Source organism: Oryx dammah, unplaced genomic scaffold (assembly GCF_014754425.2).
Source record: "Oryx dammah isolate SB20612 unplaced genomic scaffold, SCBI_Odam_1.1 HiC_scaffold_2, whole genome shotgun sequence".
Lineage (NCBI taxonomy): Eukaryota > Metazoa > Chordata > Mammalia > Artiodactyla > Bovidae > Oryx > Oryx dammah.
In genome coordinates this window covers 27,141,093-27,211,959 of record NW_024070186.1, presented here as the reverse complement: position 1 = coordinate 27,211,959, position 70,867 = coordinate 27,141,093, and the positions used below count along the sequence as shown (strand labels likewise).

General features: G+C 43.5%; 2 protein-coding genes across 2 annotated transcripts; one reads left to right on the top strand and one right to left on the bottom strand.

Annotated features, from left to right (window-relative positions):
- Nucleotides 1-3,596: 3,596 nt before the first annotated feature.
- Nucleotides 3,597-4,406, bottom strand: LOC120881400 (proline-rich protein 23C-like). The gene is made up of 3 exons (XM_040265107.1): nt 4,233-4,406; nt 3,834-4,202; nt 3,597-3,725 (listed from the first exon to the last, which is right to left on the bottom strand). The coding sequence occupies exons 1-3, from the start codon at nt 4,404-4,406 to the stop codon at nt 3,597-3,599; spliced, it is 672 nt and encodes a 223-aa protein (XP_040121041.1).
- A 14,990-nt stretch (nt 4,407-19,396) lies between these two features.
- Nucleotides 19,397-20,182, top strand: LOC120881394 (proline-rich protein 23B-like). Its single transcript, XM_040265097.1, has one exon. It carries the CDS (start codon nt 19,397-19,399, stop codon nt 20,180-20,182), a length of 786 nt encoding a protein of 261 aa, XP_040121031.1.
- The last annotated feature ends 50,685 nt before the right edge of the window (nt 20,183-70,867 follow it).

Genomic DNA, 70,867 nt, shown 5'->3' with positions numbered 1-70,867 from the left:
CTCACATCCATACATGACCACAGGAAAAACCATAGCCTTGACTAGACAGACCTTAGTCGGCAAAGTAATGTCTCTGCTTTTGAATATACTATCTAGGTTGGTCATAACTTTTCTTCCCAGGAGTAAGCGTCTTTTAATTTCATGGCTGCAATCACCATCTGCAGTGATTTTGGAGCCCCCAAAAATAAAGTCTGACACTGTTTCCACTGTTTCCCCATCTATTTCCCATGAAGTGATGGGACCAGATGCCATGATCTTCGTTTTCTGAATGTTGAGCTTTAAGCCAACTTTTTCACTCTCCTCTTTCACTTTCATCAAGAGGCTTTTTAGTTCCTCTTCACTTTCTGCCATAAGGGTGGTGTCATCTGCATATCTGAGGTTATTGATATTTCTCCCGGCAATCTTGACTCGAGCTTGTGTTTCTTCCAGTCCAGCATTTCTCATGATGTACTCCGCGGGGGAGGAAAAGTGAGGTCCATGGGACCAGGGACAGAGGTGGGATGGGGTGGGGTGTAGCTCCAGGGGAGGATGGTGGTAGTTTTGACAGCTCCACTGGATAAAAACAAACAACCCAACCCAAACACAGGCAGAAGATCTGAATAAACTCCTTGGTCCAAAGAAGAAAGGCAGATGCCTAACAGACATGTGAAAAGATGCTTCAGTTCACTAATTGTTAGAGAAAAAACACTTTCAAAAACCCATGGCTTATCACCTCACAGATGTCAGAATGGCTGTCATCTGAAAGTCTTCCAAAAGAAATATTTTCTAGGATATGAGGAATAGGCAATCCCCAAACACTGTTGGGAATGACAACTGGGACAGCCACTGTGCAAAAGAAAATAAATTCTCCTCCAAGCACTACAGGTAGAGACTCTGTACCATCCAGACATTCCACTCCTGAGTATACATCCAGAAAACAACAAAAATTCTCCTTAAAAGTGAGCCATGAACAGGATGTTGATAATACAACTACAGAAAATAGCCAAAACATGGAAGCAACCCTAGTACCCATCCACAGAAAGAGATACAGGAGAGGAGGGACACACAAGTAAACTCATACACACACACACACACACACACACATACACACACCCCAAATGGAATATTATGCTGCCAGAAGTAAGAGTGGATTTCTGTTTTTGGGAAACTGGGTGAATCTAGCATCACTAGCATGCTTAGTGAAAGAAGGCTGACTGAGATTGACAAACACTGTACGACATCACCACTGTAGACAGCATAAAGAAAGAATATGGATTAATGCAGGTGCAACAGTGAAACAGACTCAAAAGTAAACAAATTAGTCCATATAAACTAGGAGAGGAAAGGATGCAGGGGCAAAAAGAGGTGGGGTGAAGTCCTGCAAACTAGCATGTACTGTCCAAACAGGGAATGACTGCCTTGACTTTGTAATAAGTTGTACAGCCCCAGGATCAGAAAAGATGAATTGCTAGTAGTCCATCTTAATCTAATCTAAATGGTGAATCATCTCCACTTTAATAAATAACCCAATCAAACCATCAATACGTTAACCCATCCATCAAACCCTAGACCCTACCCTTCTGGAATGCTCTTCCTCATCCATCTTCAATTCCTAAGACCTACCATGGGCATTCAAAGTTTCCAATTCCTGAAGCCCCAAATTTCTCTCATTGGCTCCTCTGCTAGATTTCTCCATGGCCTCCTAAAGACTTCAAATTCCCAGTAGCTTCTTTATGTCCCCACAAATCAGGAAATACCAACAGCTGAAATACTTTGACAAAGTCTCTATCCTCAAGCACAGAGACACAAAACAAGGCTGAAATTTTCAGGATCAGAAACACTACAAACCATCTTTTCAGTACTAGAACACTTACTTACAAATCACATAGAGAGAGCTCCTGCTTCATGATAATGCTAAAAGCACTTCCATTGACACCAGACATGAGACCCTGGAAGCCCCTACCCAACCCATAGTTCTGCCCTTGACAAGGAATATCCAATCAAAAGATGAAGGAAAGATAAGAGGCAGGTAAACAATACAAAGACACAATACTCTCATGATTTGGAGATACTTTTGTCTTTATTGGTCAGGCAGGAGAATCTATACATAAACCATGGCCAACATGAAGTTGTTTTTTAGGATACCAAGTTAATCTAAGAACCAACTGTCTCTAAGCGGCAGTCACAATGGATAAAATACATGTGGGGTCTTCTTTTATTTTTTATATGAGGCTAATTACAATACTCTTTCATTCTCCCAAACATCAACATGAATCAGCCATAGGTATACATATGTCCTCTCCTTCTTGAACCTCCCTCCCACATCCCACCCATTCTACCCCTCTAGGTTGTAACACAGCATGGGATTTGTGCTCCCTGTGTCATACAGCAAATTTCCCATGTGGGTGTTTTAAAACAATTCAAAACACAGAATCTGGAGAATTATAGACTTTTGCATGACAGCAGGTTTCTATTATAAAAACAATGGGAAACAGTGGGCTTTAGGGGAGGGAGTCACAAATTTTAAAACCCACAAACCCAGTACAGAATTCAACCATTGCCAACCTCAGCACTCAGAAAGAGGAGGGCACATGATCTCTCTTCACATTTTGTGTTTGGTATCCACCAAAAACTTTGTCCACACTCTTCAGTTGATATTGCCTAGATTCAACAGACACACAAACACACAGGGAACGACAGGGGCCATCCAGAAAAGTTCACACTGCACAGAAGTTCTCATAAATTATAATGGACCTTAGGGACAAAATCTTACTAACAAGAGATTAAATATTACTCCATTGGCTGGAATATGAGGGGAAGGGGCAGAGGCAGGTGCCTGAGAAAGCATGGCTTTTGAGAGAAAAGGTGTTGGCACTTGGGTTTGAAGGGAAATTGGGGGCAGGGTGGGGTGGAGGTACAGATACTTTCAGAGTGACCTCCCTAGAGAAAAACCTAAGCAGCTGTCTGATCTGAAAGCAAGCTGTATTTCAGGAGGCTTTTCTTTGTCCTGGTGAGTTTCTTGCCAGTGTTCTAGTCAGCTAGATGCTGATTTTGCAACTGATGGAAAATTCTTCAACACAGTTCAGTTCAGTTCAGTCGCTCAGTCGTGTCTGACTCTTTGCGACCCCATGAATCGCAGCACGCCAGGCCTCCCTGTCCATCACCAACTCCCAGAGTTCACTCAGACTCACATCCATCGAGTCAGTGATGCCATCCAGCCATCTCATCCTCTGTCGTCCCCTTCTCCTCCTGCCCCCAATCCCTCCCAGCATCAGTCTTTTCCAATGAGTCAACTCTTCGCATGAGGTGGCCAAAGTACTGGAGTTTCAGCTTCAGCATCATTCCCTCCAAAGAAATCCCAGGGCTGACCTCCTTCAGAATGGACTGGTTGGATCTCCTTGCAGTCCAAGGGACTCTCAAGAGTCTTCTCTAACACCACAGTTCAAAAGTATTTTGAACTGATTTTGCAACTGATGGGAAATTCTGCCACACAGCAAGCATCCAAAACTCATCTGGCTCTTGGGTTGCTTGCCAGTGGTCAACTGCACACGGAGCCCTCATCAGAAGACTCTGATCTGGTCCCCAGCCTGGCGGTGGGTGGGGATGGGATCAGTTCATTAGAGGATCAGGCTTCTCCGTGCCTTGCAAGGAGGACCCTGAGGACACTTTGGGCGCTCCACGGGACCAGGACTAGGAGAAGGTGGTAGAGGTTGAAGTGGGGAGTCGTGGAAGGCCTCCTGCAGGTTCTAGTCCAGGTAATCGTCATGGTGAGAAGAGCCTTTCTCTGGACTAAGGTTGGTCTCTTGACGCCAGGGCTCTAGGAAGGAGCCCTGCAGCTCTGGGTCACAGAGAACAGAGACGGGGCTGCCTGTAGCATCCATCCAAGGCCGCGGGAAGTTGGCATGCAAGTCAGCGTCGTCCTCATTGGCCTCTTCTTGGAAGGCCTCTTCTTGCACAGCTGGGCAGAATTCAGGCTCCAGGGCCATGTACTCGCCGGGAAGGCTCAGGACAGCAGCCGGCTCCAGGATCTGTACCCTCGGCGCTTCCACATCTGAGTCCAGGAGAGCCTCGGGGACCAGCATGAGGATTTGATCTCCAAGAGACACTTGCACCATGGACATGGAGTCCGGCTCCAGCAGCAGGTCGACGTGCTCTAGAGGCAGGTGCAGGGCAAAGCCAGTGGGCACAACCAGCTGGGCCATGGGTGGGCACTCTATGGGGGGCTCCATCCCGTTGGCCAGGCTGGGTCCCACCTCGGACTCGGACTCAGGCTCAGGCTCAAATTCGGACTCGGACTCGGACTCGGACTCGGACTCCAGAAACTCCAGCTCCTCGGTTCGGCGGCGTTTGGCTGGGCCGGGTCCTCCGGCCTGCAGTCCCCACAGATCGTCAGGGGAAGCGCTGGGACAGCGGGGCCGGCTGCCCATCACAACGACCGAAGGACTGCACACCCGAGACTTGACAGAGGGCAACGAGGCGCTCGGTCCTGCTCGCTGTGACAGGTCTCCAAGGCCTGTAAGGCAAACCGGAGCGGGCTGGCTGGGGCGCAGGACCCAGTGATGCTGAGCGAGTCCTCAGATATCTGGGGCCAACTCCCAGGAGACTCACTGTCCATGCACGCAGGGCAGCCGCGTTCAGCGCTTCAGCTGGTCACCGAAGCCCACTCCTTGGCGCAACCACGGGCGATGGCCAATGTTGTTGCAAGTGAGGCCAGCGACTGCCGCACCGCAATAAATACATCCCTGCCCCTAGGCTCCGCCCCCTTCCAGGCTCCGCCCCGAGAACTCGCTGGACCTAATCTGCCTGATTGACAGCCCTGACTATGACTGGTAATTCACCTTAGAGAACTACCGCTAGAGAACTACCCTAGGATTACCGGATCCCCAAATGATTCTGCTACTCTAAGGCTAGGCGTCCAGGGTCACGTGCTTTGGTTTCAAAAAGCGGACCTCGGAAGCAGAAAAACTTAACCAGAAATCCTACTCCCTATAGAGTCCCAAGGAACTCTAGGTCCCTACTCACACTGACTACCCGCCCCAGGCGCGTCCTGGCCCCCTTTTTTTCGGCCCCAGCCTGGGGTTGAGTCTGGGATGGCATCCTGAATCTCCCTGGGCCGAACTAATCAGGGGCGGTCAGATCCTCCAAGTGAAAGTGAAAGTGAAGTCGCTCAGTCGTGTCTGACTCTTAGCGACCCCATGGACTGCGGCCCACCAGGCTCCTCAGTCCATGGGATTTTCCAGGCAAGAATACTGGAGTGGGGTGCCATTTCCTTCTCCACAGATCCTTCAAGCGGGGTGCAAAGGGAAGGGGCTCTTGGAACAGAGGATGTTATCAGCATCTGCTGCAGAATCAACTTTTACTTCTATCCCTGGAGCAGGTCGGTGCTCATGAAGAGAGTTCCAGCAACTGAACCAAAGGTTCACACCCTCTGCTAGGACAGAAACTACACTCAAGAGGTGGAGCTTTTAGAGCCCAAAGAACAGATGATGGAAATATCAAGCACAAGGAAGAACCCATCTGCCCAGGATCCAGGAACCCGCATAACCGCACCTGATCAGTCAGCAGGCTCAAAGGCAAAGCCTTTGATCCACGTGTCACGGGAAAGGTTTGCCTATGGCACCCATCCTCCTGCCCAAGCATAGGTGTGGCTCAACTTTCTCTCCAGTGTTCGCAGTGGGAAAACACCCCACATTGTCTTTGGAATGCAGAATACTGTCACAGGGTTGCATACAAGAGGAAAAGACCTCCCTGCCCACTCCCTCTCCTTTCCGCACATGCTGGCTCACTTTTATCTTTTCACACCATAGCATTTCCTGTGTATTCTCGTTCATAGAGTAGCACTGAATTCCTTTCCACAGAATTTTATTTATCAGGCCTCTCTCCAAGGACATTGAACCTAGTGGTCTGTGATGGGTGGGCATAGGCATCTTCTGGCCAATCAGGATAAAGATTCAGATTCCTGGCCGGCTACCCAGGAATACAGAACAGAATTCCTGCAGTAAAGGACCCTGGAATTCAATGTAAGCCCCTCACCAAAGATGTCATTGGATGCCAGTGTTGAAAGTCAAAACACTTCTTTCCTTTCAGTATTGGAGTGTTTCAGGTACCAGGGTGGTGGGTCTTCAAGGTCAGAACCCTGCTGGATGGTAACAAAGGCAACAGGGATACTCCAAAATCCATGGCCAGCCTTCAGCATTTGCCATGCACTACTGCTGCTGCTGCTAAGTCACTTCAGTCGTGTCCGACTCTGTGCAACTCCATAGACAGCAGCCCACCAGGCTCCCCCATCCCTGGGATTCTTCCAGCAAGAACACTGGAGTGGGTTGCCATTTCCTTCTCCAATGCATGAAAGTGAAAAGTGAAAGTGAAGTCGCTCAGTCGTGTCCAATGCTTAGCGACCCCATGGACTGCAGCCCACCAGGCTCCTCCATCCATGGGATTTTCCAGGCAAGAGTACTGGAGTGGGGTGCCATTGCCTTCTCCATTGCCATGAACTACTGGTCATAATTGGGTCTCATGGCTGAAACTCCACTATTCCTGGCCAAGGGTCAACAAATTTCCCTGAGGTGATGTTTCAGGTGTAGGTGCTGGCAAGGTGCATGGGTGCTGGGTTCACGGAGGCTGCTGGGATCCCAAGTTCCCATGGGGTGAACCTGAACATAAGAGGCACCAAACTATAATTCCAGGAGATGGAAGCAGACCTATGCTTGTATTCTTTAGAAAGAGGTTACTGAGAGCTAGATGTGGGAGTTTTAAGCAAGGGAAAGTAAGTCCCATGGGGCTGGAAGCTGGGGACCAGAGTCTGGTTGCGGTTCCAAGGAGCAGGGAGGGAACATCTACCTTAAAGCTGAAGCATATTGCAAGCAACCTTTGAAAGTCCCATGCCTCTCACCTCTCCTTCCTTCAGAAATAGGGTTTCCATTCAGGAGACTGGAGGGTGCAAAAGACACAAAGATGCTAAAGCTCCCCAGGACACACACAAGGGTTCAGAGCCTGTGATCTGGTGAGGAACAGGGCCCTCAACTCGGTTGCTCCTGTCCCTGCTTGGTGCCATCTCAGGTGGGCTCTTCTCTCAACCTTAGCACTTTCACATCTGGGCTCATCATTGTCCTGGACCTGGGGGATCCTCACAGTGACTTCCCCTCCAGGGGAAGGTGGCTCTGTCCTGAGACAAAGGCAGGCAGCAGAGGAGAGGAAACAACTACCTTGTGGAATAAAGGCCCCTGAGAACAAACATACAGCTAAAATCACACTCAAAGGGAACACCTCAAACCCTTTATTCCCACCTCCCAAAACCACACAAGGATACCCCTCTCACCCCTTCTATTACACAGAGTATCACAAGCTTTAACCCCAGCAATTGGCCAAAAATAAGAAAGAAAAGGCACCCCCCATGGATGGGAAGTACTAAAACTGCCAACATTAGTACATGGTATGATTCCTGAGAGAAAAAAACTCACAAGTCTCCACCCCAAAATGACAAATGCTAACTAATGAATCCACAAAATTAAAGACAGAAAGTTGCTGCTTTTCTGTACATTAGGAAGGAATTGTCTGAAATGGAAAAAAATAGAGAAGAATCCCATCTCTGACCTCCTCTAGAAAAATTCAACACCTTGGATACAACTAACCAAGGAGTTGAAAGACTGTATTCTAAAAACTTGAAAACACTGACCAAGGCAATGGAAGATGACACAGAGATATTGAAAGACATCCCTAGCTCTGGGATTGTAAGGATTGCTATTGTTGAAATAACCATACTATCTGAAGGAATCAAGAGATTGAAGGAAATGCCTAGAAAACACCCAGGACGTTTTTCTGAGAACTAGTACAAATATTCCAAATGTCATAGGGAGCTACACAGGACCCAACCTGACAAAGCAAGTCAGGAAAGAATAAACAATGAAAAAGAAGGCTGAAGCTACAACACTCCCAGACTTCAGACCAAATTGCAAAGCTACAGAAATTGAAACAGCATGGTACTGGCACAGAAACACATATGGAGGTCAACAGAACAGAATACAGATCCAAGACATGAGCCCAGAGTATATACAGGCAGCAACAGCCAATGAATTTGCCATCTAAAAGGCATGAATACACAACAGGCAAGAGACAGTCTCTTCAGCACTTGTTGCAGGCACAACTGGACACTTACATGGACAACAATGAGACTAGAACACTACCATACACCTTCAACAAATACAAACTCAAAATGAGTTACAGGCCTATGAGAGAGATCTGAATCCGTTAAAATCGTCAATGAGGTATTGGCTCTTAGACATAAACCAGGGCAATATCTTTTTAAATGGATCTGTCCCCTAAGACAAAAGTCATCTAAGTAAACCTAAACATGTGGGACCTAGGTGAACTTAAAAGCTTTCACACAACACAGGAAACCAGGGACAAACCCAAGACATCCTATGGAATGGGACACAAGATCTGCAAGTGGTATGATGGATCCAAACCTCTAAACAGATACTATTATCCATGGAATAAAAATAAACAAACAGCCCAATCCAAACATAGATAGAAGATCTAAATACACTTTTTGGTCCAAAGAAGAGAGGCTGATGCCTAAAAGGCCTGTTAAAAGATGCTCCAAATCAATAATAATTGGACGAATTCAATTTCAAAACAATATCACATATCACCTCACAACTGTCACAATGGCTAGAATCTGAAAGTCTTCAAAAAAGAAATATTCTCTAGGATGTGAGCAATAGAGAATCCCCAGACACTGTTCCTAGAAATGATAATTGAGACAGTTCAGTTCAGTTCAGTCGCTCAGTCGTGTCCAACTCTTTGCGACCCCATGAATCGCAGCACGCCAGGCCTCCCTGTCCATCACCAACTCCTGGAGTTCACTCAGACTCATGTCCATCGAGTCAGTGATGCCGTCCAGCCATCTTATCCTCTGTCGTCCCCTTCTCCTCCTGCCCCCAATGAGTCAGCTCTTCACATGAGGTGGCCAAAGTACTGGAGCTTCAGCTTCAGCATCATTCCTTCCAAAGAAATCCCAGGGTTGATCTCCTTCAGAATGGACTGGTTGGATCTCCTTGCAGAGTCCCTTGGACTCTCAAGAGTCTTCTCCAACACCACAGTTCAAAAGCATCAATTCTTCGGCGCTCAGCCTTCTTCACAGTCCAACTCTCACAACCATACATGACCACAGGAAAAACCATAGCTTTGACTAGATGGACCTTTGTTGGCAAAGTAATGTCTTTGCTTTTCAATATGCTGGTCATAACTTTTCTTCCAAGGAGTAAGCATCTTTTAATTTCATGGCTGCAATCACCATCTGCAGTGATTTTGGAGCCCCCCAAAATAAAGTCTGACTCTGTTTCCACTGTTTCCCCATCTATTTCCCATGAAGTGATGGGACCAGATGCCATGATCTTCATTTTCTGAATGTTGAGCTTTAAACCAACTTTTTTACTCTCCACTTTCACTTTCATCAAGAGGCTTTTTAGTTCCTCTTCACTTTCTGCCATAAGGGTGGTGTCATCTGCATATCTGCATATGAAGTTATTGATATTTCTCCCGGCAATCTTGATTCCAGCTTGTGCTTCTCCCAGCCCAGCATTTCTCATTATGTACTCTGCATAGAAGTTAAATAAGCAGGGTGACAATATACAGCCTTGACGGAGTCCCTTTACTATTTGGAACCAGTCTGTTGTTCCATGTCCAGTTCTAACTGTGGCTTCCTGACCTGCATATAGGTTTCTCAAGAGGCAGATCAGGTGCTCTGGTATTCCCATCTCTTTCAGAATTTTCCACAGTTTATTGTGATCCACACAGTCAAAGGCTTTGGCATAGTCAATAAAGCAGAAATAGATGTTTTTCTGGAACTCTCTTCCTTTTTTGATGATCCAGCGGATGTTGGCCATTTGATCTCTGGTTCCTCTGCCTTTTCTAAAACCAGCTTGAACATCTGGAAGTTCACGATTCACATATTGCTGAATTGGGACAGCCACTATGTAAAGCAGCATGATTGTTCCTCCAAGAACTACAGGAGAGACACTGTGTCACCCATACATTCCATTCGTGAGTATACATCCAGAAAACAACAAAAACTCTCCTTAGAAGTGAGCCATGAACCCGGATGTTGATAGTACCGGTACAGACAATAGGCAAACATGGAAGCAACCCTAGTGCTCATCCACAGAAAATAGATACAAAAGAGGAGGAACACACACATACACACCAAATGGAATATTACACTGCCAGGAATAAGAGTGAATTTCTGCCATCTGCAGGAACCTGGATGAACCTAGCACCGCTAACATGCTTAGTGAAATAAGGCTGACTGAGAATGACAAATACTGTATGATATCACCAACATGGAATGTGTAAAACAGAATATGGATGAATGCAGGTGCAACAATGAAACAGACTGAAAGATAAACAAACTAGTCCATAGCAACGAGGACAGGAAAGGGGGCAGGGACACAAATAGGTATGTAATGAAGATCTGCCCTAGGTATTGTTCCAAACAGGGAATGACTGCCCTGACTTTGTAATAAGTTGTAAGGCCCCAGGATTGGGAAAGATGATGAATCACTTATAGTCTATCTTAATCTAATCTAAAAAGGTGAATCACCTCCACTTTAATAAATAACCCAATCAAACCATCAATACATTAACCCATCCATCAAACCCTAGACCCTACCCTTCTGGAATGCTCTTCCTCATCCATCTTCAATTCCTAAGACCTACCATGGGCATTCAAGGTTTCCAATTCCTGAAGCCCCAAATTCCTCTCTTTGGCTCTTCTGCTAGGTTTCTCCATAGACTCCTAAAGACCCTCAAATTCCCAGTAGCTGCTGTGTGTCCCCACAAACCATGAAATGCCAACATTTGGAATAATTTGACTAAATCTCTGTCCTCAAGCACAAAGACACAAAATAAGACTCTGAATGTTTCAAGATCACAAAGACTACAAACTATCATTTCAGTACTAGAACACTTACAAATGACGTAGAGAAAGGTCCTGCTTCATGGTAATCCTAGAGCATTCCCACTGACACCAGGCATGAGACCCAGAAGCCCCTACCTAACCCACAGTTCTGCCCTTGGCAAGGAATAGCCAGTCAAAAGAAGGAGGAAAGATAAGAGGCAAGTAAACAATACAAAGATACAACACTCATGATTTGGAGATACTTTTGTCTTTATCAGTCAGGCAGGAGAATCTACCCATAAGTCATGGCCAACATGAGGCTGTTTTGCAGGATACTATTTCAACCTAGGGCTTTTCTAGTAGCTCAGCTGATAAAGAATCTGCCTGCAATGCAGGAGACCCCTGTTCAATCCCTGGGTCAGGTAGATCCCCTGGAGATAGGATAGGCTACCCACTCCAGCATTCTTGCTTAGAGAATCCCCATGGACAGAGGAGCATGGTGGGCTACAGTCCATGGAGTTGCAAAGAGTCAGACATGACTGAAGGATTAAGTAACGGTCAACCTAAGAACCAACTGTTTCTAAGTGCCAGTCACAATGGAGAGAACACGTGAAGTCTTCTTTTTTACTTTTTATTGGAGGCTAATTACTTTACAACAGTCTGGTTTTTTTTCCCCTGCCAAACATCAACAAGAATCAGCCACAGGTAAACACATGTTCTCTCTCTCGGACCTGCCTCCCACCTCTCACCCGATCCCACCCTCTAGATTATAACAGAGCGCTGGATTTGTGCTCCCTGTGTCATACTGAAAATTCCCCATCGGGGTCTTACAATGATGAAAAACACAGAATCTGGAGAATTACAGACTTTACATGAGGACAGATTTCTATTTTAAATATATATCAGAATGAAACAATGGGAAACAACTGGCTTCAGAGAGACGGGGTCACAAATTTTATGAAAAACCCACAAACCCAGTAATAGAGTTCAACCATTTGCCAACCTCAGCATTCACAAAGAGGAGGGCATATGATCATTCTTCACAATTCTGTGTTTGGTATCCACCAAATACTTTGTCCACACTCTTCAGTGGATATTGGCTACATCCAACACACACACACGGAAGTATAGCAGTCATCCAGAGAAGCTCACACTGGGCTGTGGTTGTCATAAACTAGCATGGACACTAGGGACAAAATCTTGTAAACAAGAGATTAAATGTCACTCTATTGACGGTAATATGAGGGGAAGGGGCAGAGGTAAAGTGCCCGGGAAAGACAGCTTTTCAGAGAAAAGTTCTGGGACTTGGGTTGAAGGGACATTAGGAGTGAGAGTTGGGTAGAGCTACTTCAGGGTGACCTCCGTAGAGAAAAACCTAAGCAGCTGTCTGACTGTCTGAAAGCAGGCTGTATTTCAGGAGGTTTTTCTTTGCCCAGATGAGCTTCCTTACCCGCGTTCCAGTCAGCTAAATGCTGATTTTGCAACTGATGCAAAACCCTGCAATGTAGCATGCATCCAAAAGTCATCTGGCCCTTGCGATGCTTGCTGGTGAGCTATGTACAGACAGCTATAATCAGAAGACTCAAATCTGGTCCCCAAACCTGTAGGGGGTGTAGTTTGAGAGGTCAGTTCATTTCAGGGTCAGGCTTCTCCGTGCCTTGGGCGGAGAATCTTGAGGGCACTGGAGGTGCTCCACGGGGCCCAGAGTACGAAAGGGAGGTAGAGGTTGGAGTGCAGAGTCGTGGAAGACCTCCTGCAGGCGCAAGTCCAGGTGGTCATCATGGTGAGAAGAGCCTCTCTCTGGACTAAGGTTGGTCGGCCAAGGCCAGGACTCTAGGAACGAGCCCTGTGGGTCTGGGTCACAGGGAACAGAGATGAGGCCTCTTGCAGCATCCATCCCAGACCACAAGAAGTCATCATGCAGGTCCATGTCATCTTCACTGCTACCTTCCTGGCTGGGAGTTCACTTTAGAGAACTACCTTTAGAGAATTACCTTACATTTACTGGGTTCTCAAATTATCCTGCCACTCTAAGACTAGGCATCCAGGTTCACATGCCCTGGTTTCCCAAAGTGGACCTCGGAGGCAGAAAAACTTTACCAGAAACTTTACCAGAAAACCCATTCCCCACTGAGTCCCAAGGACCTGGAGATCACTATTGACACTGACACCCAGGAGCAACCAGGCCTCTTTTATTTCGACCCCAGTCTGGGGTGAGTCCGTGATGGCAACCTGAAGTCTCCCTGGGTGGAAACAGTCAATGATGGTCAGATCCTCTGAGCAGGTGCAAAGGAAAAGGGCTCTTGGCACAGAGGATCTTATCATTAGCCACTGCAGCGTCAACTTTTACTTCTATCCCTGGAGCAGGTCAATGCTCATGGAGATAGTGCCATCAACTGAACAAAAAGTTCACTTTCTCCACTTGAACCGAAACTATACCCAAGAGCAGAGCTGTCAGAGTCCAGTGGACTGATGATGGAAATGTCATGCACGAGGATGAACCCAGCAGCCCAGGAACACAGAACACATAGAGCTGAGTCAGACCAGCCAGGATCCCCTCCAGGTCATGCAGGCTGCAGCACCTTTGACCTAAGTGTCACTGGAAGGGCACATCGATGCCCCCAATCTTGTGGCCAAGGGAAGGTGTGGCTCAGCTTTCTCTCCAGTGTTCATGGGGGAAACTCCCCATATTGACTTTGAAATCAGGAATACTTGTGCGTGGTTGCTGATGACAATGAAACCACTGTTTCCACCCCATCCTTTCAGCCCACACTAGCTCGCTTTGTCCCTTTTCACAGCATTGAGTCATATATACTCTTATTCTTAGGGCAGCATCGAATTCCTTTCCACAGAATTCCATTTCCATGAGGCCTCTCTCCATGGCTATTGAACCTAGTGGTCTGTGATTGGCCGACAGTGGCATCCTATAACCAATTGTGGTAAAGCTTCAGATTCTTAGCCCACATCCCAGAAAAATGCCTCAGAATTCCTTCAGCGAAGAACCTGGGAATTCAATGTAAGCACCTATCAACGATTTCATTGAATAGGAGTGGAAGATCATGCCACTTGTTTTCACTCATATTTGGAGGCATTCAGGTACAAGGGCAATGGGTGATCATGGTCGGAACCCACATGGTTGGTGACAAGGAAACAGGGAAACTCAAATTTCCATGGCCAGCATTCATGGGTTTGGTCAAAACAAGTAGTTTTGCCACAAGGGCTTCCCTTGTGGCTGAGCTGCTAAAGAATCTGCCTGCAATGTGGGAGAACTGGGTTTGATCCCTGGTTTGGAAAATTCCCCTGGAGAAGGGAACGGCTACCCACTCCGGGATTCTGGCCTGGAGAATTCCACGGGGTCACAAAGAGTTGGACACGACTGAGTGACTTTCACTTTCACTGTTCAAAACTGGTTTGCATGGATGGAACTTCTGTGCTCCTGGTCAAGGGCAAACAAGTTCCCTTGAGGTGGTAATTTAGGTGTGGTGGTGGTAGTTCGGTCGCTAAGTCATGTCTGACCCTTGCGACCCCATGGACTGTAGCCTGCCAGGCTCCTCTGCCCATGGGATTCTCCAGGCAAGAATACTAGAGTGGGTCGCCATTTCCTTCTCCAGGGCATCTTCCCAACACAGGAATCGAACCCAGGTCTCCTGTTTTGCAGGCAGATTCTTTACTGACTGAGCTATGAGGAAAGCCTGAGGTGCTACTAAAGTATACAGGAGCTGGGGCACTGAGGCCAAGCTGGGAGCCTGAGTTTCCACGGGGTGAACATGGACACTAAAGGCAGCAACACCTCTGTAATTCCAGGTGATGGAAGCAGACACCATGTTTGTGTTCTTGAGAAAGAGGGTACTGAGAGATGGGGGAGTGGAGCTTAAAGCCAGAGAAAGTAGGGACCATGGGGCCAGGGGTGGGGTCTGGGGTAGGGGAGGCTAATGGTGGTTCCAAAAAATGGGAAGGAGCACCTGCTTTAACACAAAGCATACTGCAAGCCATCTTGAATGTCTCACCTCTCTCACCTCTGGCTCAGGGAGTAACAGAGATTCCATTCAGGAGACTGACGGTGCATGTGCCAGGTTGCGAAAGATACAAGGACAAACCTAAAACTTTCCAAAACACAGGCAGACATTCGGAGCTCCTGGCCTGGCCAGAATGGGGCCCTCCACCTGGTGGCTCCTGTCCCTGCTTGTGCCATCTCAGTTGGGCTATTCTCACAAACTCAGCACTTTCATATATGGGCTCATCATCACTGCCCTGGACTCAGGGAATCCTCACTGCCAGTATCCCTCCCAAGGGAATGTGGTCCTCTCTTGAGACAAAGACAGACAGGAGAAGAAGAGGGGAAACAAATACCTCTGTGGAAAAAAGGTCATTGAGGACAAACACACAGCTAACATCAGACTCAAAGGAGAACACCTCAAAGGAGATCTTCCTTGCAGGGTGCAAAAGGAAAGGGCTCTTGGTACAGAGGATCTTGGCAGCAGCTGCTGCAGGATCAACTTCTACATCAATCCCTGGAGCAGGTCAGCACTCATGGAGAGAGTTCCATCAACTGAACCAAAGGTTCACTTTCTCCGCTTGTACCAAAACTACACCCAAGAGGGGTCACAATTTGGAGTAACTGTTATTGAATCATGTTCATTTGCCTTACAAGCAGGAAGTCAAACTCTGAGACACGGGAGATTTGCAGCAGAGAAAGGGTTTATTTTCAAGTCATTCAAGCAAGGAGACAGGAGAATAAACCTCAAATCCACCTTGCCAAAGGCCAGGGGTTTGTAACATAAATGGGATAAAGAATTAGGGTGACCTGAGGCGTAGAGAGGATGGGAAAAGGTGACTAGATATAAGAAAAAGATGAGATATTGTCATTCTGGGCAGGTGCAACTAAGCTACATGCTGTTTCATAGGATGCATGTTCAGAAAATGATGGCATTAGTATTTTCTGAGGGTGGAGTTTTTGGCCCTCTGACTTCAAAAGGTCACTGATCAAACACTCTCCCAAGCCAGGAGGAGAATTGGTAGTCCCAACCAGTCTTAATCAGCTGGAGTTCAAACAGAACAATAGCTGACTCCAATTTCCAGAAAAAAACATGGGGAAACATCTTAAAACTCTTACATCAGATGTACTGATAAACAGGGGTCTTGAGGAGATCTTGTAACTTATTCTTTGGGCTACATGACGCTTGGAGGATATGCAAGTTCTGTAAAAACAATTAAGTTGAGCTTGACCAGTGAAGGCAGATTACAGTTTACTATTAAGTTATAGTCTTATTCAGTGGTCCCCAGTCTTTTTACCACTGGGAACAGTTTTTTAATTAATTTATTTATTTTAATTGGAGGCTAATTACTTTACAATATTGTGGTGGGTTTTGCCATACATTGACATGACTCAGCCACGGGCATACATATGACCCCCATCCCAAACCCCTTTCCCACCTCCCTCCTCATCCTGTGCCTCTGGGTCATCTCAGTACACTGGCTTTGAGTGCCCTGTTTCATGCATCGAACTTGGACTGGTCATCTATTTCACATATGGTTAATATATATGTTTCAATGCTATTCTCTCAAGTCATCCCACCCTCACCTTCTTCCATAGAGTCCAAAAGTCTGTTCTTTACATCTGTGTCTCTTGTGCTGTTTTGCACATAATGTCATCATTACCATCTTTCTAAATTCCATATATATACGTTAATATACTGTATTGTTTTTTTTTCTTTCTGACTTACTTCACTCTGTATAATAGGCTCCAGTTTCATTCACCTCATTAGAACTGACTCAGATACATTCTTTTTAATAGCTGGGTAATATTCCATTGTGTATATGTACCACAACTTTCTTATCCATTTGTCTGCTCATGGACATCTAGGTTGCTTCCATGTCCTAGCTTTTGTAAACAGTGCTGCAAGAAACCAGTTTTGTGAAAGACAATTTATCCATGAGACGATGTTGGTGGATGGTTTGGGGATGATTCAAGTGCATTACATTTATTGTGCACTTTATTTGTATTATTATCATATCAGATCATCAGGCATTGGATCTCAGAGGTTGGGGACCTATGGAATGGATCTAACTGATGACTGCAAAATAGGTTTCATAATGACAATGTCAAGAGTTTGAGTCAATGAAGTAGGAATAAGGACAAAAGTACTGAAGGGGAAGAGAACTAAGAAGCCAAGGCTGGGGGAGAGGGGTTGGTAAGGGGCAAGATCCATGAGAATATTAAACTCACCACAAATTACAACAGATGTGGAATGAGTGAGAATTACAGTGAATCAAGTGTTAAAATATTTGAAGACTCTGATACACACACTTATTACACTCACATTTGATAAGTGACTGGTATGTAGTATGACTGAACCTCAATTTTTTAAACAATATTTTGCTTATTTATAGATTATGATAATACTATGAAGGCCATAGAGAGAAGGATGATATAAAGAGTAAGTCAAGAATGCCATTTCAAATAAAATGGCCAGAAATGCCCTTTTCAAGAAAGTGCTGTCTGAATTGGTCTTTGAATAAGAAAGAATCAGTGCTGCATAAAGCTAGAGGAAGAGTTGAATCCTAACTTTTTACATGTTAAAAAAAAAATAGAAGATAGGAATACTTCAAAGAATTAGATATAATATTGGCTAATAATCATGTGGGAAAATGATCCACCTTCATTTGCAATCATAAATGCAAAATGAAAACACAGTGAGATAACATTTTACTGTACTAGGTTGGAAAACAGGTAAGAGTCTATTAATAAGAAATCTTCGCAAGGATGCAGTGAAATGGAAACATACTCTGCTCACAGGAATGCAAACTGTGAAAAATATTTTGGGGAAAAAAAGAAGGAAGGCATTACCTATTAGCTTGAAAAGGCACACATAGAATCAATTAGTACTGCAGTCCTAGGTGTATGTGATCAACATATGAGTTAAGAGTTCATGATTTAAAACCAGATAAGTGTGCATTGGACGTCTACATCTAACATAAACTTGGTACATACTAACTTTTAAAACTTACTTGACTACTCTGAACTTCAGGTGTTGTGGAGACCAAAAAAAAAAAAATCGCTTTTTTTCAAAGACGGCAGGAAGAAACTTTTGCACTTCATAGATATATGTCGTGCTCTGCGAAGTCTCTCAGTCTCCTCGGACTTTTTGCGACCCCAATGAATTGCAGCCCGCCAGGTTCCTCTGTCTGTGGGGATTATCCTGGCAAGAATACTGGAGTGGGTTGCCATGACCTCCTCCAGGGGATCTTCCCAAACCAGGGATCGAACCCAGGTCTCCCTCATTATGAGCAGATTCTTTACCGACCGCACCACCAGAGAAGCCCGTTCGTTTATGGCTTAGATTGCGGTGATAGTTTCACCAGTGTATACTTATATACAAACTCAAGTTGTATATATTTAAAATGTATAGCTTTGTGTATGTCAATCATACCTCAACAAAGTAGTGGGCTCACATTTGAGAAAACGATTGTTTTTCAAAACTCAGTAAAATGAGTGATACATAATACTCAATAAAACAACTTAATTATCCCAAGAGAGTTTTATTTTTTAACAGCCTTTTACCTTTAGGAAGAAACTGCCACAAATATTTTATTTAATATTAAGACAGAACTTTACCTAAACAGATATGAGTATTTTCTATTTACTCTTCAGAAACCAAGCTTTAAAAGATTTTCATGGAGCATTTAGATAGGTCTGTTTTATGCTGCCAAGGAGGTGGTATATTTGAGTGGTTGTCTTTCTGTGTGTGTTAGTCACTCAGTCATGTCCGACTCTTTGCGACTCCATGAACTGTAACCCTCCAGTCTCCGCTGTCCATGGGATTTTCTAGGCAAGAATACTGGAGGGGATAGCCATGCCCTCCTCCAAAGGATCTTCTCGCCCAGGGATCGAACCAGGATCTCCTGCGTTGCAAGCAGATACTTCACTATCTGAGTTACCACGGAAGCCGACCATGGTTTCTTTTCTCTACCATGCCTGAAATCAAAGGAAAACATTAACTTAAAGGTAACTAATATTTACAGTTCTATTATTGGTGTATCTTTTTCTTTCCGCCTAAAAATGAGGCACACAAGTATTCTGCCCCCTGGAGGACTATAAAAGTAGTTCCCTACTGTGACCTATCAACTACACCCCTGACTATTGGGCAGCACAGATACCGAGAGTTCTGTGGGGCGGGGCCTCCGTGGGGGCGGGGCCGCCGAGGGGCGGGGCTTAGCGTGACATTTTACGACGAGGATTCCACTGACGTCACTTGCAAGATCTTTGGCCGTCTGGTGCCCTGACTAATCGGTGTGAGGTGCTGAAGACTAGAAGGCAAGAGGCTCAGCCCAGCGCCTGACGCCGATACCCTTGAAGCCTGGACTGCAAGACCACAGGGAGGCAGTCCCGGAGCTCTGAGGACTCGCCCACCATCGCGCCGTCCTGCGCCCCGGCTGGCCCGCACCGCGTCACAGCGTGCAGGACTGAGCTCCTCGTTGCCCTCTGCCAGGCCGCAGAAGTGCCGTCCTTCAGTCGAACTGATGGGCAGCAGGCCTCGAAGCCCCGGTGCCTACTCCTCTGACCGATGGGGAAACCAGGCCGGAGAACCCGGCCCTGCCAAGCGCCGCCGAACGGAGGAGCGCGCGCGCCCCGAGTCCGAGTCCGAGACGGCGCCCGGCGTCGACAACCTGACAGGATCTACGGCTGCGGGCGCGCTGACACGCCTGCTGGTTCTGCCCGCTGGCTGTGCCCTGCATCTGCCCCTGGACGACGCAGATCTGGTGCTGGAGCCCGAGCCCACGTCCGTGCTGCAGGTGGCTCTTGGAGATTTCATCCTCACACTGGTCCCCGAGGCCCTCTTGGGCTCGAGGGTGGAAGGCCCGTCGGGACAGGTCCTTGAACGGGCCGCTGTCCTGAGCCCTCCCAGGGAGTACACGGCTCTGGAACCGGAATTCTGCGTAGCTGTGCCAGAGGTCGCCTGCGAAGAAGAGACCAACGGGGACGACGCCGACTCGGGCTCTGACTTCCCGTCACCAGGGATGGATCCGGCAGGCGGCCTCATCGCTGGGCTCCGCAGCCCAGACGCCAGGGTGTGGCGCTCCGACGCACAGGGCCTCTTCCCAGAGTTCTGGCCTCGGGCGCCTAACCCTAGTCCAGAGAGATGCTCTCCTCACCACGACAACCACCTAGACGTGCACTTTCTGGAGCCCTTCCCTGACTCACCACTCCAACCTCTACCGCCCTTTCCAAGTCCGAGCCCTCACGAGCGCCCCCCGCGCCCTCACGGTCCTGCGCCCAAGGCTCGGAGATGTCTGTTTCCAGAATGAACTACGCTCTGGTCCACAAGCACACAATTGTAGCTACCATCCTGGCGGCCCAATGGACTTCCCAGTGTCCTTCACATTGAAAGTCCTACAACCTGGAAATTAAGCATCTCATGTGCCTTGTACCAGCAATTTCTTTTTCCCTTCAGACTGGCTATAGTGGCAGGAGAAGACGTCAAGAAGAGAAAGCAGATTCTAGACCTCATCTTTGAAATGGAAAATCTGTCCAGAGATGCCAGACAATGTGTTTTCAGACGTCTGGACTTTTTTACGCATCTTCGTCAGGCCTCTCCATTCCCCTTCCCTTTGCATCAGTTATTTTCTCTCAAATTCTCTCTCGCGCACCCTACGGTTACTACCCTATTGCTCCCCTAAACAGGAAATTGCTGGGGATTTCTCGTGTTGTTAATTTCCTTCCTTATATGTTTTCTCATGAATTTATAAAGATATTTTGCCAGAGCTTTTCTCTTTCTTGGTGTTTGGAGCTGCTCTCTTGGAAAACTGCAAAATAGTATGATGGCTGCCAAACATAGCATGATGTTTGTTCTTAGCTTCCTCTTAACCTGAGGAAGTTCGCTTCCGTTTAGAATTCTACCTCGAATTTTTTCTTATATCAAACTTCTTTTAAAACGTTAATTTATTACCACATTTGCTTCACATTTTTATAAGAGATATAAAATCTAATGGTATTTATATGTATATTAATACTGTTTATATACACCAACATGCTTTGCCATTTCTTCTCTACTATTTTATTCTTACATTCCACTCTCAAAGTCTAGCCTCAGTTTTCTTGCTGAAGAATATCCTTTAAAAATTGTTCTTTCCACTATATCATATTATAGTAAACTATCTTGGTTTTTTTAAATCTCAACATGTTTTTATGTAGCATACTCTCCTAAGTCTCTTATTACTGAAAATGTTTTATTATATATTCATTCCTATTTTTAATGTGACATTAAAGTACTTTAAAGATAAAAATTTTGCTATTTTTATTGAAGTACAGTTCATTTACATTGTTGTGTTTCTGGTGTACAGCAAAGTGATTCAGATATATATATTATTTTTCATATTCTTTTCCATTATGGTTTGGGGCTTTCCTGATAGTTCAGTTGGTAAAAAATCAGCCTGCAATGCAGGAGACCCCGGTTTGATTCCTGGGTCAGGAAGATCTGCTGGAGAAGGGATAGGCTGCCCACTCCAATATTCTTGGGCTTCCCTAGTGGATCAGCTGGTAAAGAATCTGCCCAGAAACCAGGAGACCTGAGTTCAATCCCTGGGTTGGAAAGATCCCCTGGAGAAGGGGAAGGCTACCCACTCCAGTATTCTGGCCTGGAGAATTCCATGGGGTTGCAAAGAATTGGACAGGACTGAGTGACTTTCACTTTTCCATTATGGTTTATTACAAGATATTGAATATAGTTTCACTTTTCCACTATGGTTTATTACAGAATATTGAACACAGTTCCCCATGCTATACAGTAGGACTTTATTGTTTATCTACTTTATATATGTAGTAGTTTGTATCTGCTAGTCCCAAGTTCCTAATTTATCCCTCCCCCACCCACTGTCCCCTTTGGTAAGCATAAGATTGTTTTCTATGTCTCTGATTCTGTTTCTGTTTTGTAAATCCATTCATTTGTATCATAGTTTAGATTCTACATATAAGTGATATGATATTTGTCTTTCTCTGACTTATTTCACTTCCTATGATACTCTCAAGGTCCATCCATATTGCTGCAAATGGCATTACTTCATTCTTTTTATGGTTGAGTAGTATTCCATTGTATACATATACCATATCTCTTTTATCCATTCATCTGTGGATGGACATTTAGACTGTTGCCATGTTTTGGCTATTTTAAATAGTGTTACCATGAACACTGGGGTGCATGTGTCTTTTCAAATCAGAGTTTTCTCTGGATATTTGCCCAGGAGTGAGATTGCTGGACCATATGGCAACTGTTTTTAGTTTTTTTAAGAAACCTCCTGGGCTTCCCTTGGGGTTCAGAGGTAAAGAATCTGCCTGCCAATACGGGAGACATGGGTTCAATCCCTGGTCTGGGAAGACCCCACATGCAGCAGAGCAACTAAGCCCTTGTACCATAATTACTGAGAGTGTGCTCTAGAGCCCAGGAACCACAACTACTGAGCCATGAGCCACAACTACTGAAGACCCTGCACCTACAGCCTGTACTGCACAACTAGAGAAGCCACCCAAATGAGAAGCCCACTCACCCCAACTAGAGAAAATTCTGAGCAGCAACAAAGACCCAGCACTGCCAATAAATAAATAAATAAAATTTTTAAAAAGGACCCTCCATACTGTTATTCATAATAGCTGTACTAGTTTACATTCCTTTCAACACTGTACGAGGATTCTCTTTTCCCCACACCCTCTTCAGCATTTATTATACATAGACTTTTTAATAATGGTCATTTTCACTGGTATGAGGTGATACACCATTGTAGTTTTGATTTGCATTTATCTAATAAGTAGTGATGTTGAGCATCTTTTCATGTGCTTTTTGGCCTTCTGTATAACTCCAGTACTCTTGCCTGGAAAATCCCATGGACGGAGGAGCCTGGTAGGCTGCAGTCCATGGGGTCGCTAAGAGTCAGACACGACTGAGCAACTTCACTTTCACTTCTTACTTTCATGCATTGGAGAAGGAAATGGCAACCCACTCCAGTGTTCTTGCCTGGAGAACCCCAGGGGCGGGGGAGCCTGGTGGGCTGCCGTCTATGGGGTCGCACAGAGTCAGACACGACTGAAGCAACTTAGCAGCAGTAGCAGCATGTGTTCTTTGGAGAAATGTCTTTTTAGGTCTTCTGCCCATTTTTTGATTGGATTGTTTGGGTTTTTTTATTGAGTTGTATAATATGTTTCTATATTTTGGAAATTAGGCCCTTGTCAGTGACATAAGTTGCAAATATTTTCTCTCACTCTGTAGGTTTTCTTTTCATTTTCTTTATGGTTTCTTTTGCTATGCAAAAGCTTATAAGTTTAATTAGGTCCCAGTTGTCTATTTTTGCTTTCATTTCTATTGCCTTGAGAGACTGACCTATGAAAACACTGCTATGATTTATGTCAGAGAATATTTTGTCTATGTTTTTTTCTAGGAGTTTTATGGTGTCATATCTTAAAGTTAAATCTGTAAGCCATTTTGAGTTTCTGTATGGTGTGAGGGACTGTTCCAACACTGATTTACATACAGGTATTCTGCTTTCCCTAAGTCACTTGCTGCAGAAACTGTCTTTTCTCTATTATATATGCTTGCCTCCTTTGTCAAAGAGTAACTGACCATAGGTATCTAGGTTTATTTCTAGGCTCTCTATTCTGTTCCATTGATCCATATGTCTATTTGCCAATACCATGCTATTATGATTACTGTAGTTCTGTGTTACTGTCTGAAGTCTGGGGTGGTTATGCCTCCAACTTTGTTCTTTTTCCCTCAGGATTGCTTTGGCAATTCTGGGTTTTTTATGGTTCCAAATAAATTTTAGGATTATGTGTTCTAGTTCTGTAAAAAATGTCATGGGTCATTTGATAGGGTTCCCATTAAATCTGTACATTGCTTGGTAGGATGGCTGGTTTCACAATATTAATTCTTCCAGTCCAAGAACACAGGCTATCTTTCCATTTCTTTGAATCATCTTCAATTTTCTTTATCAACATTTTATAGTTCTCAGCATGTAAGTCTTTTACCTCCTTGGCCAGGCTTATTGCTAAGTATTTTTTTTTTACATTTTAGCCCATTTTAAAATGTCTTTTTCTCCTTTGGCATCCTGTAGTTTGACTGTAACATATCTAGAGGTAGATGCTATTTTTATTTGGCTTGATGGGTTTAGTTAACCATCAATATGAGAAATTATCTTGCCTGAACTTCCACAAAATGTTAGGCTCTGTCTCTTGTAATAAACCACATATACCCATATCTGGCTGAGCGCCGAAGAATTGATGTTTTTGAACTGTGGTGTTGGAGAAGACTCTTGAGAGTCCCTTGGACTGCAAGGAGATCCAACCAGTCCATTCTAAAGGAGATCAGTCCTGGGTGTTCTTTGGAAGGAATGATGCTAAAGCTGAAACTCTAGTACTTTGGCCACCTCATGTGAAGAGTTGGCTCATTGGAAAAGACTGTGATGCTGGGAGGGATTGAGGGCAGGAGGAGAAGGGGGCGACCGAGGATGAGATGGCTGGATGGCATCACCGACTCGATGGATGTGAGTTTGAGTGAACTCCAGGAGTTGGTGATGGACAGGGAGGCCTAGAGTGCTGCAATTCATGGGGTCGCAGAAAGTCAGACATGCCTGAGAGACTGAACTGAACTGAACCCATATCTGGAAATCCAATCAGACAAATAATGGCACTGCTCAATCTCCCATGACTCTTAACATCTTAAGATCATGTGCTGTATGCCTTATCAATTCCAACTTTCTATTTTTAAATCCAATTAATCCTTTCATAAAGTTTTCAGTATTCTGTTTATACTTCCACAAGAACATTTATTTCAAAAATTTTGTCAAGATTTTAATTCTTTTATTCTTTTTCAAAACTTTCCCATTTAGTATTATAAACTCCTATTTTTGTTTCATGGATATTATGCTACCCTTTATGTTTTGAAATTTTAAAAACATTAATCAGTGGCTCCCTTAATTCAATTTCCTCACAGGTAAAATCTCCTATTATTTTTTGTTTCACTACTTTGGATTGCCCCTATGTACTTGGTAATTTGACTGGTGGGTGCATTTTGAGTAAGAATTCATTTTCTACATCCCAGTTATATATTTTTTATAGTTTCCACTTTCTAGTCGACCACAACTCATAGTCAAGGCTTTTGGAATTCTGGAAAGTCACAGGTTTAATCCCCAAGCAATTATGTGTCACAAATCACAACTGGCATTCAAAGTTTCAGTTATCTTTCCTGATCAACCACAGGTACAACCTTGAAATACTCGTCACTGCCTCTTCCACCTCTCATGACTGGCAATGCCCCTAATTTTCAGCCCCTTCGAAGGAACAGAAATCCCAGTTCCCATTATATGTTTTAGTTTTGGTGCCACAAATACATCAAAATATCAGCTGTCCATTCAGAGATTGGATTTTCTATTCTATTTCTGGTCCCTGAAAGCTTGTGTCTTTCTTTTTAGAGTAGACATCTCCATTTAATATGCTTTGATATTTCCTATCATTGTTCTCTGCCTCCAGTAGACGAAATATTCGGTACTACCATCTTGTCCACAGTTCAACAATCCATCCTTCTTATGCACTATAAGATAGCAGCTTATCAGACTCAAGTCCCAGCCTAATTATCTGATTATTGTAAAGAGGGAAGATGGCACTCTTTGCAAAACTATATCTTCTATTGCAAGAGCCTCATAATCTACATTGGAAATAACTGAGGGCATCAATTTTTAGTAACATGTGAACCAAAGAGTCCAAAATATCCTCAAGAACACTCTTGAAACTGATGGATAAAACTTATTTTTAATATTTTTATTCTTTATGATTTTTTAAAATATGACCTTTATTTAAAATTTTAGTTGCACTGGGTCTTTGTTAGGGCATGTGGGCTATTTGTTGTGGTGCACAGGCTTTCTCTAGTTGCAGCACATGGGGGCCTTCTCTTGTTGCACAGGCTTAGTTGCCCTGCAGCATGTGGGATCTTAGTTCCCCAACCAGAGATCAAATCTGCATCTCCTGTTTTGGAGTGTGGATTCTTAACCACTGGGCCAATAGGAAAGTCCAAGAAAAAAAATGTTTTAATATTTTTAAAGGCATAATACAGCTAGTAATAATGTAAGATGGCTTGAAACTCAACATTCAAAAAACTAAGATCATGGCATCTGGTCCCATTACTTCATGGGAAATAGACAGGGAAACAATGGAAACAGTGACAGACTTTATTTTCTTGGGTTTCAAAATCACTGCAGATAGTGGTTGCAGTCATGAAATTAAAAGATGCTTGCTCCTTGGAAGAGAAGCTATGACCAACCTTCACAGCATATTAAAAAGCAGAGATATTACTTTACCAACAAAGGTCCATCTAATCAAAGCTACAGTTTTTCCAGTAGTCATGTATGGATGTGAGAGCTGGACTATAAAGAAGGCTGAGTGCAGAAGAACTGATGCTTTTGAACTGTGGTGTTGGAGAAGACTCTTGAGAGTCCCTTGGACAGCAAGGAGATCAAGCCAGTCAATCTTAAAGGTAATCAGTCCTGAATACTCATTGGAAGGACTGATGCTGAAGCTGAAACTCCAATACTTTGGCTACTTGATGAGGAACTAACTCATTTGAAAAGGCCCTGATGCGGGGAAGGATTAAAGGCAGGAGGAGAAGGGTATCACAGAGGACAAGATGGTTGGATAGCATCACCAACTGGATGGACATGAGTTTGAGCAAAGTCCAGGAGATGGTGAAGGACAGTGAAGCTTGGTGTGCTGCAGTGCTTGGAGTCACAAAGAGTCACTCACAACTGAGTGACTGAACAGCAACAAAAATGTAAGACAAATCTTCCAAGGCCAAAAATTATGACATATCTGAAACCCAGGCAGGAAAGTAGATGCTAAAACAAGAAGGTACACAGGGGACACCTATCATTTATGATGACCTAGAGCTTTGGTTTTAATGGCCAATTAATGAGGGAGAGAAAAGAAAAGTCAGTGGTTACAAAGCCCTGAAAAAAAAAATCCCAGGCTTCAAAAAAAAAATACCCCCAGTAGGTAATCTAACAAGCAAAAGGGGAAAAAAAAACCCACTTCATAATACAAAAGGAGACGGGACATAAATGTATCTGTCTAAATCTTGGATCAAGGTAAAATGAAACAGAACAGCAGGTAGCAGAAGCTGACAGTTTATTACTAGTTGAAGATATTCTCTGGTAGATGGTTAACCTGGCAAATGTAAAACTAATTTTCTCAGAGAATATACCTTATACTCATGGCTAAATATATTCTCAGAGATGACCTTCCAGTGATTCTAAACTCATAATCCAAAATCAAATTATTAATGAAATAAACTACCATAAGTAAGAAAAAAATGAGAAATAATCCAAAACAAAGAAAAGGAAAACCAGTTTCTCAAATGACTGAGATTGATGAATTATCATATATAAAATACGTTAAATAAAATTGGTATGTTTTGATGACACAAAGGAGAGCAACATAAGTGTAGCTAAGACAAAATATCAAAGATATGGCAACTCTAAAAGGAAACTAAAGAAAATTCAGTTCAGTTCAGTTCAGTCACTCAGTTGTGTCTGACTCTGCGACCCCATGAACCACTGCATGCCAGGCCTCCCTGTCCATCACCAACTCCTGGAGTCCACCCAAACCCATGTCCATTGAGTCGGTGATGCCATACAACCATCTCATCCTCTGTGGTCCCCTTCTTCTCCTGCCTTCAATCCTTCCCAGGAAGGATTTTCCAGTGAGTCAGCTCTTCGCATCAGGTGGCCAAAGTATTGGAGTTTCAGCTTCAACACCATTTCTTCCAAAGAACACCCAGGACTGATCTTTAGGATGGACTAGTTGGATCTCCTTGCAGTCCAAGGGACTCTCAAGAGTCTTCTCCAACACCACAGTTCAAAAGCATCAATTCTTCAGCACTCATTCTTTATAGTCCAACTCTCACATCCATACGTGACCACAGGAAAAACCATAGCCTTGACTAGACGGACCTTTGTTGGCAAAGTAATATCTCTGCTTTTTAATATGCCGTCTAGGTTGGTCATAACTTTCCTTCCAAGGAGTAAGCGTCTTTTAATTTCATGGCTGCAATCACCATCTGCAGTGATTTTGGAGCCCAGAAAAATAAAGTCAGCCACTGTTTCCACTGTTTCCTCATCTATTTCCCACGAAGTGATGGGACCGGATGCCATGATCTTCGTTTTCTGAATGTTGAGCTTTAAGCCAACTTTGTCACTCTCCTCTTTCACTTTCATCAAGAGGCTCTTTAGTTCTTCTTCACTTTCTGCCATAAGGTTGGTGTCATCTGCATATCTGAGGTTATTGATATTTCTTCCAGCAATCTTGATTCCAGCTTGTGCTTCCTCCAGTCCAGTGTTTCTCATGATGTACTCTGCATATAAGTTAAATAAATACAGTGACAATATGCACCCTTGACGTACTCCTTTTCCTATTTGGAACCAGTCTGTTGTTCCATGTCCAGTTCTAACTGTTGCTGCAGGTCAGATGGTCTGGTATTCCCATCTCTTTTCTAGGGATTAAATATGTAAACATGGAAGTGAGAAATACAATGAATGGGTTAAACAATTTTAGACAGAATTGAAAATGCAAACACTAAACTAGATAAATCATCCATAAAGCTTTTGCACAGTAAAGGAAAGCATACACAAAATGAAAAGACAACCCACAGAGTAGGAGAAAATATTTTCAAACAAAGTGATTAACAAGGGGTTAATCTCCAAAATACAAATAGCTCATGCAGCTCATTTCTAAAAAATAAACAATCCAATCAAAAAATGGGCATAAGACCTAAGCAGATATTTCTCCAAAGAAAAAATAACATAGCCAAAAAGCAAATGAAAAAATTCTCACTATCACTAATTATTAGATAAATGCAAATCAAAACTACAATGAGGTATCACTTCATATGGGTCAGAATGATTATCATTCAAAAGTCTACAAATAATAAAAGCTGGAGAGGGTGTAGAGAAAGGGGAACTCTCCTCTGGTTGGAGAGAATGTAAATTAGTACTGCCACTATGGAGAGCAGTATGGGGGTTCCTTAAAAAAATAAAAATAGAACTACCAAATGATCCAGCAATCCCACTCCTAGGCATATATCTGGAGAAAACTAATTCAAAAAGATACATGCCCCCCAATGTTCATTGCAGCACTATTTACAAAAGCCAAGACATTGGAGGCAACCTAAATATTCATTAACTGAGGAACAAAGATGTGGTACACATACACAGTGTAATGAAAGTGAATAGTGTTAGTCACCCAGTTGTGTCCAGCTCTGTAGATTTTCAAATGATGGTCATCCTGACCCATGTGAGGTGATACCTCATTGTAGTTTTGATTTGCATTTCTCTAATAATTATAGTGTGATTTGAGCATCTTTTCATTTACTTTTTGGCTTATTTTTTTATTTGGTTTATTTTTTCTTTGGAGAAATATCTGTTTAGGTCTTATGCCCATTTTTTGATTGGGTTGTTTGTTTTTTGGTATTGAGCTGCATGAGCTATTTGTATTTTGGAGATTAATCCCTTGTTAATCACATGTAGCCTGCCAGGTCCCTCTGTCCATGGGATTTTCCACACAAGAATACTGGGGTTGGGTAGCCATTCCCTTCTCCAGGGAATCTTCCTGACCCAGGGATTGAATCCAGGTCTCCCACATTGTAGGCAGATTCTTTACAGTCTGAGCCACAAAGGAAGTCAGTAAAGTAACAATGGAATATTACTCAGCCATCTAAAAATGAAATAATGTCATTTGCAGCAACATGGATGACCTAGAGATTACCATACTAAGTGAAGTAAATCAGATAAAGACAGATATCATATGATGTCACTTAAATGTGGAATCTAAAAAGAAGATACAAATGAACTTATTTGCAAAGCAGAAACAGACACACAACATGTTTAGAAAACAAATTTATGGTTAACAAACAGAAAGGGGGAAGAAAGAAATTAGGAGTTTGGGATTAACATATACACATTACTATGTATAAAATAGATATTCAGCAAGGCCCACTGTATAACACAGGGAGCTCTACTCAATATTCTCCAATAATCTATATGGGAAAAGAATCTGAAAAAGAATAGATATAGGCATATGTATGATTGAAGCATTTTCCTGTACACTGCAAAATAATACAACATTGTAAATCACCTATACCCCAATATAAATTTTTTTTTAATTTTTAAAAGAAAATGGAAACATTGAGATAGAGAAATCATCCATAAAGGTAAGAAAGTCAAAAAACATATAAAATATGAAAGACTAAGAGACATTATCAGAGAGGGAGCAGTTCTACTATATGACTGTTGGAGATAGGGGGAACACTGAAAGAACAGAAACCCCCATTATTCACAGAGGTAATGAATGAGAAGTTCTCCAGATGTGATAGAAAAAATTTAGTCACTCATCATTCATTCAACAAACATGTATTAAGTGCTTATTATGTATCAGGCACCTTCCAAACTCCAGGCGTTCAGTCAAGAACAAATAGTTAAAAAATCACTGCATTCATGGAGTACAGTAATTTATACAAGAAATAATGGTACCTTACATCAAAGTAAAGCAAGATATGAAGTGGCACATAGTTGGATACATTCTGAAGACAGAAAACAGGATTTCTTCATGTAACAAATAAGAGAGATTCTATCATAACCTGAGGGTTTGGGATGTGGGGGGAAAAATGGAATTGTTACTTTCTGAAATTGGAAAGACGCTGAGGATAGTATCTATAGAAAAAATATGTTCAATTTTGGACATATGTCCTTTGAAGTGCCTGTTACATATTCCATAGAGATATTTACTAGGAAGTGAGCTATGGGTGTCTAGTTGGTGGAGGAGCGGTACAGGATAGAGATACATCAGTGTTTTGGAAGAACTGCCTATGTGCATTTTGAAATCACCAAAAATTGTGACTCCTTAAAAATTTAAGGAGTGAGGGAGAGGAATCCTAGAGTTTGAAACTAAGCCAGATTAGAGAGTGGTTATAACTCTGATGATGTGCAATTCAGGAAGAATGGAGAAATGATTGGAAGACATCAATGAAGAGCAAGAACATACACTATATCTCCAGCTAGGATACTAGGCGTGTGTGCGGAGAAAAAGCCTCCACTTGTGAAGACTCCAGGGAAAAATGAGGTACTCAGAAGAAACAGGTTTCAGTTATAATAGAAAGGTAAAGGGAATATCAGGGAAGTTGAAGATCTTTTTAGTTTTGTGGTTGAGTATGACTTCCAGAGGGGCTTCCCAGGTGGCGTAAGCAGTAGATTCTGCTGCCAGCGCAGGAGATGCAAGAGACACAAGTTCGATCCCTGGGTCGGGAAGATCCCATGGAGGAGGAAATGGCAGCCCACTCCAGTATTCTTGCCTGGAAAATTCCATGGACAGACGGACCTGGTGGGCTACAGTCCATGTGGCCACAAAGAGTCAGACACAACTGAGCACAACATCAGTTCCAGAAGGAGAAGGATATGAGGTAGTGAGAAAAGGCCATGTCCTGAGTATCTGAAGATTTTTAATCTGAGATATTAGGGATGAACAGCTGCCTACAATTAACAGGAGTAAAAGGCATGCTGAGAAGATTCTTCATGACTTTAGCATGGAAGAAAGGGAAAAGAAGCCTATTTGTGAGAATATACATAGTTCTGGAACACAGTCCAGTGTCCTCATTCAGGAAGCACAATAACTTTCAAGATTGATAAATTGTTAAATAATACACATTTACACAGAGTATTGTAACCCCACAAAATACCAATCCAAAAACAGTATTTTTTATAGGCAGAAAGCAAAGACGACTACAATAAAAAAACAATCAGACAACCAACGTCTTAGAAACAGCAATGGGAGGCAGTTAATGGTGGAGTAATAGCAGTATTGCTAGAAAACAAGTGTTTTGACCTGGAATTCTTTGCTTAATAAACCCATTTTTTCAAAAATGATCATAAACAAATATTTTATCTTACCAAAACCTTATTATGAAAATACACTAATGTAATTAGTATTATATTATTATGTATTAAATGTCTTGCTTCAAACAATATATTAAAAGTATTATGTGAAATTCCTTCTGGTGAGACAATTAAATCAATGTAACAAAAGAAATCAAAAACATATCCACACATAAACAAAGAAGTATGTAACCCAGGAAACGATTCACTTCAAAGAAAAGAACATTTTCTGGGGTCCACACTGCACAGTTTATAAGCTCTTAGTTTCCTAACCAGGAATCAGACCCATGTCCCCTGCAATGGAAACATGGAGTCTTTTTTTTTAATTGGAGGATAATTACTTTACAATATTGTTATGGCTTTTGCCATATATCAACATAAATTGGCCATAGATATGCCTTCTTGACTCCCCTCCCTCTTGACTCCCCTCCCACCTCCTTCCCCACCTCATCCCTCTAGGTTGTCACAGAGCACCAGATTTGAGCTCCCTGTATCATATATCAAACTACCACTGGCTATCTATTTCATGTATGGTAATGTATATGGGAAACAGAGTCTTACTGCTGGACCACCAGGCAAATCTCAGAAAAGAACCTTTCAATAAAAGCACCAGGCTGACGTGTTTTACACAATGAGGAAAAAACTGAAATTGAATCACTGTCCTATCCATAGAGAACAATCTTTTCCAAATCTGGATTAGGATAAAGAGCTTAAATTTTGGAAAGTAAAGATTTAAATACTTTGAAGATACAAAAATTATCTTGGAATAGAGAGTATTTCCTAAACAATACAAAAAATTTACAAAGCACAAAGAACAAAACAAATACATCTGAAACCATATTAAAGTTAAGAAAATCTGTTTATCAAAGGCACTAAAAAGAATGTGAATACAAACAAGCCACAAAATGGGAAAAGATTATATCAACACACATAAATAAAAAAAGAATCCCCCACTCAAAAAAAGTCCCAAAACTCAGTAACATCCAAAAAATGGGCAAAAGACATAAACACATAGTACACAGACGTTACATGATAGACCAATATATATATGAAAACATGATCAAGCTTGTAAGAAATCAGAGAAAATGAAAGTGAGAGCTGCTGAGTCTTGTCCAATTCTTTGCAATCCCATTGACTGTAGCCAACCAGGCTCTTCTGTCCATGGAATTCTCCAGGCAAGAATACTAGAGTGGGTAGCCATTGCCCTCTCCAGAGAATCTTCCTGACCCAGGGATCAAACCCAGGTCTCCTGCATTGCAGGCACAGAAGGGGGAAAAATGGAAGCAGTGAGAGATTTTCTCTTCTTGGGCTCTAAAATCACTGCAGATGGTGACTGAAGCCATAAAATTAGCTTGCTTTTTGGAAGGAAATCTATGGCAAACCTAGATAACATATTAAAAAGCAAAGACATCACTTTGCCAGCAAAGGTCTGTATAGTCAAAGCTATGGTATTTTCAGTAGTCATGGACAGATGTGAGAGTTGAACAATAGGGAACACTGAGCACTGAAAAATCGATGCTTCAAAATTGTTGTGCTAGAGAAGATTCTTGAGAGTTCCTTGGACTGCAAGGAAATCAAACCAGTCCATCCTAAAGGAAATCAACCCTGAATATTCAGTGGAAGGACTGATGCTGAAGTTGAAGCTCCAATACTTTGTTCCCCTGATGTGAAGAGCTGACTCATTAGAAAAGACCCAGATGCTGGGAAAGATTGAAGGCAAAAGGAGAATAGGGTGGCAGAGGATGAAATGGTTGGATTGCATCACTGACTCAATGGGCATGAGTTTGAGCAACTCTGGGAGACAGTGAGTGAGAGGGAGGATGGGTGTGCTGCAGTCCATGGGGTCACAAAGAGTCAAACACAACATAGCAACTGAACAATAACACAAAGGGAAAGAATCTGAAAAGGAATATACACAAACACACATATAACTGAGTCACTATCCTATACAACTGAAACACAATATTGTAAATCAACTATAATTCAATTTAAAAAACATGAGATATACACACACACACATATATATGGAATATCATTCAGTCATTTAAGAAAAGAAAGAAATTCTTCCATTTGTGACATGAATGGATTTTGAGGACATTATGATAATTGAAATAAGTCAGATAAAGACAAATATTATATAAGTGTACTTGTATGCTTAATATAAGAAAAAAAATAGTAACCCAGATACACAGAGAAGGTTGGTGATTGCCAGGGGTAGGCAAGCAGGGAAGGGTTTTTTGGAAAGAGATATCCAAAGGTACAAATTGCTGTTGTGGTTGTTGTTCAGTCACTCAGTCATTTCTGACTCTTTCTGACCCCATGGACTGCAGCACACCAGTCTTCCCGGTCCTTCACCACCTCCCAGAGTTTGCTCAAACTCATGTCCATTGACTAGGTGATGCCATCCAACCATCTCATCCTCTATCATCCCCTTCTCCTCCTTCCTTCAATCTTTCCCAGCATCAGGGTCTTTTCCAGTGAGTTGGCTCTTCACATCAGGTGGCCAAAGTATTGCACCTTCAGCTTCAGCATCATTCCCTCCAATGAATATTCAAGATTCATTTCTTTTAGGATTGACTGGTTTGATCTTCTTGCTGTCCAAGGGACTCTCAAGAGTCTTCTCCAACACCACAGTTCAAAAGTATCAGTTCTTCAGCACTCAGCCTTCTTTATGATCCAACTCTCACATCTGTACATGACTACTGGAAAAACCATAGCTTTGTCTATATGGACCTTTGTTGGCAAGGTAACGTCTGCTTTAATATGCTGCTTAGGTTTGTCATAGCTTTTCTTCTAAGGAGCAAGTGTCTTTTAATTTCATGGCTTCAGTCACCATCTGTAGTGATTTTGCAGACCAAGAAAAGAAAGTCTGTCACTGTTTCCATTGTTTCCCCATCTATTTGTTATGAAGTGATGGGACCAGATGCCATAATCTTAGTTTTTTTAATGTTGAGTTTTAAGCATGAGGAAGCTTCCACAAGCCTCTTATCTTCATCAGTCACAGGGCAGACAGAATGAAAACCACAATCAGAGAAAACTAACCAAACTGATCACATGGATCACAGCCTTGTCCAACTCAATGAAACTATGAGCCATGCTATGTAGGGCCACCCCAAATGGATGGGTCATGGTGGAGAGTTCTGACAAAACATGGTCCATTGGAGAAGGGAACGGCAAACCACTTCAGCATTCTTACCTTGAAAACTGCATGAACAGTGTAAAAAGGCAAAAAATGTGACACTGAAAGATGAACTCCCCAGATCGGTAGGTGCCCAATATGCTACTGGAGAAGAGTGAATAAATAGCTCCAGGAGAAATGAAGAGGCAGAGCCAAAGCGGAAGAAATGCCCAGTTGTGGATGTGTCTGGTGGTGAAAGTAAAGTCTGATGCTGTAAAGAGTGATATTGCACAGGAACTTGGAATGTTAGGTCCATGAACCGAGGTCAATTGGAAGTGGTCAAACAGGAGATGGCAAGAGAGAACATCGACATTTTAGGAATCAGGGAACTAAAACTGATGGGAAATGGGAGAATTTAATTCAGATGACCATTACATCTACTACTGTGGGCAAGAATCCCTTAGAAGAAATGGAATAGCCCTCATAGTCAATAAAAGAGACAGAATTGCACTTGGATGCAATCTCAAAAATGACAGAATGATCATTTCCAAGGCAAACCATTCAATATCACAGCAATCCAAGTCTATGCCCCAACCACTAATGCCGAAGAAACTGAAACTGAATGGTTCTATGAAGACCTACAAGACCTTCTAGAACTAACACCAAAAAAGGTGTCCTTTTCATCATAGGGGACTGGAATGCAAAAGTAGGAAGTCAAGAGATACCTGGAGTAACAGGCAAGTTTGGCCTTGGAGTACAAAATGAAGCAGGGCGAAGGCTAACAGAGTTTTGCCAAGAGAACGCACTGGTCATAGAAAACACCCTCTTCCCACAACACAAGATAAGACTCTACACAGGGACATCACCATGGACTCTAAACATGGACAATGCTGAAATCAGATTGATTATATTCTTTGCCCAAAGATGGAGAAGCTCTATACAGTCAGCAAAAACAAGACCAGGAGCTGACTGTGGCTCAGATCATGAACTCCTTATTGCCAAATTCAGACTTACATTGAAGAAAGTAGGGAAATCCCCCAGGCCATTCAGGTAGGACCTAAATCAAATCCCTTATGATCATACAGAGGAAGTGATAAATAGATTCAAGGCATTAGATCTGATAGACAGAGTGCCAGAAGAACTATGGACGGAGGTTCACACACTGTATAGGAGGCAGTGATCAAAACCATCCCCAAGAAAAAGAAATGCAGAAAGGCAAAATGGTTGTCTGAGGAGGCCTGACAAATAGCTGAGAAAAGAAGAGAAGCAAAAGGCAAAGAAGAAAAGGAAAAATATACCCATCTGAATGCAGATTTCCAAAGAATAGCAAGGAAAGATAAGAAAGCCTTCCGAAATGAACAAATTTCTAATTATACAATAAGTAAGTCCTGGGGATGTGGTGTAAAGCATGATGACTATAGCTAAAAATACTGTAGTATATATTTGAAAGTTGCTAAGAAGTAACTCAAAAGGTCTCAGCACAAGAAAAAAAAGTGTAACTCTGTGTAGTGACAGATGTTAATTAGACTTATTGTAATAATCATTTTGCAGTATATACATATATTGAATAATAATGTTGCACACATACACAGAAAAAGATACAAAAATGAACAAATAAAGTATTTGTTTTATTTTTAGTTTTTTCTTCCAGTTTTATTGATATATAATGACACAGCACTGTACAAATTTAAGGCATACAGCGTAATGGTTTGACTTACATACATCAGGAAATGACTGCCACAATAAGTCTGGTGAACATCTATCATCTTACACACAAAATTATAGAAAAAGACAAAACAGTTTTTGTTGTGGTAAGAATTCTTAAAATTTCCTCTTTTAACAACTTTTGTATATAGCAACATAATTGCATTAACCATGCTGTACATTATATTTCTAGTACTGATTTGTCTTATAACTGAAAGTTTGTCCTTTTGACCACCTTCATCCAAATACGCTTGCCTGCACCCCTACTTCTGAAATGAAAAGTGAAAGTGTTAGTTGCTCAGTGGTATACAACTCTTTGCGACTCCATGGACTGTCACCCACCAGGCTCCTCTGTCCAAGGGACCTCCCAGGCAAGAATACTGGAGTGAGTAGCCATTCTCTTCTCCAGGACATCTTCCCCACCCAGTGATCAAACCTGGGTCTCCTGCACTTCAGGCAGATTCGTTACTATCTGAGCGTACTTCTGATAACCACAAATCTGATCTCTTTTTCTATGAGTTTGTTTCCTTTGGAAGTGTTGCTGACCTATAACACTATGTTAGTTCCTGGTGCACATCATAGTGACTGAATATTTATATACATTTCAAAAATGATGACCATGATAAATCTAGTTACCATCTATCACCATACAAAGATATTACATTATTAATGACTATATTCCCCACACTGTACATTTCACCTATGTTATATTTATTTAACTGGAAGTTTGTACCTCTTAATTTCCCTTACCTGTTTCACTCATCTCTCCATGCTCCTCCCCTCTAACAACCACTTCTTTGATCTCTGTATGACTCTGTTCTGTTATTTTGTTTGATTTTTTAGATTCTACATATAAGTGAAATCATACAATATTTGTATCTTTTTTGTCTTATTTCACTTAGTAAAATATCTTCTAGGTCTATCCATGTTGTAGCAAATGACAAGATTTACTTCTTTTTGTGGCTGAGTAATTTTTCAATGAAGGACAGAAATGGTATGGACCTAACAGAAGCAGAAGATATTAAGAAGAGGTGGCAAGAATACACAGAAGAACTATACAAAAAAGATCTTTATGACCCAGATAATCACGATGCTGTGATCACTCACCTAGAGCCAGACATCCTGGAATGCAAAGTCAAGTGGGCCTTAGGAAGCATCACTACAAACAAAGCTAGTAGAATTGATGGAATTTGAGTTGAACTATTTCAAATCCTAAAAGATGATGCTGTGAAAGTGCTGCACTCAATATGCCAGCAAATTTGAAAAACTCAGCAGTGGCTACAGGACTGGAAAAGGTCAGTTTTCATTCCAATTCCAAAGAAAGGCAATGCCAAAGAATGTTCAAACTACTGCACAATTGCACTCATCTCACATACTAGCAAAGTAATGCTCAAAATTCTCCAAGCCAGGCTTCAACAGTACATGAACCACAAACTTCCAGATGTTCAAGATGAATTTAGAAAAGGCAGAGGAACCAGAGATCAAATGGCCAATATCCGCTGGATCATCAAAAAAGCAAGAGAGTTCCAGAAAAACATCGACTTCTGCTTTATTGACTATGCTAAAGCCTTTGACTGTGTGGAACACACCAAACTGTGGAAAATTCTTAAAGAGATAGGAACACCAGATCACCTGACTTGCCTCCTGAGAAATCTGTATGCAGGTCAAAAAGCAACAGTTAGAACTGGTCATGGAACAACAGACTGGTTCCAAATAGGGAAAGGAGTACGTCAAGGCTGTATATTGTCACCCTGTTTATTTAACTTATATGCAGAGTACATCATGAGAAATGCTGGGCTGGAGGAAGCACAAGCTGAAATCAAGATTGCCGGGAGAAATATCAATCACCTCAGATATGCAGATGACACCACCCTTATGGCAGAAAGTGAAGAAGAACTAAAGAGCCTCTTGATGAAAGTGAAAGAGGAGAGTGAAAAAGTTGGCTTAAAGCTCAACATTCAGAAAACGAAGATCATGGCATCTGGTCCCATCACTTCATGGGAAATAGATGGGGAAACAGTGGAAACAGTGTCAGACTTTATTTTCTTGGGCTCCAAAATCACCACAGATGGTGACTAAAGCCATGAAATTAAAAGACGCTTGCTCCTTGGAAGAAAAGTTATGACCAACCTTGACAGGATATTAAAAAGCAGAGACATTACTTTGCCAATGAATGTCTGTCTAGTCAAGGCTATGGTTTTTCCAGTAGTCATTGTATGGATGTTAGAGTTGGACTATAAAGAAAGCTGAGCGCAGAAGAATTGATGCTTTTGAACCATGTGTTGGAGAAGACTCTTGAGAGTCCCTTGGACTGCAAGGAGATTCAACCAGTCCATGCTAAAGGAAATCAGTCCTGAATATTCATTGGAAGGGCTGATACTGAAGCTGAAATTCCAATACTTTGGCCACCTGATGTGAAAAACTGACTCATTTGAAAAGACCCTGATGCTGGGAAGGATTGAAGGCAGGAGGAGATGACAGAGGATGAGATGGTTGGATGGCATCACCGACTCAATAGATATGAGTTTGAGTAAACACCAGAAATTGGTGATGGACAGGGAGGCCTGGCGTGCTGCAGTCCATGGGGTCACAAAGAGTCAGACATGACTGAGGGACTGAACTGATTATATCTATATATATATATATATATATATATATGCATACATGTATACACACACATACACACAAATCTTCTTTATCCATTCATCTACTGATGGACGCTTAGGTTGCTTCCATATCTTGGCTATTGTGAACAATGCTTCAATGAACATACGGGTGTATATATCTTTTCAAACTAGTGTTTTTATTTACTTTGGGAGAAAAAACAGAAGTGAAATTGCTGGATCATATGATAGTTTCACTTTTAATTTTTTCAGGAACTACCATACTGTTTTCCATAGTAGCTGCACCGATGTTTATTCCCAGCGACAGTGCATGAAGATTCCCTTCACTCCACATTCTTACCATTGATCCACGTGTCTGTTCTTATGCCAGTACCACATTGTTTCAACTACTGTTGCCTTGTAGTATAGTTTGAAATCAGGGTGTGTGATACTTACTTTTTCTTTTTCAAGACTGTGTTGGCTTTTCAGGGTCATTTCTGTTTCCATACAAATTTTAGATTTATTTGTTCTGGTTCTGTGCAAATTGCCATGGGTAGGATACTAAGGATTGCATTAAGTCTGTAGATTGCCTTGGCTACATGGACATTTTAACAACATTAATTCTTCTAATCCATGACATTATATCTTTCCATTTCTGTCACCTTCACTTTCTTTCTTTGACTGTCTTTTCTTTCAGTGTCTTATAGTCTTCCAAGTACAGGTCTTTCACCTCCTTGATTAGATTTATGTTTAAACAGCTTTTGATGCAACTGTAAATGGGATACTTTTCTTAATTTATCTTTCTGATAATTCACTGTTAATGTATAGAAATGCAACAGACATCTTTTAAAATTTATTTTATTGAAGTATAGCTTATTCACAATGCTATGTTAATTTCTGCGTGTAACACAGTTCAGCAAATTCAGTTTTATATATATATATAACTGGAAAACAGTATGGTAGTTCCCAAAAAAATTAAAAATGAAATTATCATACATCTGGCAATTTCACTTCTGGCTTTTTTCCCCAAAGTAAAGATATACATACATACATACATACATACATACATACATATATATATATATATATATATATACACATCTATAAGTGTGTATATGTATCTATATATACATATATAGAAAGAGATATATGTAGGTCAGGAAGCAACAGTTAGAACCGGACATGGAACAACAGACTGGTTCCAAATAGGAAAAGGAGTACGTCAAGGCTGTATATTGTCACCCTGCTTATTTAACTTATATGCAGAGCACATCATGAGAAACGCTGAGTTGGAAGAAGCACAAGCTGGAATCAAGATTGCCGGGAGAAATATCAATCACCTCAGATATGCAGATGACACCACCCTTATGGCAGAAAGTGAAGAGGAACTAAAAAGCCTCTTGATGAAAGTGAAAGAGGAGAGCAAAAAAGTTGGCTTAAAGCTCAACATTCAGAAAACGAAGATCATGGCATCTGGTCCCATCACTTAATGGGAAATAGATGGGGAAACAGTGGAAACAGTGGCTGACTTTATTTTGGGGGCTCCAAAATCACTGCAGATGGTGACTGCAGCCATGAAATTCAAAGACGCTTACTCCTTGGAAGAAAAGTTATGACCAACCTAGATAGCATATTCAAAAGCAGAGACATTACTTTGCCAACTATGGTCCATCTAGTCAAGGCTATGGTTTTTCCAGTGGTCATGTATGGATGTGAGAGTTGGACTGTGAAGAAGGCTGAGCGCCGAAGAATTGATGCTTTTGAACTGTGGTGTTGGAGAAGACTCTTGAGAGTCCCTTGGACTGCAAGGAGATCCAACCAGTCCATTCTGAAGGAGATCAACCCTGGGATTTCTTTGGAAGGAATGATGCTGAAGCTGAAACTCCAGTACTTTGGCCACCTCATTAGAAGTGTTGACTCATTGGAAAAGACTGATGCTGGGAGGGATTGGGGGCAGGAGGAGAAGGGGACGACAGAGGATGAGATGGCTGGATGGCATCACTGACTCGATGGATGTGAGTCTGAGTGAACTCCGGGAGTTGGCGATGGACAGGGAGGCCTGGCGTGCTGCGATTCATGGGGTCGCAAAGAGTCAGACACGACTGAGAGACTGAACTGAACTGAACTGAACTGAATCACTGTGCTGTGATTATATACATATATGCTTTATATGTGTGTGTATATATAATTGAATCATTGTTTATACATATATAAATATATCATTATTATGTTTATATCACATATAAATATATATTCACATCTATATACAAGTAATCATATATATGGGCTTTCATGGTGACTCAGCAGTAAAGAATCCCCCACAATGCAGTAGCTTCAGGAGATATGGATTTGATCCCTGGGTGGGGAAGATTCCCTGGAGCGGGGCATGGGAACCCAATTTAGTATTCTTGCCTGGAGAATCACATGGACAGAGTAACTTGGCAGGCTATAATCCATAGGGCCGCAAAGAGTCGGACATGACTGAAGAAACTTAGCACACACATACAATCATACATATATTTCTATTTTTATATATTCATATATATGTACATTCTTTAGGTGATGGTGTCATTGTTCAGTCGCTCAGTTACGTCTGACTCTTTGCGACCCCATGTGATATAGCACGCCAGGCTTTCCTGTCCTTCACCATCTCCCAGAGCTTGCTCAAACTCATGTCCATTGAGTCAGTGATGTCATTCAACCATCTCATCCTCTGTTGTCCCCTTCTTCTCCTGCCTTCAACCTTTTCAGCATCAGAGTCTTTTCTAAGGAGTTCGCTCTTTGCATCAGGTGGCCAAAGTACTGGAGCTTTAGCTTCAGCATCAGTCCTTCCAATGAATATTCAGGACTGATTTCCTTTAGGATGGACTGGTTGGATCTCTTTGCAGTCCAAGGGACTCTCAAGAGTCTTCTCCAACACCACAGTTCAAAAGCATCAATTCTTTGGCGCTCAGCCTTCTTTATGGTCCAACTCTCACATCCATACATGACTACTGGAAAAACCATAGCTTTGACTAGACAGACTTTTGTTGGCAAAGTAATGTCTCTGCTTTTTAAGACACTGTCTAGGTTGGTCATAGCTTTTCTTCCAAGGAGCAAGCGTCTTTTAATTTCATGGCTTTAGTCACCATCTGCAGTGATTTTGGAGCCCAAAAAAATAAAGTCTGTCACTGTTTCCATTGTTTTCCCAGCTGTTTGCCGTGAAGTAATAGAACCAAATGCCATGATCTTTGTTTTTTGAAGGTTGAGTTTTAAACCAGCTTTTCAACTCTTTTCTTTCACCTTCATCAAGAGGCTCTTTAGTTCCTCTTTGCCTTCTGCCATAAGGGTGGTGTCATCTGCATACCTGAGGTTGTTAATATTTCTCTCTGCAATCTTGATTCTGGCTTGTGCTTCATCAAGCCTGGCATTTCGTAGGATGTACTCTGCATATAAGTTAAATAAGCAGGGTGACAATATACAGCTTTGACAAACTCTTTTCCTCATTTGGAACCAGTCCATTGTTCCATGTTCAGTTCTAACTGCTGCTTCTATTGTGGGTTATTTGAGGTTTTTCTTATTCCCTGAGGTAGGTATATCACTATAAACTTCCTTATTATAAGTTTTTGTTTTTGCTATGTCCCATAGATTCTGGATTTTTGTGCTTTCATTTCATTTTTTCATTTGTCTCCAGGTAGTTTTTGGTTTCCTCTTAGAGTTTTTAATTTTAATCCAACATTTTTAACCCTTTTGGGTGGGATTTGTTTCTCTCCATGTTAAATTATAATCTAAAGATAGTTCTTTTGAAACACTCGATCATGATTTAGTTTCCTTACTCTATATACTTATGTCACATTATATATATAATTACATAACTCTCTGTATAATGTTGTAGTTTGAGGTTACCACATCTATTTGTGCTAGTTGTTGAGAAAGAGAACAGACTCTTCAAATTTGTTCTTTTTAAAAAGGATTATTTTCTGACTTGTTTCCCTTTGGCCAGAATGAGGGAGCAGTAAGGCCGATACAACTGGGCAGGGGCAGGGAATGGATACTGTAGGACAGGATAACCATGCTATGGAGAAGCTGACAATCAGGCTATAGTCGCACACACTCAGTGTTAACAATAAAGAAAGAATATTGTGCTGGATGGACAATCCTGTTGGGACTTTTAGTTCTAACGTCAGTCATAAGTACCTTGTCTCCAAAACTCTTATGTACCAAGAACCTATAGTGCTTCATTTCCACAAAGAATGCTTTCTGAGCATGACAATTACACACACACAACACTGTTAAAATAGTGTATTTTTAAGAGGACTCAATAATCCATTTTATGGCCTTCTTAAAATTAGTTTAGTTTTTAAAATCTAAGAGCATATAACAGTTAAAAAGGATTTAACTCTTTTAAATAGTTGTGCACTTTATCTTACCTACTTTTGTTTTTCTTTAAGAATAATTTGCCTCACGGAGGAAGAAATATAGGTTTTTCTGACGTAGGGAAAGGCAAGAGGATGGGAATAGAAATGCAAAGCAAGGTTTATATCTTAAAAAAAAAAATTAGCCCCACCCTCGCCCCCTGCAATGGAAGCGTGGAGTCTTAACCACTGGACTGCCAAGGAAGTCCCTCTATCTAAAAATTTTTAATTGAAAAAGTATTCTAAATGATTTTCTTATCAAGCAAATAGTCTTAGAAAAATGTGGTAAGCTTCACAAAAAGTTCATTGTTTTGTTGAGGGGTATGAGAAGGAATGGACAAGGAAATGGTAACCCACTCCAGTATTCACACCTGGGAAATCCCATGGACAGAGAAGCCTGGCAGGCTACACTCCATGGGGTCACTACAGAGTCAGGAATGACTAGGCAACTACACAACAAACAACAGGAGAAGCAAACTCCATTTTGTAGGAAAAATGAAAAAAAAGAAAAAGACAGCTTTAGAGAATTCTAATTCAGTCAAAGGAAAAATAAAGGGTATTTTACGTTATGTGAATCATATTTCATAAAGCTATTTTAATGTAAATTATATCATCTTACTCTCCAGCTTATAAATAATCGCTTCTCAGTTTTTAAATTAAAAATCAAATTCCTTACCAAAAAAAAGAGGAGACGGGAAGAAAAGATGAATCCATAAACTCAGATTCTAGTCCAAGCTGCTCAACTAACAGATCAAAGGTCACTCAGGGTCTCTGTGCTCAGATTCCCCTGCTACCATGGGACATTTTATGAGTATGTGCTTCTCCAGTAGGCTTATCTGCTGGTGGGTGGTTGTGTTCAAAGAATACAGCCAGGGAATCATTTGTCACCCTGTTTCCCTGAGATCTGGTTCTAACATGAACTCCATTCTGAGCTGGGGTCCTTTTAAATCCACTCATTAAGCTGAAGCTGTCACAGGCTCAAATCCCTGCAAGCTAAGCCTATATGGAGACCACTGAGAACACAGCCAGGACCAATGACTGAACCATCAGCTCCTGTCATGCTCATTAGAAAGGAAGAGCCTTTGGACACTTCTTGGAGTTTTCTCCCTTTTCCCATCAGATTGGCAAAGAATCCAGGACATTATTGCTTATCAACCTGTGGTCCACTAATTCCACTCCTATCTTTCTACCATCCTGTCCATCAAAATCAGGTAGGAGAGAGAAGACTCACTTTTTCAGAGGCCTTGTCAAAGAGCTCACTTTGACTCTGGAACAATACAAGTAACTAGCCATCATGTTTCCTCGAGCTGCATGACTGCGCAAATCCCTCCCCCATACAGACCTCACTATCCCCATCTGTCAAATGGGCAGGTATCAGACTAGATTTCTAAGGGTCCTCTTAGTTCTATTCCTTGAGGCTGAGGCTGGGAAACATCCATGAAAGGCCAGAGTAGAGGCTAAAGAACACATGGGAAAATGAGCAAACGGGTTAAGAAAAGGGGAAAGAAGAGCAACACCCTCTGACAAATTCCTTCCCAGCCTGACTCTCCCAGGAAGCTCTCCCTGAACCCCACCTGCATGGCCTTCTTTCAGACTGCCCTTTAGCCCTCAGCCCGGGCCCAGAGCAAGGCCTGGTCCTGGCTGCATGCATGTGATGAACTGAAGAAGCAAACTTCTGAGAGAGAATCTGTGAACAAAGTGAGCTGCCTCCCCTGCAGTGCCAGCAGGTGCTGGGAAAGCTCCGTGGAATCAAGCTGACACGGTGTGTGAATCAAAGACGTGTGAGTACATAAGCCAGTGAGTTGGTGAGAAAAGGACCAGGACTAGGCAGCTGCATCCCCAGAAGGGGGCTTGGGAAGGCACAGGCCAGCTGGTTAGTTCTGGGGGTAAGACCAGGGGCTGAGGTCCACAAGCAGTTTGCAGAAATGGAGTTTGGAACACACACTAAATGCCCCTGATGCCTGAGTCAGGAGCTGAGGTTTGGAGGGAGTCAGGAAGAAGGTGAAAAGTCAAAGAGTGGAGGAATTTATGAAGATGCTCCTGGACTCCCCAGCTCAGCACCTTGCTAACTCCTGTTCATCCTCCAGTGGTCAGCTTACCAGCCTCTGACTGCCAGCACTAACTGCATTCTCCCCTTACAAACTCCCAAACCCCCAGTGTGGCCCCTTGCCCTCAGTCCATCATAACTTTAGCTAAATGACTATCAGTATCTGATTGATCTCTCCACAGGGTCTAATAGTTCTTTAAGGGCAGGGATGATGCCCTGTTCATCACTGAATGGACAGCGCCAGCCCTGGACCTGGCACTGGAGAGGTACTCAGGGTATATCTGTTGAATGCAAGAATGAATGAAAGACGGGAGCTCCCTGTGTTAGGGGCTCTGCCCTCTCACTGCCGAGGGCCTGGGTTTGATACCTGATCAGGGAACTAAGATCCCACAAGCCACACAGCCAAAACAAAAACAAGAATAACCAAAAAAGGCAAAGAGAAAAGAATGAGTGTGAGAGATGGAGGAGGGGTGCAGGTCTGGAAGACCTCCAGAGACTAGGCAGTCCTCCCAGGGTCCCAGTGGGAGTCAGCCTGCTCAGGACAGATGAGTGAGGAGTAGCATGCAGGCTGGCACTCTCTGCCACACTGTCTGTGTAGTTTAGCCTCAGATCCTTTGAGAAAGGGAGAAACAAGGCTGACAGACAGCTGTCTGGAACCATTCCGTGTGTCACTGATTCTGTGCCCTGGCTTGAAGGCCACATTGAAGGAAGCTTGGGAAATTGTTTCAACCAGCTTGCCTTGCTGGGATCTGACATCATGCTGCCCTCTGCTGTGGTTTGGTGATTAAGGAGTTTGCCTGTGGCTCACTCTCCATCATACAAGCCCAAATGAGGCACGTTCTTACTCCAGTTCACACATGGAACCAAAACATCCTGGCCCTGGTTTTACTTTCCCTCATAAGCCCTTGTGCTTCCCTGACTCAGGGTCCTTCTGAAATCCTAGAAGTTTGTTCCCAAGCGGTGTATTCCATACACAGCCTGCAGTGGGATTACAGTAGAGATAAATAAAAGATTAGTTTCCAAGTTTCGGGACTAAATAAAGGATCAGATTCTTAGTGATTGGGAGATAAAAGGAATTTTGGGGTTTGTTCATGGATGAACCAATTCAGAAGCAGTTTGGGGCAGTGGGTGGAACCTAGAGTTCAGTTTTCCCTGGGGTTTTTCTTTTGTGGGTCTCCCTCACTACCCACCCTGGCCATCTGGTTTCACTTCTGAGACAAGCTGAGCAAGCTAGGGCAGCAGTGAGCCCAGCGAGGAGGCTGAGTAGAGCCTCTGACTGGGCTGGGTGTTGCATGAGGAATGGAGGAACACAACTTGACCTTCTGCTGGATTGGGAGGGTCTCTCCGGTCACACTGGAGCGTCATGTCCAGGTAACACTTGGCTTCTCTGGAAAGCATTTTCCATGACAAGCATAACTCTCCAGAACATCACTAACAACCTATGATATTCCTCAGGAATTGGATATACTTATGCTTATCTGTCTTGCTTGTTCGTCTTTATGACCTGACAGATTTGGTACAGCAAGTTAGCAGGGAAAGTAGAATAATATTCCTGGAACCAGAGAAAAATGAATATCTGAATGGGGAAGGGCCACCACAAAAAATGAAAGGAGAGAAAAAGGGCAACTTGTAGGGGACTGGAATGTAAAAGTAGGAAGTCAGGAAATACCTGGAGTAACAGGCAAATTTGGCCTTGGAGTACAAAATGAAACAGGGCAAAGGCTAACAGAGTTTTTCCAGAAGAACACATTGGTCATAGCAAACACCCTCTTCCAACAACAAAAGAGACGACTCTACACATGGACATCACCAGATGGACAATACCGAAATCAGATTGATTATATTCTTTGCAGCCAAAGGCGGAGAAGCTCTATATAATCAGCAAAAACAAGACCGGGAGCTGACTGTGGCTCAGATCATGAACTCCTTATTGCCAAATTCAGACTTAAATTGAAGTAGGGAAAACCACTAGATCATTCAGGTATGACCTAAATCAAATCCCTCACGATTATACAGTGGAAATGAAAAATAGATTCAAGGGATTAGATCTGATAGAATTCCTGAAGAACTATGAACAGAGTTTCGTGACATTGTACAGAAGACAGTGATCGAGACCAACTCCAAGAAAAAGAAATAACAAAGGCAAAATGGCTGTCTGAGAAGGTAATACAAGTAGCTGTGAAAAGAAGAGAAATGAAAGGTAAAGGAGAAAAGGAAAGATACACCCCATTTGAATGCAGACTTCCAAAGAATAGCAAGGAGATTTAAGAAAGGCTTCCTCAGTGATTGATGCAAAGAAATAGAGGAAAACAATGAAATGGGAAAGAAATCTCTTCAAGAAAATTAGAGATAGCAAGGAAACATTTCATGCAAAGATAGGCACAATAAAGCACAGAAATGGTATGGACCTAACAGAAGCAGAAGATATTAAGAAGAGGTGGCAAGAATACACAGAAGAACTGTACAAAAAAGATCTTCATGACCCAGATAATCACGATGGCATGATCACTCACCTAGAGCCAGATATCCTGGAATGCAAAGTCAAGTGGGCCTTAGGAAGAATCACTACAAACAAAGCTAGTGGAGGTAATAGAATTATAGTTGAGCTATTTCAAATCCCAAAAGATGATGCTGTGAAAGTGCTGCACTCAATATGCCAGCAAATTTGAAAAACTCAGCAGTGGCCATAGGACTGGAACAGGTCAGTTTTCATTCCAATTCCAAAGAAATGCAATGCCAAAGAATGCTCAAACTACCGCACAATTGCACTCATCTCACATACTAGCAAAGTAATGCTCAAAATTCTTCAAGCCAGGCTTCAACAGTACATGAACCACAAAATTCCAGATGTTCAAGATGAATTTAGAAAAGGCAGAGGAACCAGAGATCAAATTGCCAACATCTGTTGGATCATGGAAAAAGCAAGAGAGTTCCAGAAAAAAACATCTACTTCTGCTTTATTGACTATGCTAAAGCTTTCAACTGTGTGGATCACAATAAACTGTGGGAAATTCTTAAGGAGATGGGAACGCAAGACCACCTGACCTGCCTCCTGAGAAATCTGTATGCAGGTCAAGAAGCAACAGTTAGAAATGGACATGGAACAACATGTCCCAAATAGGGAGAAGAGTACGTCAAGGGTGTATACTGTCACCCTGCTTATTTAACTTATATGCAGAATACATCATGAAAAATGCTGGGCTGGATGAAGCACAAGCTAGAATCAAGATTGCTGGGAGAAATATCAGTAACTTCAGATATGCAGATGACACCACCATTATGGCAGAAAGTCAAGAAGAACTAAAGAGCCTCTTGATGAAAGTGAAAGAGGAGAGTGAAAAAGTTGGCTTAAAGCTCAACATTCAGAAAACTAAGATCATGGCATCCGGTCCCGTCACTTCATGGTAAATAGATGGGGAAACAATGGAAACAGTGACAGACTTTATTTTTTTGAGCTCCAAAACCACTGCAGATGGTAACTGAAGCCATGAAATTAAAAGACACTTGCTCCTTGGAAGAAAAGTTATGACCAACCTAGACAGCATATTAAAAAGCAGAGACATTACTTTGCCAAAAGGTCCATATAGTCAAAGCTATGGTTTTTCCAGTAGTCATGTATGGATGTGAGAGTTGGACTATAAAGAAAGCTGAGCACCAAAGAATTGATGCTTTTGAACTGTGGTGTTGGAGAAGACTCTTGAGAGTCCCTTGCACAGCAAGGAGATCCAACCAGTCCATCCTAAAAAAGATCAGTCCTGGGTGTTCACTGGAGGACTAATGTTGAAGCTGAAACTCCAATACTTTGGCCACCTGATGCAGAGAGCTGACTCATCTGAAAAGACCCTGATGCTGGGAAAGATTGAGGGCAGGAGGAGAAGGGGACGACAGAGGATGAGATTGTTGGATGGCATCACTGACTCAATGGACACGAGTTTGAATAAATTCTGGGAGTTGGTGATAGGCATGGAAGCCTGGTGTAATGCAGTCCATGGGGTCACAAACAGCTGGACATGACTGAGCGACTAAACTGAACTGAACTGAACTGAAAAAGCACTTGCCCTGTGCCATGCTGTGTCCTAACAATCACTAGCTATTGTTTAAAACCCTGAGTCCAGGAGACCACAGGAAAAACAAGGACGTATCCACCAAATTTTATTTATAAAGACAAGGGAGTCCAGCATGACCTCCATGTTCCAATGGCTAAAGTTACCAAGATCTCCTCTTTTAAAACATGAAAGTTCATTTGGCTGAGAATTTAATGACTGTAGGACAAACAATTCCCCATTGGCTTGAAATAACTAAAGGTTGCTCTGGATGGATTTATGTTAACAGGATACATCTAGAGTGGTAGTAGTAGTTGTTGTTGTTTTTGTTTAGTCACTAAGTCATGTCCAGCTCTTTGTGACCCACGAACTGTAGCCTGTCAGGCTCCTCTATTCATGGGATTTCCCAGTCAAGAATACTGGAATGGCTGGCATTTCCTTGTTCAAGGAATCTTCCTGACCCAGGGATCAAACTCACATCCCATATAGTGACAGGCTGATTCTTTACCACTGAACCACCAGGCGAGCCCTGTAGTAGCCCTGTAGTAGTAATAGCCATGGCAATGGTGGTGTAGTAAAGAAAGAGGAACATCATTTTGTGAGAATTTATCAGGCACAGTTGTAGGTACATTTCATGTGTTAACTTGTCTAATCCTTATAAGAAGCACACGAAGTTAGTAGATCTTGTTGATTGTGGGAGGAAGAGGAAAGGACCATAATTTTTTAACTGGATTTACTTTGAATCTTTAAGAAGAGCTCAAGGACGTCCCTGTTGGTCCAGTGCTTAAGAATCCACTTTGCAGTGCAGGGGACATGTGTTTGATCCCTGGTTGGAAAGCTAATATGCCACATGCCACAGAGTAGCTAAGCTTGCGTGCCGCAACTAGAGAGTCCATGCACAAAAAGGTCCCACACGACACAATGAAGATCCTGCATGCCACAACTAAGTCCCAACACAATCAAATCAATAAGGGTTTTAAAAAAGGAGAACTCGAAAATCCTATCTAATTCATGAATTTGGCCTGAATGATGATGATGACAGGGATGAACTGTGACCGTGAAGTAAAGTAGGATGATCCAAAGATAAGTTGTAACCAACCATCTACTTGCAAGCTCCATTATCACATCCCAAAACATCAGAATGAAATATTTTAATTTCCATCTAATACATGAACGTTTGCAAAGATCTCTATGTTTAGCAACATGCAGAGAAAAATTCCAAACATTTGACTGTTCTTCACTTTCCACTCAGTTGTTTTGGGAACCATGTAGTGTCTCTCTTTCTCTTTCTCTCTCTCTCTCACACACACAGCCACACACCCCACCACTATCTCAACCAGAGTATCCTGTCTGAACTCCAGCCAACCTGACTCCTGGTTGCCCTTCCTCAAGGATCCTGGCCTGAGGTTTATGGAAGGAGTTGGGCAGAGTGACTTAGAATCTGCACCAGGATAATTGGTGATGAGCAGCCTTGGCAACCTAGACTCCCCCAACATTCCCATTATACTTGAGATGAAAGGGGAAATGCTCCTGACCTGGCTGCTTTCTACGTGGGCCTCACAGGTCAGAGCATTGAAACCTAAGAGCATCAACCAGATGAGGACTGGGCCTCTCATTTGTTGTTGTTGTTCAGTCACTCAGTCATGCCTGACTCTTTGCAGCCCCATGGACTGCAGCACGCCAGGCTTCCCTGTCCTTCACCAACTCCCAGAGTTTGCTCAAACTCAAACCCTTTGAGTCGGTGATGCCATCCAACTATCTCATCCTCTGTTGTCTCCTTCTTCTCTTGCCTTCAATCTTTCCTAGCATTAACATCTTTCCTAATGTGCTGGCTCTTTGCATCAGGTGGCCAAAGTATTGGAGCTTCAGCTTCAGCACCAGTCCTTCCAATGAATATTCAGGACTGATTTCCTTTAGGATGGACTGGTTGGATCTTCCAGTCCAAGGGACTCTCAAGAGTCTTATCCAACACCACAGTTCAAAAGCATCAATTCTTTGGTGCTCAACTTTCTTTATAGTCTAACTCTCACATCCATACATGACTACTGGAAAAACCATAGCTTTGACTATATGGACTTTTGTCAGAAAAATAATGTCTGCTTTTTAATACACTGTCTAGATTTGTCATAGCTTTCCTTCCAATAAGTAAAAGTCTTTCAATTTCATGGCTGCAGTCACCATCTGCAGTGATTTTGCAGACCAAAAAAATCTGTTTGTCACCATCTGCTTGTCATGAAGTGATGGGACCAGATGCCATGACCTTCATTTTTTGAATGTTGAGTTTTATGCCAGCTTTTTCACTGTCCTCTTTCACCTTCATCAAGAGGCCCTTAGTTCCTCTTCACTTTCTGCCATAAGGGTGGTGTCATCTGCATATCTGAGGTTACTGATATTTCTCTCAGCAGTCTTGATTCCAGCTTGTGCTTCATCCAGCCCAGCATTTTGCATGAGGTACTCTACATATAAGTTAAATAAGCAGGGTGATAATATATAGCTTTAACAAACTCCTTTCCCAATTTTGAACCAGTCCATTGTTCCATGTCTGGTTCTAACTGTTTCTTTTTGACCTGCATACAGGTTTCTCAAGAGGCGGGTAAAGTGGTCTGGTATTCTCTTTAAGAATTTCCCACAGTTTGTTGTGATCCACCCAAAAGCTTTAGCATAGTCAATGAAGCAGAAGTAGATGTTTTTCTGGAATTCTCTTGAGTTTTCTATGATCCACCAGATGCTGGCAATTTGGTCTCTGGTTTCTCTGCCTTTTCTAAATCCAGGTCGAACATATGGAAGTTCTCAGTTCACATACTGTTGAAGCCTAGCTTGGAGAATTTTGAACATTACTCTGCTAACAAGCATAGAAACTTAAGAGGATCAACCAGATGAGGATTAGACCTCTCATGGTGGCAGCCAGTGAGGAGAGGAGGGACCCATCCTTCCAGATGACCCCCTCACAGATGCCCTGGCTCTGGGAACTCCAAAGTGGGAACTCAACTCCTAGAGAACAACTGGCAACAAGGTAAGGCCTCTCTATTACTCTGAACTTCTCAATTCTGGAGCTATATTTCCCAGAGTAGGCGCTGGACCACCTGCAGCAGAATTCCCAGGAAAGCTTGTTGAACCTACGGATTCCTAAGCCCCATCTCAGACACTCTCGGTCAGCTCCCTGCACTAGGGTCCAGGAATCTGCATGTTGAAAGGGCTCCATAATCAGCCTTATGTTCCATTAAGACTGAAAACCACTTTTTTTTTTTTGGCTGCCCTGGGTCTTCATTGCTACACCCAGGCTCTTTGTTACAGCGCACAGGTTTTCTCTAGTTGCAGCACATGGAGGCTTCTCCAGTTGTGGAGTATGGGCTCTAGAGCACACTGTCTCAGTAGGGGCAATGTGCAGGCTCTCCAGTTGCAGCGCTCAAACTTAGCTGCTCCACGACATGTGAGAACATAGAGTTCCCCGACCTGGGATGGAACCTGCACCCCCTGCATTGGAAGGCAGATTCTTAACCACCAGACCACCAGGGAAGTCCCTGGGAACCACTTCTTCAGAGATGTATTTCACCAGGTTGTCGTTTCGTCCATTTCTACAGGTTTCATGTTTCACTCTGCTTCAGTTCAACAAAAATTCATGGAAAGCCTGCTCCAGACCAGACGTTGTTCTAGGCACAGAGTGGGCAGCACTGGCAGGGACCCAGGTCCTGCCTTCCTGGAGGCTGCAGTGATTTCAGTCTCATGACAATGCCAACAGCCCCAGCACACTCGGACTCTTTTTTTTTTTTTAACAAATGAGAAAACAGCACTTAGAGTGTAAGCAACTTACAGAGACTGCTAAGTGATGTTTCTAGAGCTAGAATCCACTGCCCTCATTTCAGACCCACATTCTTTGCACTGGCCCTCAGAGCATTAAAGGCTCAGCTGGTGGAGTGACAGCTGCAAAGACCCTTAGCAGACAACCAACTGGAATATCCAAGAGGTTTTAATTGTCATTTCAACTCTAACCAGTTGCCCCTACATGTAAGGGAAGGCTCTGCAACTATCCTAAGATCATGGCATCCAGTCATGGAAGAGCCGACTCATTAGAAAAGACTCTGATGCTGGGAAAGATTGAAGAAGGAGAAGAAGGGGACAACAGAGGACAAGATGGTTGGACGGCATCGCTGACTTGATGGACATGAGTTTGAGTAAGCTCCAGGAGTTGGTGATGGACAGAGAAGCCTGGCGTGCTACAGTCCATGGGGTCACAGAGTCAGACACAACTGAGCGACTGAACAATAATAACTGAACTACCAATACAACCAGGATCAATGAAAAAGCTGCTGCAATTGGTTAATCATGTCTACAGGGGGTATAGAACCAGGGAGAGGCTGCACGGATTACATATGCACACTGGTCCTGTATATGCACAAACCCTCCATTCTTATGTATGTATGTACGTATTTATTTTTGGTTGAGCTGGGTCTTTGTTGCTGTGCACAGGCTTTCTCAAGTTGTGGTGAGGCGGGCTACTCTCTAGTTGCAGTGTGCGGGCTTATCATTACAGTGGCTTCTCTTGTGCAGCACAGGCCCTAGGCACTCACGCTTCACCAGTTGCAGCACGCAGTCTCAGTAGTGGCGGCTCATGGGCTTAGTTGCTCTGAGGCATGTGGAATCTTCCCAGGCCAGGGATCCAACCCATGTCCCCTACATTGGCAGGTGGACTCTCATCCACTGTACCACTGCTGCTGCTGCTAAGTCGCTTCAGTCGTGTCCAACTCTGTGCAACCCCATAGACAGCAGCCCACCAGGCTCCCCCGTCCCTGGGATTCTCCAGGCAAGAACACTGGAGTGGGTTGCCACTTCCTTCTCCAATGCATGAAAGTGAAAAGTGAAAGTGAAGTCGTTCTGTCGTGTCCGACTCTTAGCGACCCCATGGACTGCCCACCAGGCTCCTCCATCCATGGGATTTTCCAGGCAAGAGTACTGGAGTGGGTAGGGAAGTCCAAATCCTCCATTTTATAGATGAGGAAACTAGGTCCAGAGAGAAATAAGTTATCCAGGTCTCAGACCTGAGACTGGACTTGAACCAAGGTCTCTAAAATTATAGTCACGGGCTCTTTATACTATCCAGTGCTGTCTTTCCCATGCAGCCAAGATAATTAAACTGAGAAATGGATCAAAGCGTCAGGAATCAAAGACTTTCTGGTACTGGTGCCGAGGGTCCTGTGGTGGCCCGAAGATGGATGAGGCTGAAATGGTGGGAGGTCCCAACAGGACCAGCGGGGGCGGGGGGGTGTTGCTGCAGCTCTTTAGTCGCTCAGTCGTGTCCGACTCTGTGTGACCCCATGGACTGTAGCCCGCCAGGCTCCTCTTTCCATGGGATTCTCCAAGCAAGAATACCAGAGTGGGTTGCCATTCCCTTCTCCAGGGGATTTTCCTGACCCAGGAATTCAATCCGTGCCCCCTGCTTGGCAGGTGGATTCTTTACTGCTGAGCCACCTGGGAAGCCTAACTAGGGAGGCAGTCCCTCCCACTTCTGCCCTCCCAGCAAGGGAAGGAAGAAACCCACATTACTGAGCCCTCACCTGTGCGAAGCACTGTGCTAACTACATCATCCCCTTTAATCCTTTGAATCACCACATGAGGAAGCTCCAGTCAGAGGAGGAAACAGAGGTGGTTGGGGGGGCAGGGTTAAGTGACTGAGCCAAGCTCACATAACTCAAACCAGGGCAGGCTGCCAGGTATTGGTGGCTCTACACCCCACCTATGACCACACGGGGGCTTAGAGCACATGCTTTGGGTCCAAAAGACCTTATTTTGAGTCCCAGCTCTACCACACGCTGGCTCTGTAACTTTGGCAATGCCTTGACCTCTCAGTCTTTGCATCTGTCAAATGGAGAGATAGCAAGCCTTAGCTCAGAAGGTTGCTACTATAGTATTAAAAGAAATAGCATATAGGAAGCACTAAGCCATAGCATATAGTAAATGCTCATTAAATGGTAGCCCTTCCTGTTGCCCTCACCACTGCCTTGGGCAGGTCACCTGAACACCTGGCACCCAGGGCTGGCCTGGATGTCTTTCTGGAGAAGGTCTCATCTTAAGATCATCTTGTTCCTACAGCTGGAGTTAGCAGCCGCACTTGCAAATGTATTCAAGTATCATATAAATCACAAAGGAGTGAGTCTGTGGAGAAGTTGCTGCTGCTGCTGCTGAGTCGCTTCAGTCGTGTCCGACTCTGTGCGACCCCACAGATCGCAGCCCACCAGGCTCCACCGTCCCTGGGATTCTCCAGGCAAGAACACTGGAGTGGGTTGCCATTTCCTTCTCCAATACATGAAAGTGAAAAGTGAAAGTGAAGTCGCTCAGTAAGTGTCCGACTCTTTGTGACCCCGTGAACTATAGCCTACCAGGCTCCTCCGCCCATGGGATTTTCCAGGCAAGAGTACTGGAGTGGGGTGCCATTGCCTTCTCCACTGTGGCGAAGTTAGGAAGCCCATTACGCACAGACAGACTCACCTCAGAACAGCTGCCACAAGATGGCAGCCTGAGAAGTGGCCATAAGTCAGCAGAGCTCTTCCAAGTCAGGCCACACCCTGTCAGACGGGGTCTCCCCCAGCTCTGTTCACACTGACTGCGATGAGCAAGGGCCTCTTCAGGGTACTTCCTGAGGTGGTCACTGCTTTCCTGACCTCACTAGGGACTATTAGGACATCAAAGAAGGGTGTTTGGAGTTTTAACCTAAGACAGTGAAGCGTGGTGCTTCTATTTACTAAGAGTAAATAAAAGTGATGTGTTTCTTTCAGATGACTCTTTTGATAAACATATGGTTACCATGGGAGAAAGCGGGATGGGGTGAGGGGTAAACTGGGAGATTGGGATTGACATATACACACTACTACGTATAAAATAGATAATTAATAAGGAACTACTGTACAGCAAAGGGAAATCTACTCAATCTGTAACGGCCTATATGGAAAAAGAATCTAAAAAAGAAGGGACACATATATATGTGTAACTGATTCACTTTTCGGTACACCTGAAACTAACACAACACTGTAAATCAATTACACTCCAATTTAAAATTTTTATGAAATAAACAATAAAATACATTTTTTCAATTAAGGTCCCCAAAACTGTGGTGTTGGAGAAGACTCTTGAGAGTCCCTTGGACTGCAAGGAGATCTAACCAGTCCATTCTGAAGGAGATCAACCCTGGGATTTCTTTGGAAGAAATGATGCTAAAGCTGAAACTCCAGTACTTTAGCCACCTCATGCGAAGAGTTGACTCATTGGAAGGGACTCTGATGCTGGGAGGGATTGGGGGCAGGAGGAGAAGGGGACGACAGAGGATGAGATGGCTGGATGGCATCACTGACTCAATGGATGTAAATCTGAGTGAACTCCAGGAGTTGGTGATGGACAGGGAGGCCTGGCGTGCTGCAATTCATGGGGTTGCAAAGAGTCGGACACAACTGAGCGACTGAACTGAACTGAACTGAGCTGAACTGAATAATATACCTAAGTAAAAAGTGTTACTAAAAGGCAGTAGTTTCCATTTTGTTTTTGGAAATCAGACCCAAAGAAGTCATGAACTTAGAAGGCCTGAGATGCACCCCCCCACACACACACACACACAGTGGGTCCCAGTATGTGCCGGATCTCCTCTGATCCCCTGATTCAAGGAAGAGGCGCACCCTCAGCCTCATTCATTGCACAAACTAACGTTTATTGTGTTTTATATGTATTATCTCATTGACTCCTCCTCACAAAACCTTATACAAGTAAGATAGCATCATTATGGTCTCCATGTTAGAGGTGACAAATAGGCTCAGTGATGCTAAGTAACTTGCACACAAAGTTCTCAGTCATGAGTGGCAGGTCCAGAAGGCAGGCGTAGTTCCTCCCACTCCAGTACTTCATTTCTAACACCTCCAAGATCAGACATCTCCTGCTGCTCCAAGAATTCCTCAGTCAGTTCAGTCACTCAGTCATGTGCAACTGTTTGTGACTCCGTGGACTGCAGCACGCCAGGCCTCCCTGTCCATCACCAACTCCCGGAGCTTACTCAAACTCATGTCCATTGAGTCGGTGATGCCATCCAACCATTTCATCCTCTGTCATCCCCTTCTCCTCCCACTTTCAATCTTTCCCAGCATCAGGGTCTCTTCAAATAAGTCAGTGCTTCACATCAGGTGGCCAAAGTATTGGAGTTTCCGCTTCAGCATCAGTCCTTCCAATGAATATTCAGGACTGATTTCCTTTAGCATGGACTTGTTGATCTCCTTGCAGTCCAAGGGACTCTCAAGAGTCTTCTCCAACACCACAGTTCAAAAGCATCAATTCTTCTGTGCTCAGCTTTCTTTATAGTCAAACTCTCACATCCATACATGACCACTGGAAAAACCATAGCTTTGACTAGACAAACCTTTGTTGGCAAAGTAATGTCTCTGCTTTTTAATATGCTGTCTAGGTTGGTTATAACTTTTCTTCCAAGAAGCAAGGATCTTTGAATTTCATGGCTGCAATCACCATCTGCAGTGATTTTGGAGCCCCCCAAAATAAAGTCTGTCACTGTTTCCCCATCTATTTGCCATGAAGTGATGGGACCAGATCCCATGATCTTAGTTTTCTGAATGCTGAGTTTTAAGCCAACTTTTTCCCTCTCCTCTTTCACTTTCATCAAGAGGCTTTTTAGTTCCTCTTCACTTTCTGCCATAAGGGTGGTGTCATCTGCATATCTTAAGCATGCATAAAGCCCTAGACAATGAAGTTAGGAAGTGGAAAAATGCATGGTCTCAGACCTTGTGTGCTGAGTCACTTCAGTCTTGTGGGACTTTTTGTGACCCTATGGGCTGGAGCCCACCAGGCTCCTGTGTCCATGGGATTCTCCAAGCAATGATCCTGGAGTGGGTTGCTATGCCCTTCTCCAGAGGATCTTCCTGACCCAAGGATCAAACCCAGGTCTCCCACATTGCAGGTGGATTCTTTACCATCTGAGCCATCAAGGAAGCCCCTCTCTGCCCTCAAGGGCCTTCAATCTACTGAAGGCAAGAACAACAGTCAGAATTGCCACCATGTGGCTGAGATAGTTTTCTTGGAGAAGAATCTTAGCAGAAGTTCTGAAACAAAAGCTTTCACCAAAACCCCAGGGCCTAGGGCTTCTTCACATGGCCCACTTCCTCCAGAATCCCAGAAACCCTTCATTTTGGCTTGTGCTTAACTGGAATAGGCAATGGGGGAGGGCTGGGCCATGCTCTGATGACCAAGCTGTCATGATGTAACCTTGACTTGACCTTGCTGTCTACCCACAGATGTCCTGGTCTGGAGGGAACACAATCTGTCATTTAGGCAGGAGCCAATACCAAGAATGGGGCTGGAATCATCGTGTTTACCCCTGTGAACTGCTGTCATATAGAAGCACTTTCAAAGGGCAGCTGATAAAATTGCTGTTTTGACCCTCCTTTTAGCTGAAAACCAGACACCGTCAAAATAGCTTTTCTTTTTATTAGCTACATTATTGGAGAAATGGTGAGGGATTGATTTCATAATTGATTCTCCAAATAAAGATAATGTCTGTAGAGTAAACAGGCAAGAGCTGACCAAGGATGGATACACGTGTGTGTGTGTGTGTGTGTGTATCTGCCTAATGTTCAGCTATGTCTCATCTCAGCACATGTGGTCCGCTCAGACTCTGTTCATCCTCCACAGATAAGACCTCTTTGCCCCCAGACCTCATGGAGTGCAGTCAACCAGGCTGCCTGGAACCATCCCTGATTTCAGTCTGAAAGGTAGCAAGCTCTAATGGAACAGCCATTATATCAACAGCCTCTAGAATGAATTAAAAGCTTAAAATAAAGTTATTCATTTAAGTATTCAACCAATATTCACTGAGGCCAAGGTGCAGGGAATACAAAAGTCATCAAAAAAGCTAGCTCCTGCCCCTGGATAAGCTAGTAAGGGAGGCAGACATAAAACAAATAATTCTGTAAGCAAATATAAAGTACCATTAAATTACAAATAAAAAGAATAAATTATCAGAGATGATAGTAGCTTGGCTGAAGGGGTGGCAACAGAGATGGACAGGATGGACAGGCCCATAGAAGCTGAGACTAAGAGTGCTGACTGTAAAGACAGTTCTCCCCTGTCCCTGACCTAGAACTGCAATATTCTGTGGTTTATATCTTCCTTGTCAGTCCGTTGTTGATTATTTTAAAATCATAGAATCTTAAAGACCTGCAATCTTTAAAGTCATGGAATCTTAGTTTTTTGGTTTGGGTTGTTTCTTTTTTTCTTGTGGGATCTTAGTTTCCTGACCAGGGATGGAACCCAGACCCTGGCAGTGAAAGCACCAACTCCTAACCACTGGACTGTCAGGGAATTCCCAAGGAATCTTAACTGTTAAACTGTGGTCCATAGGGCCTTAGGTTTCTATGGGATACCCTGATATGCTCTGGGAATCTGAGACCTGTCGTCCTCACTTTTAACCAGTGCAGTCCCACTGTCATTTATTGGAAAATCACCAATTTTACAGATGAGAAAACTTCCAGTTCCTTGGGGGCTGAAACCTCCTCTCTTCCTAGAAGGCACATTACTTTTCCAGTTCAGGGCACACTCCATCTTCCTAAGCCACCATGTTTGCATCCACAGGGCCCTTCCTCTGCCTGGTGGGCTGCCATTAGGACCTGGGGGGCAAGCCCACCCCACAGGCCATGAGGCCTCATGCGCCGTTTGTAGTCGCTTCTCGGGTCATCCCTGTCAAGCCTGTGGTGTCAGAAAGCACAGACCTGCACTGAGAGCCAGGTCACCCAGAGCTGTAGGCCGCCAGCCAGAGCCCCCTGTTTATTTTCCTTCCTGGACACACCGGTGACGCGGTGTTTGAAAAGCTCCAATGAGGCTGGAATGAGAGTCCACAGGAGAATGGACAGTCACCTCACAGAGGCCTGCTGGTGATTTGGAATGTCCTTCAGAAGGCTTTTTAATAAACTTTGTTTGTGGTCTGCCTTGATGAGGAACACATTTGCCTGGGATCGGCAGGGATGTTTGGTTTCTAGGCTTCCCTTTCTTGGCCTTAGAAGTTCTTGGTGGCAGTGGCTGCCTGCAGGCCCTGGGGACTCCCCTGTGGAGGGCTGACCTGCCTCCAGCTTTGTCCCCGTAACTTTAGTCCTGCTACACTCCTGGCCCCTGGTGTCCCTGATAAACTCCAGAGCTCAAAGTGCAGGGTCAGAAAGGTTTGAAAGTTCAACAGGAAAAAAAGTTCCCATTACCTTTTCTAAGAAGCTTCCAGGCTCAGCACTGGAATTTGTTTTTTTTTTAATCCATCAAATAATGTCTCTTTGCCTCCTGGCTCTCCCTGTTCCCTGCTTTCCCAGCCTACATCAACTGTGAGAATTAGTTTCAGTAGCTTACACACATAACAGTTCCTGGCCAAGAATCCCCACTAGAAAGAGGAAAACATTTACAGGCCTGCTCCTCCAACTGGGTTTATCTCCCAGGCAGGAGTAGGCAACAACCAGCTGCTTTCCTAGACACCCGATGTGTGCTAAGTGCCCTGAAACTCTGTGCTGAACTGTTCTATTTGGCCAAAAAGGGATGAGCACTTAGCCCATGTGCTCTGTGGCCTGAGATACATGCACATAGATGAACCTCCTGGAGAAGGGGTACTTCTTATTCCCGTTTGACTCGGGGGTGCACAAAGCAAAAAGTGGTCCAGGGAAGACAGGTTTGCAATAATCTGAGGTCAGGGGACAGGAAGGAGGCAGCAGGGCCATGATCCTGCTCCATTTATTCAGGGTGACCTCCACACAGCCCAATGGAACAAATGCCCATGCTGACTGAAACATTTGCCAAAAACAGTAACAGCATGGAGGAGGGGCAACAAGAAAGCAAGCTGGTAAGAAGCACACTACAGTTGACTAACAGCAAAGTCTGTGACCTGCTAGGGGTCACGGCGGTGCCCAGGATAAGGGTTTCCTGCTGCTCCCTGGAGTCACACAAACTGCCAACAGTGGATTTAAAACCCAGCTCTGCTGTGTGCCCTTGAGCAAGTTGCTTAGCCTCTCGTCTTCAGTTTTCTCCTCTGTGCAATGGGGATGATAGTACTTTCCTTGAAGAGCTGTTTTTTTTTTCATTTCTTTAATTTGGCTGCTCCTGGTCTCAGTTGCAGTATGTGAGATCATCAGTCTTCACTGTGACATGTGGGATTTGTAGTTGCAGCATGCAAACTCTTAGCTGTGGCATGCGGGATCTGGTTCCCTGACCAGGAATTGATCCCAGGCCCCCTGCATTGGGAGCGCAAAGTTTTAGCCACTGGACCACCAAAGAGGTCCCAAAGAGCTGTTTTTATGGTTAGAAAATAATATATGATGTATATATGTATACAAACACATAGAAAGAAAATTGAAAGGATAAATCCCTAAGTTGGGAGACAGGCAAGAGGGTGGGGAGGGAACTGAAGGTAGGAGAGAAGGAGGGGCTTCGGCTTTCTTTCCCCAGGCAGATAAAGACAGCGTGGGGGAAGAGAGAGAGAGAAGAAAAACTGTGATTCATTTAATAATACGCTTAGCGCATTGCACACAGTAAATCCTTAATAAACAGTAACTCTTGGTACTCACCTTTTTCTCTAGAGTCTTAGATCCTTATGTGGTAAAGGACCTGTTACCATGAAAAGTCCCTTGTAGTAGTCCCTTTGGATTCTGACCTGGGGCAGAGGAAGGAGTGGTGGTCAAAGGGCCCCTGATCCTTTCTTTATTTTGGTTCAAAACCACCAACAGGAGAGGAAGCTGGATGTGTGGACACCCCGTGGGTTACTTTCTTGTTATGAAATCCGAGAGAGAGCAGTTCCCGCCTGGCTAGAAAATGTGCGGCCTCCCTTCCGGCCTCGGCTGGAGCCCCTCTCAGGCTGTGCTCTTGCCAAACCCAGGCAGCCCCCCTCACAATACCATCCTGGAGGGGCAGCCCAGATATGCAGTACAAAAACACCCCCGCAGCAGCCCATTTCATAACATCACATGTCCAAATAAATGGAGCTGTTGACTCAGGCTAATTCGATGAGGGGCCTTTCCTAAAGAGCAATCTGTGTGAAGCTAAGAAAAACAGGATTCTTGGTGGACTTAGGCTCCTAATCCCCAGCTTCCCCAGCAGAGCCATGGCCTGGAAGAGCTGGGGGGCCTCCCAGAGATGCCCTGTGACGAGCAGGCCAGAAGGCTGCATTCTTGTTCTGCTGCCTGCCTCCAGGCTTGCTCATGCCTCCAGGCTTGCTCATCCCTCCAGGCTAGTTCATTCTGCCAGGGCAGGAGGATGGGGGCCTCAGGGGTGCAGTGGGGCCAGGACCCAGGCTGAGGGCTTCCCTGGGGCTGCACACCTGAGCTGTGGGCGACTGGGGCTGGTGAAGGCACCCCACAAGGCCCTCACTGTTACCTCACATGGGCTTACTTTAACCCCAAGAGTTGGGTACCATGCAAGCTGTGATTACCCAGGCTTACTTTCCAAGGGGAAATTAAAGGGAGATGGGCTTATGGGGAAGCCCCGCTCCACACACTCACACACCCCAACACACAAAAGAAAAAGAAGGAAAACAAGAGGGTATGTGTTATAAGTATCTGCAAAGGGGCTGGCCCCCCTGGCCAGGCCCACACTATCTTGCATCCACATCTCTTCTGTGAGTGCCTGTGAGCAGGGATCCTGTTCAAGACCTCTTTCCAAGTCACCTGGGGGTCAGTCAAGATCCAGGGCTTGTTGTGAGGAATAAATCTGGAAACTTGTGCCAAGGGCTGGGCCCCTCGCCCAGCCTGCAGCAAATGCTTCATCAGTGGTCTAGCCCTGTCCATGAGTCTTACAGGGCCGGCAAAGAGTGGGTTGGAGCTGTGGCTCCTACCAGAACATGGGGAGTTTATAAATAGGGTAAACAAGACAAACATTAGAAAAGGGCTTGGGACCCTCAGCTAAGAACTAGGAGAACTGGAGTTCAGAGCATAAAGCAAGATTACAGAAAGGGCCAGAGAGGGCTTCCTGAAGGAGCTGAAATTCCCAGAGGGGCCATGTAGGAACAGGCAGGATTTGGGCCCATAGAGAGGACAGAGAATGACATTCAAGCGTGGAAACAGCAAACATAAAGGTGGGAAACCAGAAAGGAGTCCAGCAGGAGCAGAATGTCTGCAGGGGGCCGGCGGGAGAAGAGGTTAACATTTCAGAGGAGACGCTGGACCTCAAGTGGCCAAACAAGACTCTTAATGCAGGGATGGGGCCCAAACAGGAAGTGCTGCAGGTAAAACAGGAAGCTTCACCTTACTGACTGCCCTGTACAGCCAGCCAGGTCCACCCCCTCGCCTCTACTCATGCAGTTCCCTCACCTCTCTCACCTCCTGGACTTATCCTCCCATCCGCCCTCATACACACTCAAAACTCGCCCTCCCCAAGAAGCCTTCTGTAAGGGTTTGGGAGTCAGACTGGGGTTGAGCAAGTCACTCAACTTCAACAGACCTCCTCTTTATACTCACACTTGCTTACCTGTGAAATGGGAAAAGTACCTACTTCTGTGGCTATACTGAGATGGAATTAGATAACACACGTAAAGTGCCTCATAAGTGTCTGACACAGAGTAAGGAGGTTCTCAGTAAACACTTGTGTTCTGAATGGGTTTCAAGCCATGTAAACTCCAACCTTTCCACCCTGTGAAGCCCCCTCTAATCTTTCCTTTTCTCCTCACACTTGTTGGCGTGGGCCCCCCCAGAACACCTTCCCTACTCTCAGCCTAACACAGTGCCCCACAGAGGCCCAGTTCAGCATCCTCAGGCCTGACATCACACGGTCCTAATTATGTACACCACATTATTGACTGTTCCCTCAGAGGTCAGACCTAGTTGTCCACTCCTTGGAGGCAGAGAACAGTCCACCTTCCTTCCACAGTAACCAGGATAAAGCTGGGTACATGCTGTGTGCTGGGCAGGGACTGCAGCTCAAATATCTTCAAAGACCAGGCAGGTCACACAAATGAGGGGTGCAAGCCTGGTGACGTACTATAGGGCATGGTGGGGCCTGTGGCAACCTGGCCAGCCTTGCTGTGTGTTGATTGGTTGACCAAGTTGCACAGGGAAGAGGCTCTTTAGAGACAGAAGTCCTGGATCCCTTGGTGGACAGGTGACTATAAGCCAAGTGGCTTCCCTCTCTCTGGACCACAGGGACACTATCTGTCCAGAGAAGCCAGTAAACCCTTTCAGGAAGTTCGTAAGCTATGAGAAAGATCAAATGAGTTGGTGTTTCTGAGAACACTTTGAAAGCCTGAGGCCCTGTGGGATCTGAGGGACCATGTGCCGAAATCTTAACATTTTCCCCAAACCAGGCCCCATATCTCAGATGATCAGGAACGGGTGTACTGTTAGCAGAGCTTAAAAGGCCCCTGCTGCCCAGCTGGGAGCCGCCTCCTATCTCCCCAAGATCTCTGGTGGCCCTGGCTCCACAAGAGGGTGGTAATTGGGTCCCTCTGGAAAACAGCAGAAGCGGCTTAAGGCAGCTGGAGGCGGCAGAAACCCTATCCCCTCCAGAGCCCTGACATTCTCATCAGCTCCCTTCCCACCCACCAGCCATGGCTGCAGCTTCCTGGGACCACCTGGCTTCCTGCCTGCCTCTGTTCCCATGGCTCCCTGCAGCTCCTCTCCACTGCCTTGGCTGAGGCCAGTGACTGGAGCTGCTCCAGGGCTGTCTTCACTCCAAGGTCTTGGTGGCAGCTGCCAAATGGCACAATGACCTCCTCAACCCCAGTTCCAATGTCGCTCACTTTCTGAGGCAAGGGGACACTGAGCCTCAATCTTCAGCCCAGCCTGACCCCAGAGGCCAGCTGTCACTGGCCACAAGGAGCACAAGCTGCCCCTGAACAAGTGCATTCCTGGCTTTGTATCAGAGATGTACTATGATATTAGGTTGGTGCAACCTTAATTACAGTTTTGAACTGTGAATTTTAAATCATTATAACTAGGCACAAACACATCTTTATTTATCAAAACAGAAGCCATTACAATTAACACGTTTTTTATGAATAAGAAATAAGTTTGTTTATTCCTGTAGCATAAAAATCTGTGCTTCGGAATTCGAAAAACTCTTGGAAAGCATTCTCTGCCTCCTGCTGGTTGTGGAAGTGTTTTCCCTGCAAAAAGTTGTCAAGATGTTTGAAAAAGTGGTGTCGGTTGGCAAGAGGTCAGGCAGATGAGGCAAAACATCCAGCCCAATTCATTCAACTTCTGAAGTGTTGGTTGTGCGATGTGGTTGGGCATTGTTGTAGAGAAGAACTGGGCCCTTTCTGTTGATCAATACTGGCTGCAGGCATTGCAGTTTTCGGGACATCTCATCGATCTGCTGAGCATACCTCTCAGATGTGATGGTTTCTCCAGGATTCAGAAAGCTATAATGGATCAGATGGGCAGCAGACCACCAAACAGTGATCACGACATTTTTCTGGTGCAAGTTTAGCTTTAGGAAATGCTTTGGAGCTCCTTCTTGGTCCAATCACTGAGTTGGTCTTTGCCAGTGGTCATATAAAATCACTTTTCATTGCACGTCACAATCCAATTGAGAAATGGTTCACTGTTGTTGCATAGGAGAAGACAACACTCCAAAACAATGATTTTTTTTCCAGTCAGCTCATGAGGCACCCACTTACCAAGCTTTTTCATCTTTCCATTTGCTTCAAATGCCAAATGACCATAGAATGGTCAATGCTGAGTTCTTCAGCAACTTCTTATGTAGTTGTAAGAGGATCAGATTCAATGATGGCTCGCAATTGTCACTGTCAACTTCTGATGGCTGGCCACTCCGCTCCTCATCTTCAATGCTCTAATCTCCTTTGCAAAATTTCTTGAACCACTACTGTACTATTCCTTCATTAGCAATTCCTGGGCCAAATGCGTTGTTGATGTTGCTAGTCTTTTCCACTGATTTACAACCCATTTTGAACTCAAATAAGAAAATTGCTCAAATTTGCTTTCTGTCTAACACCAATTCCATAATCTAAAATAAATATAAAATAAACAGTAATAAATCATTAGTCAAAAAAAAGCAAGAAATGCACATTAAAATGATGTATAACATAACCACATTTATTTAGAATGTATTCCAATACTGAATGGCAAATTTCAACAATGCAAAAACTGTGATTATTTTTACACCAACCCAACAGTTTCCAGGGCTCATGCATGCATGCTAAGTCGCTTCAGTCATGTCCACCTCTTTGTGACCCTATGGACGGTAACCTGCCAAGCTCCTCTGTCCACGGGATTCTCCAAGCAAAAACACTGGAGTGGGTTGCCATGCCCTCCTCCTCCAAGGGATCTTCCTGACCCAGGGATTGAACCTGCATCTCTTACATCTCCTGAATTGGCAGGTAGGTTCTTTACCACTAACGCTACCTGGGAAGCCCTTCCAGGCCTCAAGCACCAGCTATTTACCCAGCACTTACCATGTCCTTTCAACAGCTCCAAGAGGCGGTATTATTACACCCATTTTTCAAAAGGGAGAACTTCAGCTTGGAGAGGTTAGGTAACTTGACAAGATACAGATATAGAATTTACCCCCAGTTCTCACTAAAAGCTATTTTGTGTGTGTGTGTGTGTATATAGTATGTGTATATATATACATATACACACACATTATCCCTCACCCATGAACATCCCCCTAGTTACTGCTCTTTCTCTCCCCACTTTTTATCTACTCATCTTAAGAAAATTATCTGGGGAATGCCCTGGTGATCCAGTTGTTAGGACTTGGTGCTTTCACTGCCATGGCCTGGGTTTAATCCCTAGTTAGGAACTAAGATCCTGAAGCCACACAGTGTGACCAAGACAAATAAAATTTTCTTTGCTCATTCTCTGCACTTCTTCATCTCCCTCAACTAACTTCAATCTGGCTGCTATACTATTTGCCTCACTCTCGTGTCATAAAATAATATTTGTAAAATGTTCCTAGCAGCAGCAATATAGGATAGGTGATTCAGAGGTAAAAAGTATTATATATAAAATAAGCTACAAGGATATATTATACAACACACAGTATATAACCAGTATTTTATATAATAACTGTGAGTGGAGTATATGGGCTTCCCAGGTGGCTCAGTTGGTAAAGAATCCACCTGCTGATGCAGACAGAGAAGGCAATGGCAACCCACTCCAGTACTCTTGCCTGGAAAATCCCATAGACGGAAGAGCCCAGTAGGCTGCTGTCCATGGGGTCGCACAGAGTTGGACGCGACAGAAGTGACTTACCAGCAGCAGCAGCTGATGCAGAAGACACCGAGTTCAATCCCTGGGTCAGGAAGATCCCCTAGAGAAGGAAATAGAAACCCACTCCAATATTGTTGCCTGGGAAATCCCATGCATGGAGAAGCCTGGTGGGCTACAGTCCACAGGGTTGCAAAAAGTCAGACATGACTGAGTGAGTAAGCGTAGCACTTAAGTGGAGTACAAACTTTAAAAATTGTGAATCACTCTATTGTACACCTGTAACTTACATAATAGTGTGTATCAGCTATACTTCAAAAATAATAAGTAAATAAATAAATATAATTGTTTTTAAATGTTCATATTAGTTTTATTAGGGCTTACCAGGTGGCTTAGTGGTAAAGAATCCACCTGCCAAGCAGGAACTGCAAGTTCGATCCCTGGATAAGGAAGATCCCCTGGAGATGGAAATGGCAACCCACTTCAGTATTCTTCTCTGGAAAATCCCAGACAGAGGAGCCTGGAGGGCTACAGTCCACGGGGTCACAAGAGTCAGACACGACTGAGCGGGGAAACAACAACAAACTCATCAGCTTTATTATGATATCTAAAAACTGTATGCAGCTCCTAACAATAGGAGAATGAATAAAGTAACTGTGTTATAGTCAAACAATTAAATATTACTCAGCAATAAAAATGAACAAAATATGATACACATACCCATAAAATATGAGTGAATCTCAAGATTCTTTTCCTGAATGAAAGCATAATTACCCGAAAAAATACACCTGGTAAGAATTTCTAGACCAGGCAAAACCAGTCCATGAAGGAAACAACAAAAGAGTTCCCTCTGGGCGAGGGCAGGGACTGACTCGGAGTGGGCAGGAGGGAACTTTCCTACAGAGACGATGATACTCTGTATCTTCATATTATACAGGTGGACACATCAGTCAAGACTCATGTGGGGTACATGGGGGGAAGAACCATAAATAAATATTTAACTCTATTTAATAATATGCATGGGCTTCCCTGCTAGCTCAGATGGCAAAGAATCCACCTGCAATGCAGGAGACTGGGGTTCAATCCCTGGGTTGGGAAGATTCCCTGGAAAAGGGAATGGCCACCCACTCCTGTATTCCTGCCTGGAGAATTCCATGGACAGAGGAGCCTGGAGGGGTATAGTCATGGGGTTGCAAAGAGTTGGACATGACTGAGCAACTAACATTTTTACTTTCAATAATATGTATGCCAGGTAATTCCCTGGTGGTCCAGAGGCTAGGACTCAGCATTCTCACTGCCAGGGGCCCAGGTTCCATCCCTGGTTGAGGAACTAAGATCCCAGAAGCAACAAGGCACAGCCAAATATATATATATATATCAGGCTTCCCTGGTGGCTCAGACTGTAAAGAACCCACCTGCAACGTGTAAGACCTAGGTTTGATCCCTGGGTTGGGAAGATCCCCTGGAGGAGGCCATGGCAACCCACTCCAGTGTTCTGGCCTGTAGAATCCCCATGGACAGAGGAGCCTGGTGGGTTACAGTCCATGGGGTTGCAAAGAGTCAGACACGACTGAGCGGCTAAGCACAGCACATGCATCTGAACTGTTTAGAGATGACATATATTGATGCCTGCAACTTATTTTGAAACTTATCAAAATACAAAAGGAATAGATGGATGACTAGAAGGATGGGTAAATGGATAGACACATAATAAAGCAAATACAGCAAAACAACAATTGTAAACTCTGGGTAGACAGTATGTATATATATTATGTTTGAAGATTTTTATAATGAAGTTGAAGACTTTTATAATGGGGGAAGGAGATCATTACCAATAACTTCCTAAAGGCTACATTAAATGAAATCAGAAAAACTGGGTTCAAATCTTGACAAAGCCATTTCCTACCTATCTGATCTAGGACAAGACTTAAATTTGCCAAGTCTCAACATGGTAGTGCATAAAAAGAAATTGATAAATAAGGTCTGGGTCACACAGTACTTATGAGGATGACGTGAGAGAACATATATGAAGATCCCGGAAAGGTTCATCGTGACCTGAAGCTGTAAGAGGAAGAAGGAGGAGAAGGAGGGAGGGGAGGGGGGAGGGAAAAAGAGAAAAAGGAGAGTCTTCTACTACAAACTCACAGAACCCTAGATTTTAAAATAACTAATAAAAATAAATAAATAAAATAAAATAACTAATAAAGATCCATTTTTTTCAACTTCTTGCTCTCAAGAAAGAAAAATCCCTAGACACCAGAAATAGAGGGAACTGAAAGCCAGAAGAGCAGCACAAGAGAAGACACTGAAGGAGCCCCAGACAAGGGGCAGAGGGCTTACAGACTGCAAAATCTCCCTAAAGGTGGGGTGTCGCAGTTTGAACCTTCTTATGGACACAAGAGACAGAGCTTTGGGATCACTCAAGGTAAATTAGGAGTGAAAGTCCTACAGAAAGTCAGGACTTGGAAAGAGCTGCACCCTTAGTATAAAGAAGCTTAGAAAAACTTCCCCACCAGCCCAGAGACATAGCAATAAAACTTGTCTCTTCCTGATTGCCCATAAGAAATCAAAACACCATCCTTTCACTACGTGATGGTTTAGACGTGGACTTCTACCGCTCGCATTGTACAGCAATCCCAAGTCAAAAAATTAATAAATAAATTAAAAATAGATTCCAAGCTGCTGATGCCTCCAGGGTACCTGGCAAAACCAAAATAAAACCTCTTTTTGAGGTCATTCCTACAACTCAGGCAGTCAGTACAGGATTCTCACTGATAGAGAAATCACCAATGAAAATGGCAGACAATACAAAGAAAAGCTTACCATGAGCAAGTTTTCAGACACAAAAAAGCAGGATAAATAGCATCCCAAGAGCTTCTCATAGATGAACATTCTGAAAGACTATAAAATAAGTATGTTTAAAATAATAAAAGAGGAAAAGAGAAGAAACCAGAAAC

Coding starts and splice junctions, on each gene's coding strand:
- LOC120881400 (XM_040265107.1), bottom strand. CDS start 4,406: ATGGGCAGCCGGCCCCGCTGTCCCAGCGCTTCCCCTGACGATCTGTGG. Junction 4,203..4,232: donor AGCCTGAGTCCGAGTCCGAG/GTGGGACCCAGC, acceptor AACGGGATGGAG/CCCCCCATAGAGTGCCCACC. Junction 3,726..3,833: donor CTACAGGCAGCCCCGTCTCT/GTTCTCTGTGAC, acceptor TACCTGGACTAG/AACCTGCAGGAGGCCTTCCA.
- LOC120881394 (XM_040265097.1), top strand. CDS start 19,397: ATGGGCAGCAGGCCTCGAAGCCCCGGTGCCTACTCCTCTGACCGATGG.